Below are 72,089 nucleotides of genomic sequence, written 5' to 3'. Positions count from 1 at the left end.
GATCAAAGTATTATCATCTTTGTTTCCATTTTCCTTAGAGGATTCATTGTCAGGTGTTTTTGTAAAGACAACATAGAACATCTTATCCATATAGACCTTAGCACTATCAAGTTGCCTATCATCATATCCTTTTTTATTTCTGGCAACAATCCAAGAATAGTGTTGATTAACATCATTGGAAACTTGTTGGATTATATCTAAAATAGGGACTTCCTTTTTAAGATTCTCATCAAAGATTTGATTATCCCCAAGCAAATGTCTTAGCACATAATCTCTATTATAAAGAATTTCATCTATCACCGGTTTTTCACGATTCATACCATAGAAATCAAAAATTTCCCTTGCTTCCCGTACTATGTAATCAAATTCATCCATAAAAACAAGGGTGGCCAACTTTTTAGCTTTGGAATTCTTTAAATTTGGTAGCTCAAAAAACAATCTCTACAAGGTAGGATGGGTACGTATAAATTTATTTTCAAGCTTCAAAACTAGTGCTGAAATAGCTTCCGTATAAGATTTAGTCCTTTTAAGAATAGGAGGATCATCAAGACTTAAATTTCACACACAATTGAAAAATTCTTGGATATGTTCTTTTCCTATTACATCCCCCCCCCCCCAAATAAAAGTTTTAGCATCCAGATTGCCAGATCGTCCAATTTTAGGAGTTAGTCCATCAACTATTTCTGCCATACCGAAATCATTCATGATTGCAAGCAAAAAAGATAGATCTGATGAGAAAACGGCGAACGAAAAAGAGGGCGAATAAAATAGCAAATTTTTGTGAAGTGGGGGAGAGGAAAACGAGAGGCAAATGTAAAATAATGTAATTTGCAAGGAGATGAGATTTGTAATTAGGAACCTGATAGATGTTGATGATTTCTCCCCGGCAACGGCGCCGGAAATTCCTTTTGATGTTTGCTTGAACTACGTCGGTATTTCCCCAAAGAGGAAGGGTTGATGCAGCACAAAACTGTACGTATTTCCCTCAGTGATGAGACCAAGGTTATCGAACTAGTAGGAGAACCACGCAACACCACGTAAACAGCTCCTGCACACAAAGAACAAGTACTTGCAACCCGACGTAAGAGAGGAGTTTTCAATCCCTCACGGGTAAAAAGATAGCAAAAATTATAGTAGATGTGATAAATAGATCTCGCGGGAACGCGAGATAAAAAATTGCAGCAAGGTATTTTTGGGTTTTTGGATTAATAGATCAGAAAATAAAAGAAAATAAAAATAGATTGCGAAGGCAAATGTAATACAGAAGAGAACCGGGGGCCATAGGTTTCCCTACTGGCTTCTCTCGAGAAAAATAGCAAACGGTGGGTAAACAAATTACTGTTGGTCAATTGATAGAACTTTAAATAATCATGACGATATCCAGGCAATGATCATTATATAGGCATCACGTCCAAGATTAGTAGACCGACTCCTGCCTGCATCTATTACTATTACTCCACACATCGACCGCTATCCAGCATGCATCTAATGTATTAAGTTCATGGAGAAACGGAGTAATGCAATAAGAACGATGACATGATGTAGACAAGATCTATTTATGTAGAAATAGACCCCATCTTGTTATCCTTAATAGCAATGATACATACGTGTCGATTCCCCTTCTGTCACTGGGATCAAGCACGGTAAGATAGCACCCATCACAAAGCAACTCTTCCCATTGCAAGATAAATATATCAAGTTGGCCAAAAAAACCAAATATCGGAGAAGATATATGAGGCTATAAGTAACAATGCATATAAGAGATCAAAAGACTCAAATAACTTTCATGGATAAAAACATAGATTTGATCATAAACTCAAAGTTCATCAGATCTCAACAAACACACCGCAAAAAGAGTTACATCATATGGATCTCCAAGAGACCATTGTATTAAGAATCAAAGAGAGAGAGAGAGAGAGAGAGAGAGAGAGAGAGAGAGAAAGCCATCTAGCTACTAACTACGGACCCGAAGGTCTGCAAAAGACTACTCACGCATAATCGAAGAGGCACCAATGAGGATGATGAACCCCTCCGTGATGGTGTATAGATTTGATCTAGTGTTTCCGGAACTTGCGGCGGCTGGAATTGATTTTCGTCGACTCCCCTAGGGTTTCTGAAATATTTGAGTATTTATAGAGCAAAGATGCGGTGCGGGAGGCCACCGAGGTGGTCACAACCCACCTGGGCGCGCCCCGGTGGGTTTTGCCCCCCTCGGGGCACTCCCGTGTGCTTCTCCGGCCCACTGGGTGTCTTCTGGTCTATAAAAATGCCACAAAAAGTTTTGCTGCATTTGGACCCGGTTTGGTATTGATTTTCTGCGATGTAAAAAAAGCAAGAAACAGCAACTCGCACTGGGCACTTTGTCAGTAGGTTAGTACCAAAAAATGATATAAAATGATTGTAAAGCATCCAAGAATGATAATATAACAGCATGGAACAATAAAACATTATAGATACGCTGGAGACGTATCACTAGGTATGTCCAATTGTGGAGTTAACAAATCAGCTTGATGTGATAATAATGTATGTTTGCTTTTCTTGTTCAGGAAAGTGGCTTGGTAGCCGCTAAATTCGGATCCTGAGTTTTCAGGTTTATATCGGTTGTTTGATCTTAATGTGAGTGCTATCTTAGTTATGAATGTTTTTTCCTGATGTACATGATTGACACTGCATGAATGCCACTTCTTGGTTTGGCAATGAATAATTTGGTGGTCTCTTTATAAGAGGTGTATGCATATGATTTAAAATAGACCCAAAAAATGTTTGATGGGTGTTATTTTTTGTTGTTATCGGTAAAGTTGTATTTTGTTTTTAACCATTGTCGCTTGTCTACAATGTCAACTCGTTAACAACTAAGGAGGCTTAATTAGTGCACATAGTAACACCTCAAGAGGCGCCACCAGGTGGCGCCCTAGCCACTAGTCAAACCCATTAACATGCGGGGAAGGGGCGAGCAAGGAGGTAATCCATGTGTCCTTTATTACTGTGCCGAGGTGAAAAGGAAAGGAGCAAGGAAAATTAAAGAGGAGAGAACCCTAAATCCTTCTCGCCCCCCAATTCTCCTGCCACCGCCGACCTTGTTAGCTCATCTTCCATCCTTCCATCACACCCCGAGCCCCTCCTCGCCCCTTACCATCCTCTCCTCTGCCCTATGTCGTCGGCCTCCCTCTCAGCCACTTGACCCACCGAACACGAAGCGGAGCAAGATCTGGGCCGATGCGCCACATCATCGCCCTCGTCTTCCATTGTGCGCCTCAACGTCGGTCAGATCCAGCCGCTAGGTCTCATATAGGGGTCAACAACGGTGGTACGTTGTGGTGTCATGATATGGTGGAGCTTTACATCACGAAGGCAGTAGCACGCAGAGGCATGGAGAGCACACTGGCCTCGGCGTCAACCATCAGGTCCACTTCCTATCTTCCTTCCTTTGCTACTTGCTAGAGTATTAATCTTATTCTATTGTTTTAGATGGAAACTTGCCTCCTTAATCACAAGTTTCAGATAAATTTGATAAAATAGCACGCCTTTCAAGTTTCATTAGGATCTGGTGATCCATTTAAGTGCATGTGCAACTGTACTGATGTTTGAACACTTTCAGGTAAAACATGTGCTACTGTTCTGACAAAGGAAATACTTACCGAGGGTTGCAAGATGGTGCTATTATGCGTGGAAGATTCGTTCTGGAATAGGAAAGGTTCGGGAATGAATGCAATTTATCCGAGATGTGGTATCCCATTGGTTGTTGATTCTGTGGCGACAAACAAAAAGGGCATGGCCAGAATGATCAACACGTCCAAGCCTCAACTAATCATTTCATAAGATGTAGAAAATGAAGCTTTGGGCACACAAATTATTAACAAGCTTCATGGAGGCATCAAGGTTGGTATTAATACACATGATGACTAATGTTGCCCCATATTTTTAATCTGTTATGAAATTTCTATGCTAACACATGAAAGTTTTCAAAAGCTTTTCCGTGTCGATAGGGTTACTGAGAATTGTAGCAAATATTACGTTAGCAGTTCATTCTATACCAAACTTGAGCAAACCAAAATTGAGTTAAGTGGTTGTTCTCTATAGGATGCATCCTCGTCTTGCTACACAAACTAAGGTAATCAAAGCAATGACAACGCATAGTACTGCAGGTGTTAACTTCATGATATCTCATGGGCGTATTATACTCCTAGGCGCTTAGGTATAATTACCTTATTTTGCTTTCTTCAATTGTATGTTCCAAATTATAGAACATGTGATCTAAACATCTTGGTGCTATTATTTTTTCATGTAATATATTTTTGCATGCACCTAGTGTACATTCCATCCATCCTAGCTGATACGTTGATGTCGGATGGTTCACCCACACCTTCTATTCTTAGTGCTGATCCATTAGAAGCACCTGGCCCATGAGCTTAATGGGAGTCCAGGTAAATGTTATACTTTTATTCTTACACTTGTATACTTAATTGTGTTACAACTAGCTTCACCTTGGCAATAGCGAGTAATTGATCAGTATTTTCTGTTGTTCTACAAGGAGTTTCTATAGCTTGGTGTTGCCAAGATGTTGCCGATGACTGATGACCCATAAGTATAGTGGATCTATCATAGTACTTTTGATAAGTAAGAGTGTCGAACCCAACGAGGAGCAGAAGGAAATGACAAGCGGTTTTCAGCAAGGTATTCTCTGCAAGCACTGAAATTATCGGTAACAGATAGTTGTGTGATAAGATAATTCATAACGGGTAACAAGTACCAAAAGTAACTAAGGTGCAGCAAGGTGGCCCAATCCTTTTTGTAGCAAAGGACAAGCCTGGATGAACTATTATATAAAGCAAAGCGCTCCCGAGGACACATGGGAATTACTGTCAAGCTAGTTTTTATCATGCTCATATGATTCATGTTCGTTACTTTGATAATTTGATATGTGGGTGGACCAGTGCTTGGGTGTTGTCCTTTCCTGGACAAGCCTCCCACTTATGATTAACCCCTCTAGCAAGAATCTGCAACTACGAAAGAATAATTAAGATAAATCTAACCATAGCATGAAACATATGGATCCAAATCAGCCCCTTACGAAGCAATGCATAAACTAGGGTTTAAGCTTCTATCACTCTAGCAACCCATCATCTACTTATTACTTCCCAATGCCTTCCCCTAGGCCCAAAAAATGGTGAAGTGTCATGTAGTCGACGTTCACATAGCACCACTAGAGGAGAGACAACATACATCTCATCAAAATATCGAGCGAGTAACAAATTCACATGATTACTTATAGCAAGACTTCTCCCATGCCCTCAGGAACAAACGTAACTACTCACAAAGCATATTCATGTACATAGTCAAAGGAGTAATAATTATCATTAAGGATCTGAACATATGATCTCCACCAAATAAACCAACTAGCATCAACTACAAGGAATAATCAACACTATTAGCAACCCACAGGTACCAATCTGAGGTTTTGAGACAAACATTGGATATGAGAGATGAACTAGGGTTTGAGAGGAGATGTTTCTGGTGAAGATGTTGATGGAGATTGACCCCCTCTTGATGAGAGGATCATTGGTGATGACGATGGCTTTGATTTCCCCCTTCGGGAGGGAAATTTCCCTGGCATAACAGCTTCGCCGGAGCCCTAGATTTGTGCTGCCCAAGTTTCGCCTTGAGACGGCGGCGCTTCATCCCGAAAGCTTCCTCCTGACTTTTTTCCAAGTAAAAACCCTTCATATAGCAGACGATGGGCACCGGGAGCCTGCCAGGTGGACGGCAAGGTAGGGGGCACGCCCCCACCCTTGTGGCTTCCTGGTGGGTCCCCTCAGGTGGCGCGCCCCCACCCTTGTGGCTGCCTGGTGTGTCCCCTCAGGTACTTTCTTCCCCCAATATGTTTTATATATGCCAAAATAATTCTCCGTGAAGTTTTAGGATTTTTGGAGTTGTGCTGAATAGGTCTCTCAGATTTGCTCCTTTTCCAGTGCATAATTCCAACTACCGGCATTCTCCCTCTTCATGTAAACCTTGTGAAATAAGAGAGAAAATGTATAAGTATTGTGCTATAATGTGTAATAACAGCCCATAATGCAATAAATATTAATATAAAAGCATGATGCAAAAGGGACATATCAACGCCCCAAAGCATAGATCTCGCTTGTCCTCAAGCGAAAGCCGAAATCGAAAAATATGTCCACATGTTTAGAGATAGAGGTGTCGATAAAATAAAATACTGACATGAGGGCATCATGATCATCTTGAGAACATCAACATATATTGTCATATAATTTCCTATGCTAAAGTAACAATTCATTCACAAGGTAAAGTATGAATCAGAAATTTTATTTAAGACTAACAAACTATGATCTCAGTCATTAAGCAATTGCAATTTATCATAACTTCGGAAAGATTCAATATAAGAGCTTTTCAGCTTGTCGACATGCTCAACTATCATTTATTTTTCAAAATTGCTAACAGTCACGCGATGCTTATGGGTTCAAAGACTCAGTCGGACACAAAGAAAGATAGGGGCTCATAGTTTCGCCTCCCAACCTTTTACCTCAAGGGAAATGTCAAGAATAATACTTTATGAAAACCTAAATCCGAGTGGATATATATATATATATATATATATATATATATATATATATATATATGGATCTTTCTCCAACACATAGTGCTTGCCAAAAAGAAAAAGTGCAAAAAGGGGAAATGTGAAGATCACCATGACTCTTGTATAAGGGTAGAAGATAAAAGTAAAAGATAGGCCCTTCGTAGAGGGAAGCAAAGGCTGTCATGCACTTTTATGGTTGGACGCACAAAATCTTAATGCAAAATAACATCACTTTATATTGCCTTGATAACCCACAACTATAGGGGATCGCAGCAATTTTTGAGGGTACAGTATTCAACCAAAATTTATAGATTCGACACAAGGGGAGCCAAAGTATATTTGCAAGTATTAGCAACTTAGTTGTCAATTCAGTCACACCTAGAGATTAATTATCTGCAGCAAAGCGATCGGTAGCACATCAATATGATAGATTTGATAGTAGTAGCAGTAGCAACAGTAATAGTAATGGTGATAGCAATAGTTTTATAGCAGCGACAATAGCAACAACAACAGTAGTAACTTAGCAAGTTCAATATGTAGGAAAATCGTAGGCATTGGATTGGCAATTTGTTGGATGATATTCATCATATAACACTCATAAACTAGGCCTATACGGCACTAGCTCTAGTTCGTAAATATAATGTAGGCATGTATTCCATAAATAGTCATACATGCTTATGGAAAGAACTTACATGGCATCTTTGTTGGGGAACGCAGTAATTTCAAAAAAATTCCTACGCACACGCAAGATCATGGTGATGCATAGCAACGAGAGGGGAGAGTGTTGTCTACGTACCCACGCAGACCGACTGTGGAAGCGTTGACGCAACGTAGAGGAAGTAGTCGTACGTCTTCCCGATCCGACCGATCCAAGCACCGTTACTCCGGCACCTCCGAGTTCTTAGCACACGTACAGCTCGATGACGATCCCCGGGCTCCGATCCAGCAAAGCGTCGGGGAGGAGTTCCGTCAGCACGACGGCATGGTGACGATCTTGATGTTCTACTGTCACAGGGCTTCGCCTAAGCACCGCTACAATATGATCGAGGTGGAATATGGTGGCAGGGGGCACCGCACACGGCTAAGGAACAATCTCAAGGATCAACTTGTGTGTCTAGAGGTGCCCCCCTACCCCGTATATAAAGGATCCAAGGGGGAGGGGGCGGCCGGCCAGGAGGAGGGCGCAGGAGGAGTCCTACTCCTACCGGGAGTAGGACTCCCCCCCCCAATCCTAGTTGGAATAGGATTCCCCGAGGGGGAAAGAGAGAGAGGGGGGGGCGGCCACCTCTCCTTGTCCTAATAGGACTAGGGGAGGGGGGAGGCGCGCGACCCACCTTGGGCTGCCCCTTTATCCTTTCCACTAAAGCCCACTAAGGCCCATATAGCTCCCGGGGGGTTCCGGTAACCTCTCGGTACTCCGGTAAAATCTCGATTCACCCGGAACACTTCCGCTATCCAAACATGGGCTTCCAATATATCAATCTTTATGTCTCGACCATTTCGAGACTCCTCGTCATGTCCGTGATCACACCCGGGACTCCGAACTAACTTCGGTACATCGAAATGCATAAACTCATAATCACTGTCATCCTAACGTTAAGCGTGCGGACCCTATGGTTCGAGAACAATGCAGACATGACTGAGACACATCTTCGGTCAATAACCAATAGCGGGACCTGGATGCCCATATTGGCTCCTACATATTCTACGAAGATCTTTGTCGGTCAGACCGCATAACAACATACGTTGTTCCCTTTGTCATCGGTATGTTACTTGCCCGAGATTCCATCGTCGGTATCCAATACCAAGTTCAATCTCGTTACCGGCAAGTCTCTTTACTCGTTCCGTAATACATCATCTCACAACTAACATATTAGTTGTAATGCTTGCAAGGCTTATGTGATGTGCATTACCGAGAGGGCCCAGAGATACCTCTCCGACAATCAGAGTGACAAATCCTAATCTCGAAATACGCCAAACCAACATGTACCTTTGGAGACACCTGTAATGCTCCTTTATAATCACCCAGTTACGTTGTGACATTTGGTAGCACCCAAAGTGTTCCTCCGGTAAACAGGGAGTTGCATAATCTCATAGTCATAGGAACATGTATAAGTTATGAAGAAAGCAATAGCAACATACTAAACGATCGGGTGCTAAGCTAATGGAATGGGTCATGTCAAACAGATCATTCAACTAATGATGTGACCTCGTTAATAAAATAACAACTCTTTGTTCATGGTTAGGAAACATAACCATCTTTGATTAACGAGCTAGTCAAGTAGAGGCACACTAGTGACACTAAGTTTGTCTATGTATTCAGACTTGTATTATGTTTCCGGTTAATACAATTCTAGCATGAATAATAAACATTTATCATGATATAAGGAAATAAATAATAACTTTATTATTGCCTCTAGGGCATATTTCCTTCAGTCTCCCAGTTGCACTAGAGTCAATAATCTAGATTACACAGTAATGATTCTAACACCCATGGAGCCTTGGTGCTGATCATGTTTTGCTCGTGGAAGAGGCTTAGTCAACGGGTCTGCAACATTCAGATCTGTATGTATCTTGCAAATCTCTATGTCTCCCACCTGGACTAGATCCCGGATGGAATTGAAGCGTCTCTTGATGTGCTTCGTTCGCTGCTTCCGAAGCAGCCATGTACTCCGCTTCACATGTAGATCCTGCTACGACGCTTTGTTTAGAACTGCACCAACTAACAGCTCCACCGTTTAATGTAAACACATATCTGGTTTGCGATTTAGAATCCTCCGAATCAGTGTCAAAGCTCGCATCAACGTAACCTTTTACGATGAGCTCTTTGTCACCTCCATATACGAGAAACATATCCTTAGTCCTTTTCAGGTATTTCAGGATGTTCTTGACCGCTGTCCAGTGATCCACCCCTAGATTACTTTGGTACCTCCCTGCTAAACTTATAGCAAGGCACACATTAGGTCTGGTACACAACATTGCATACATGATAGAGCCTATGGCTGAAGCATAGGGAACATCTTTCATTTTCTCTCTATCTTCTGCAGTGGTCGGGCATTGAGTCTTACTCAACTTCACACCTTGTAACACAGGCAAGAACCCTTTCTTTGCTTGATCCATTTTGAACTTCTTCAAAACTTTGTCAAGGTATGTGCTTTGTGAAAGTCCAATTAAGCGTCTTGATCTATCTCTATAGATCTTAATGCATAATATGTAAGCAGCTTCACCGAGGTCTTTCATTGAAAAACTTTTATTCAAGTATCCCTTTTATGCTATCCAGAAATTCTATATCATTTCCAATTAGTAATATGTCATCCACATATAATATCAGAAATGCTACAGAGCTCCCACTCACTTTCTTGTAAATACAGGCTTCTCCAAAAGTCTGTATAAAACCAAATGCTTTGATCACACTATCAAAGCGTTTATTCCAACTCCGAGAGGCTTGCACTAGTCCATAAATGGATCGCTGGAGCTTGCACACTTTGTTAGCTCCCTTTGGATTGACAAAACCTTCTGGTTGCATCATATACAACTCTTCTTCCAGAAATCCATTCAGTAATGCAGTTTTGACATCCATCTGCCAAATTTCATAATCATAAAATGCGGCAATTGCTAACATGATTCGGACAAACTTAAGCATCGCTATGGGTGAGAAGGTCTCATCGTAGTCAATCCCTTGAACTTGCCGAAAACCTTTTGCGACAAGTCGAGCTTTGTAGACAGTAATATTACCTTCAGCGTCAGTCTTCTTCTTGAAGATCCATTTATTCTCAATTGCTTGCCGATCAGCGGGCAAGTCAACCAAAGTCCATACTTTGTTCTCATACATGGATCCCATCTCAGATTTCATGGCTTCAAGCCACTTTGCGGAATCTGGGCTCACCATCGCTTCTTCACAGTTCGTAGCTTCATCATGATCTAGTAGCATGACTTCCAGAACTGGATTACCGTACCACTCTGGCGTGGATCTCACTCTGGTTGATCTACGAGGTTCAGTAGTATCTTGTTCTAAAGTTTCATGATCATTATCATTAACTTCCTCACTTATTGGTGTAGGTGTCGCAGAAGCAGTTTTCTGTGATGTACTACTTTCCAACAAGGGAGCGGGTACAGTTACCTCGTCAAGTTCTACTTTCCTCCCACTCACTTCTTTCGAGAGAAACTCCTTCTCCAAAAAGTTTCTGAATTTAGCAACAAAAGTCTTGCCTTCGGATTTGTGATAGAAGATGTATCCAATAGTTTCCTTTGGATATCCTATGAAGACACATTTCTCCGATTTGGGTTCGAGCTTATCAGGTTGAAGCTTTTTCACATCAGCATCGCAGCCCCAAACTTTCAGAAACGATAACTTTGGTTTCTTGCCAAACCACAGTTCATAAGGCGTCGTCTTAACGGATTTTGATGGTGCCCTATTTAACGCGAATGCGGCCGTCTCTAGAGCGTATCCCCAATAGATAGCTTAAATCAGTAAGAGACATCATAGATCGCACCATATCTAGTAAAGTACGATTACGACGTTCGGACACACCATTACGCTGTGGTGTTCCGGGTAGCGTGAGTTGCGAAACAATTACACAATTTTTCAAATGTACACCAAACTCATAACTCAAATATTCTCCTCCACGATCAGATCGTAGAAACTTTATTTTCTTGTTACGATGATTTTCAACTTCACTCTGAAATTCTTTGAACTTTTCAAATGTTTCAGACTTATGTTTCATTAAGTAGATATACCCGTATTTGCTTAAATCATCTATGAAGGTGAGAAAATAACGATATCCGCCACGAGCTTCAATATTCATCGGACCACATACATCTGTATGTATGATTTCCAACAAATCTATTGCTCTCTCCATAGTACCGGAGAACGGTGTTTTAGTCATCTTGCCCATGAGGCACGGTTCGCAAGTACCAAGCGATTCATAATCAAGTGGTTCCAAAAGCCCATCAGTATGGAGTTTCTTCATGCGCTTTACACTGATATGACCTAAATGGCAGTGCCACAAATAAGTTGCACTATCATTATAAACTCTGCATCTTTTGGCTTCAACATTATGAATATGTGTATTACTACTATCGAGATTCAATAAGAATAGACCACTCTTCAAGGGTGCATGACCATAAAAGATATTACTCATATAAATAGAACAACCATTATTCTCTGATTTAAATGAATAACCGTCTCACATTAAACAAGATCCAGATATAACGTTCATGCTCAACGTTGGCACCAAATAACAATTATTTAGGTCTAATACTAATCCCGAAGGTAGATGTAGAGGTAGCGTGCCGACCGCGATCACATCGACTTTGGAACCGTTTCCCATGCGCATCGTCATCTCGTCCTTAGCCAATCTTCGCTTATTCCATAGTCCCTGTTTCGAGTTGCAAATATTAGCAACACAACCAGTATCAAATACCCAGGTGCTACTGCGAGCATTAGTAAGGTACACATCAATAACATGTATATCACATATACCTTTGTTCACCTTGCCATCCTTCTTATCCGCCAAATACTTGGGGTAGTTCCGCTTCCAGTGACCAGTCTGCTTGCAGTAGAAGCACTCAGTTTCAGGCTTAGGTCCAGACTTGGGTTTCTTCTCTTGAGCAGCAACTTGCTTGCTGTTCTTTTTGAAGTTCCCCTTCTTCTTCCCTTTGCCCTTTTTCTTGAAACTAGTGGTCTTGTTGACCATCAACACTTGATGCTCCTTGTTGATTTCTACCTCCGCAGCTTTCAGCATTGCGAAGAGCTCGGGAATAGTCTTGTTCATCCCTTTCATATTATAGTTCATCACGAAGCTCTTGTAGCTTGGTGGCAGTGATTGGAGAATTATGTCAATGACGCAACCATCTGGAAGATTAACTCCCATCTGAATCAAGTGATTATTATACCCAGACATTTTGAGTATATGCTCACTGACAGAACTGTTCTCCTCCATCTTGCAGCTATAGAACTTATTGGAGACTTCATATCTCTCAATTCGGGCATTTGCTTGAAATATTAACTTCAACTCCTGAAACATCTCATATGCTCCATGACGTTCAAAACGTCGTTGAAGTCCCGATTCTAATCCGTAAAGCATGGCACACTGAACTATCGAGTAGTCATCAGCTTTGCTCTGCCAGACGTTCATAACATCTGGTGTTGCTCTAGCAGCAGGCCTGGCACCCAGCGGTGCTTCCAGGACGTAATTCTTCTGTGCAGCAATGAGGATAACCCTCAAGTTAGGGACCCAGTCCGTGTAATTGCTACCATCATCTTTCAACTTTGCTTTCTCAAGGAACGCATTAAAATTCAATGGAACAACAGCAGGAGCCATCTATCTACAATCAACATAAACAAGCAAGATACTATCAGGGACTAAGTTCATGATAAATTTAAGTTCAATTAATCATATTACTTAAGAACTCCCACTTAGATAGACATCCCTCTAATCCTCTAAGTGACCACGTGATCCAAATCAACTAAACCATGTCCGATCATCACGTGAGATGGAGTAGTTTCATTGGTGAACATCACTATGTTGATCATATCTACTATATGATTCACGCTCGACCTTTTGGTCTCCGTGTTCCGAGGCCATATCTGTATATGCTTGGCTCGTCAAGTATAACCTGAGTATTCCGCGTGTGCAACTGTTTTGCACCCGTTGTATTTGAACGTAGAGCCTATCACACCCGATCATCACGTGGTGTCTCAGCACGAAGAACTTTCGCAATGGTGCATACTCAGGGAGAACACTTCTTGATAATTTAGTGAGAGATCATCTTATAATACTACCGTCAATCAAAGCAAGATAAGATGCATAAAAGATAAATATCACATGCAATAAATATAAGTGATATGATATGGCCATCATCATCTTGTGCCTGTGATCTCCATCTCCGAAGCACCGTCATGATCACCATCGTCACTGGTGCGACACCTTGATATCCATCGTAGCATCGTTGTCGTCTCGCCAATCTTATGCTTCCACGACTATCGCTACCGCTTAGTGATAAAGTAAAGCATTACATCGCGATTGCATTGCATACAATAAAGCGACAACCATATGGCTCCTGCCATTTGCCGACAACTCGGTTACAACACATGATCATCTCATACAATAAAATTCAGCATCATGCCTTGACCATATCACATCACAACATGCCCTGCAAAAACAAGTTAGACGTCCTCTACTTTGTTGTTGCAAGTTTTACGTGGCTGCTACGGGCTTAAGAAAGAACCAATCTCACCTACGCATCAAAACCACAACGATAGTATGTCAAATAGACTCCGTTTTAACCTTCGCAAGGACCGGGCGTAGCCACACTTGGTTCAACTAAAGATGGAGAGACTGTCGCCCGCAAGCCACCTATGTGCAAAGCACGTCGGGAGAACCGGTCTCGCGTAAGCGTACGCGTAATGTCGGTCCGGGTCGTCTCGTCCAACAATACCGCCGAACCAAAGTATGACATGCTGGTAGGCAGTATGACTTATATCGCCCACAACTCACTTGTGTTCTACTCGTGCATATAACATCAAACCATAAAACCTAGGCTTGGATGCCACTGTTCGGGAACGCAGTAATTTCAAAAAAATTCCTACGCACACGCAACATCATGATGATGCATAGCAACGAGAGGGGAGAGTGTTGTCTACGTACCCACGCAGACCGACTGCGGAAGCGTTGACGCAACATAGAGGAAGTAGTCGCACGTCTTCCCGATCCGATCGATCCAAGCACCGTTACTCCGGCACCTCTGCGTTCTTAGCACACGTACAGCTCGATGACGATCCCCGGGCTCTGATCCAGTAAAGCGTCGGGGAGGAGTTCCATCAGCACGACGGCGTGGTGACGATCTTGATGTTCTACTGTCGCAGGGCTTCGCCTAAGCACCGCTACAATATGATCGAGGTGGAATATGGTGGCAGGGGGCACCGCACACGGCTAAGGAACGATCTCAAGGATCAACTAGTGTGTATAGAGGTGCCCCCTGCCCCCGTATATAAAGGATCCAAGGGGGAGGGGGCGGCTGGCCAGGAGGAGGGTGCAGGAGGAGTCCTACTCCTACCGGGAGTAGGACTCCCCCCTCCCCAATCCTAGTTGGAATAGGATTCCCCGAGGGGGAAAGAGAGAGAGGGGGGCCGGCCACCTCTCCTTGTCCTAATAGGACTAGGGGAGGGGGGAGGCGTGCGGCCCACCTTGGGCTGCCCCTTTCTCCTTTCCACTAAAGCCCACTAAGGCCCATATAGCTCCCGGGGGGTTCCGGTAACCTCCCGGTACTCCGGTAAAATCTCGATTTCACCCGGAACACTTCCGATATCCAAACATAGGCTTCCAATATATCAATCTTTATGTCTCGACCATTTCGAGACTCCTCGTCATGTCCATGATCACATCCGGGACGTCGAACTAACTTCGGTACATCAAAATGCATAAACTCATAATAACTGTCATCGTAACGTTAAGCGTGCGGACCCTACGGTTCGAGAACAATGCAAACATGACTGAGACACATCTCCGGTCAATAACCAATAGCGGGACCTGGATGCCCATATTGGCTCCTACATATTCTACGAAGATCTTTATCGGTCAGACCGCATAACAACATACGTTGTTCCCTTTGTCATCGGTATGTTACTTGCCCGAGATTCGATCGTCGGTATCCAATACCTAGTTCAATCTCGTTACCGGCAAGTCTCTTTACTCGTTCCGTAATACATCATCTCACAACTAACATATTAGTTGTAATGCTTGCAAGGCTTATATGATGTGCATTACCGAGAGGGCCCAGAGATACCACTCCGACAATCGGAGTGACAAACCCTAATCTCGAAATACGCCAACCCAACATGTACCTTTGGAGACACCTGTAATGCTCCTTTATAATCACCCAGTTACGTTGTGACATTTGGTAGCACCCAAAGTGTTTCTCCGGTAAACGGGAGTTGCATAATCTCATAGTCATAGGAACATGTATAAGTTATGAAGAAAGCAATAGCAACATACTAAACGATCGGGTGCTAAGCTAATGGAATGGGTCATGTCATGTCAATCAGATCATTCAACTAATGATGTGACCTCGTTAATAAAATAACAACTCTTTGTTCATGGTTAGGAAACATAACCATCTTTGATTAACGAGCTAGTCAAGTAGAGGCACACAAGTGACACTAAGTTTGTCTATGTATTCACACATGTATTATGTTTCCGGTTAATACAATTCTAGCATGAATAATAAACATTTATCATGATATAAGGAAATAAATAATAACTTTATTATTGCCTCTAGGGCATATTTCCTTTAATCTTTTGTCCTACCCTCCCGTGGCAGCAGGGTTCTATTGGAAACTAAGGGATATTAAGGCCTCCTTTTAATAGAGAACCGGAACAAAGCATTAACACATGGTGGATACATGAACTCCTCAAACTACGGTCATCACCGGGAAGTGTCCTGACTATTGTCACTCCGGGGTTGCCAGATCATAACACATAGTAGGTAACTATAACTTGCAAGATCGGATCTAGAACATGGATATAATGGTGATAACATAATGTAGGGGAACGCAGTAATTTCAAAATTTTTCCTACGCACACGCAAGATCATGGTGATGCATAGCAACGAGAGGGGAGAGTGTTGTCTACGTACCCACACAGACCGACTGCGGAAGCGTTGACGCAACGTAGAGGAAGTAGTCGTACGTCTTCCCGATCCGACCGATCCAAGCACCGTTACTCCGGCACCTTCGAGTTCTTAGCACACGTACAGCTCGATGATGATCCCCGGGCTCCGATCCAGCAAAGCGTCGGGGAGGAGTTCCGTCAGCACGACGGCGTGGTGAGGATCTTGATGTTCTACTATTGCAGGGCTTCACCTAAGCACCGCTACAATATGATCGAGGTGGAATATGGTGGTAGGGGGCACCGCACACGGCTAAGGAACGATCTCAAGGATCAACTTGTGTCTAGAGGTGCCCCCTGCCCCCGTATATAAAGGATCCAAGGGGGGGGGGGCTGGCCGGCCAGGAGGAGGGCGCAGGAGGAGTCCTACTCCTACCGGGAGTAGGACTCCCCCCCCAATCCTAGTTGGAATAGGATTTCCCGAGGAGGAAAGAGAGAGAGGGGGGCCGGCCACCTCTCCTTGTCCTAATAGGACTAGGGGAGGGGGGAGGCGTGCGGCCCACCTAGGGCTACCCCTTTCTCCTTTCCACTAAACCCCACTAAGGCCCATATAGCTCCCGGGGGGTTCCGGTAACCTTCCAGTACTCCGGTAAAATCTCGATTTCACCCGGAACACTTCCGATATCCAAACATAGGCTTCCAATATATCAATATTTATGTCTCGACCATTTCAAGACTCCTCGTCATGTCCGTGATCGCATCTGGGACTCCGAACTAACTTCGGTACATCAAAATGCATAAACTCATAATAACTGTCATCGTAACGTTAAGCGTGCGGACCTTACGGTTCGAGAACAATGCAGACATGACTGAGACACATCTCCGGTCAATAACCAATAGCGCGACCTGGATGCCCATATTGACTCCTACATATTCTACGAAGATCTTTATCGGTCAGACCGCATAACAATATACATTGTTCCCTTTGTCATCGGTATGTTACTTGCCCGAGATTCGATCGTCGGTATCCAATACCTAGTTCAATCTCGTTACCGGCAAGTCTCTTTACTCATTCCGTAATACATCATCTCACAACTTACATATTAGTTGTAATGCTTGCAAGGCTTATGTGATGTGCATTACCGAGAGGGCCCAAAGATACCTCTCCGACAATCGGAGTGACAAATCCTAATCTCGAAATACGCCAACCCAACATGTACCTTTGGAGACACCTGTAATGCTCCTTTATAATCACCCAGTTACGTTGTGACGTTCGGTAGCACCCAAAGTGTTCCTCCGGTAAACGGGAGTTGCATAATCTCATAGTCATAGGAACATGTATAAGTTATGAAGAAAGCAATAGCAACATACTAAACGATTGGGTGCTAAGCTAATGGAATGGGTCATGTCAATCAGATCATTCAACTAATGATGTGACCTCATTAATAAAATAACAACTCTTTGTTCATGGTTAGGAAACATAACCATCTTTGATTAACGAGCTAGTCAAGTAGAGGCACACTAGTGACACTAAGTTTGTCTATGTATTCACACATGTATTATGTTTCCGGTTAATACAATTCTAGCATGAATAATAAGCATTTATCATGATATAAGGAAATAAATAATAACTTTATTATTGCCTCTAGGGCATATTTCCTTCAGTCTCCCACTTGCACTAGAGTCAATAATCTAGATTACACAGTAATGATTCTAACACCCATGGAGCCTTGGTGCTGATCATGTTTTGCTCGTGGAAGAGGCTTAGTCAACGGGTCTGCAACATTCAGATCCGTATGTATCTTGCAAATCTCTATGTCTCCCACCTGGACTAGATCCCGGATGGAATTGAAGCGTCTCTTGATGTGCTTGGTCCTCTTGTGAAATCTGGATTCCTTTGCCAAGGCAATTGCACCAGTATTGTCACAAAAGATTTTCATTGGACCCGATGCACTAGGTATGACACCTAGATCGGATATGAACTCCTTCATCCAGACTCCTTCGTTCGCTGCTTCTGAAGCAGCTATGTAATCTGCTTCACATGTAGATCCCGCTATGACGCTTTGTTTAGAAATGCACCAACTGACAGCTCCACCGTTTAATGTAAACACGTATCTGGTTTGTGATTTAGAATCGTCCGGATCAGTGTCAAAGCTTGCATCAACGTAATCTTTTACGATGAGCTCTTTGTCACCTCCATATACGAGAAACATATCCTTAGTCCTTTTCAGGTATTTTAGGATGTTCTTGACCGCTGTCCAGTGATCCACTCCTGGATTACTTTGGTACCTCCCTGCTAAACTTATAGCAAGGCACACATCAGGTCTGGTACACAGCTTTGCATACATGATAGAGCCTATGGCTGAAGCATAGGGAACATCTTTCATTTTCTCTCAATCTTCTGCAGTGGTCGAGCATTGAGTTTTACTCAACTTCACACCTTGTAACACAGGCAAGAACCCTTTCTTTGCTTGATCCATTTTGAACTTCTTCAAAACTTTGTCAAGGTATGTGCTTTGTGAAAGTCCAATTAAGCATCTTGATCTATCTCTATAGATCTTAATGCATAATATGTAAGCAGCTTCACCGAGGTCTTTCATTGAAAAACTTTTATTCAAGTATCCCTTTATGCTATCCAGAAATTCTATATCATTTCCAATTAGTAATATGTCATCCACATATAATATCAGAAATGCTACAGAGCTCCCACTCACTTTCTTGTAAATACAGGCTTCTCCAAAAGTCTGTATAAAACCAAATGCTTTGATCACACTATCAAAGCGTTTATTCCAACTCCGAGATGCTTGCACCAGTCCATAAATGGATCGCTGGAGCTTGCACACTTTGTTAGCTCCCTTTGGATCGACAAAACCTTCTGGTTGCATCATATACAACTCTTCTTCCAGAAATCCATTCAGGAATGCAGTTTTGACATCCATCTGCCAAATTTCATAATCATAAAATGCGGCAATTGCTAACATGATTCGGACAGACTTAAGCATCGCTACGGGTGAGAAGGTCTCATCGTAGTCAATCCCTTGAACTTGCCGAAAACCTTTTGCAACAAGTCGAGCTTTGTAGACAGTAATATTACCGTCAGCGTCAGTCTTCTTCTTGAAGATCCATTTATTCTCAATTGCTTGCCGATCAACGGGCAAGTCAACCAAAGTCCATACTTTGTTCTCATACATGGATCCCATCTCAGATTTCATGGCTTCAAGCCACTTTGCGGAATCTGGGCTCACCATCGCTTCTTCATAGTTTGTAGGTTCATCATGATCTAGTAGCATGACTTCCAGAACTGGATTACCATACCACTCTGGCGTGGATCTCACTCTGGTTGATCTACGAGGTTCAGTAGTATCTTGTTCTGAAGTTTCATGATCATTATCATTAACTTCCTCACTTATTGGTGTAGGTGTCACAGAAATAGTTTTCTGTGATGTACTACTTTCCAACAAGGGAGCAGGTACAGTTACCTCGTCAAGTTCTACTTTCCTCCCAGTCACTTCTGTGACGCCCGGGTATTTAAGCTACAGTGAACCTCTGCTAATGATGCCACGTCACCTCGTTTACTGTTGGTAAACTCGTGTTAGTTCAAAACGATTCAAATTCAAATTTAAAATATAGGCAAACAATAAATGTTTTCAAATATTAAAACTAAAATGTTCGGAGTGAGCCAAACAATGCATAGGTAATTATGTAGAAGAAACCACACTTTTATAATGTGCTTAAATGCACAATAATAGATAAATAGTAGCAAAACAATTGGTTGAATGCCTTTTACAATAAATAAAATATTAACTATTTTATTTAGTTGCCCAAACTTATGTGGCAGTAACCTATTTATTAACACTAAATTAGGGACTACTTTTATAATTTATAAAACCAAAATAAAAGAGGAACTAAAATAAAACAACAAAAGAAAAGGAAAATAAAACAAAAATAAATGAAATAAGAAAATACCCCCCCTCTCTCCCATGGGCCAAGTGGCCCAGTTGGCCACAACCGACTAGGCCGACCCAGGCCACCCCCTGCCTATACCCCCCCACCACGGTAACCCTAGCCCACTACCCCACCTCTCGCCCCCCACCCCCATGATCCCCTCTTCCCCGATCCAGATCTGGATCGGGGCACGACCGCGTCGCCGACGCCAACGGCGCCCCGACCGTCGCGTCTGTCGCCGCCCCATCGCGCCTCCATCCTCCTCCGCGACGCCACCTCACTGGCGCCGCACCTCCCGGCCTCCTCCCTCTCCTTCGTGCACCGCGTCGTCTCCCCCGAGCTCCATGCTCGCCCCATTCGTGGCCACCCCGACCCCGTCACCGGAGGCCACCTTGCAGGTCCTCCCCTGCATTGCCGTCCTCCCCTGCGTTGCCGTCGTCGCCACGTCGCCCCGGAGCCGTCCCCGACGCTGTCGCTCGCCGCTTCCTCGCCTCTCCTTCACCGGTCGTCCCCGTCCGCCTCGGCCACCACCACCGCCACCGCGTCGGCCCACCTCTCTAACGCCACTCCGACCGTCCCGAGCTCTCCATCGACCTCCTCCCAGTGAGCCATGTCCGTTCCCCTCTTCCCCGTCGATCTCGTCGTTGATTGGCGCTGCCCCGCTCGCGCCCGAAGCTCGCGACGACCTCGCGTTCACCGAGCCGCCCCTGGCTGCATTCGCGTACGTCGGCGGCGCCCCAGAACTCCAGCCTCGCGCGCTGGCTGTCCCCTGGCCGTGCGCCTCGCGCCCTACCCTCGCACCCACCTACGCCCAGCCGTGCGTGCCCGTCTCGCGCCACCGTGCCCGTAGCCGCCGGCCGGGTTCGCCCGCCTCGTCGCCTCGGGTCCGCCCGATGGACGCCTCGCCTGCAACTGCGCTCGCTGCACAGCGCCCGCTCGGGTGACACCTGCACCCGAGCGCCCGAACCCGTTACGGCCCCTGGCCCAATGACAGCCGGGCCCCACCCCAGTACCAGAATGTTAAAAAAAGAGGAATTAAAGAAAATAATAAATAGTAAATAAAAATGTTAGCTAATTAATTAATTAACTAACTAAATTAATTAACTTAATTAATCCTGTTTAATTAGACTAATTAAACATTAGTTACCTGTTTAACTAAATTAAAATATTTAATAGGTCAATTAGGTTATTGTGCCTATGGCATGCAGGACCCACATGTCAGGTTGACCAGTCAACCCTGTTGACTGCTGACGTCAGCATGACATCATGCTGATGTCATAAATCCCATTTTGCATTAAAATAATTAGATAAATGCTAAAAATGATTTAAATCTTTTAAAATTAATATAAAATAAACTGTAGCTCAGATGAAAATATTTTCAACATGAAAGTTGCTCAGAACAACGAGACGATTCTGTATACGCAGCCCATTCGTCCACCACACACCCCTAACATATCAAACTCGCAACTTTCCCCCTCCGGTTCCTCTGCCCGAAAACACGGAACCCCGGGAATACTTTCCCGGATGTTTTCCCCCCTTCACCGGTATCACCTACTACCGCGTTAGGGCACACCGAACACCGCGTATTGCCTTGTTATATTTTGTGATGCTTTGTTTGCTCTGTATTCATTATTTCTTCCCCCTCTTCTCTCCGGTAGACTACGAGACCGACGCAGCTACTGACCAGTTCGACTACGGAGTTGACGACCCCTCTCTCTCTTGCCAGAGCAACCAGGCAAGCCCCCCCTTGATCACCAGATATCGCCTATTCTCCTCTATACTGCTTGCATTAGAGTAGTGTAGCATGTTACTGCTTTCCATTATACCTATTCTGATGCATAGCCTGACATTGTTGCTACACCTGTTGATACCTTACCTGCAATCCTAAATGCTTAGTATAGGATGCTAGTTTATCATCATTGGCCCTACATTCTTGTCAGTCTGCCTTGCTATACTATTGGTCCGTGATCACTCGGGAGGTGATCACGGGTATATACTATACATACATACATACTATACAGATGGTGACTAAAGTCGGGTCAGCTCGAAGAGTACCCGCGAGTGATTCACGGACTGGGGGCTGAAAGGACCTTTGTCCCGACGGCCCTCTGTGTGGATCTTTGTGGCGGAGCGACAGGGCAGGTTGAGACCGCCTAGGAGAGAGGTGGGCCTGGCCCTGTTCAGCGTTCGCGGATACTTAACATGCTTAACGAGATCTTGGTATTTGATCTGAGTTGGCTACGAGCCTATACGCACTAACCATCTACGCGGGAGTAGTTATGGGTATCCCGACGTCGTGGTATCAGCCGAAGCACTTCAGACGTCAGCGACGGAGCGGCGCGCGCCGGATTGGACTGGAACGCCTGCTAGGCTAGGTCTGCTTCCGGCCGCCCACGCAACATGCAGGTGTGCTCAGGGCGATGGGCCCAGACCCCTGCGCGCTTAGGTTTAGACCGGCGTGCTGGCCTCTCTGTTGTGCCTAGGTGGGGCTGCGACATGTTGATCTTCCGAGGCCGGGCATGACCCAGGAAAGTGTGTCCGGCCAAATAGGATCGAGCGTGTTCGGTTATGTGGTGCACCCCTGCAGGGAAGTTAATCTATTCGAATAGCCGTGATCTTCGGTAACAGGACGACTTGGAGTTGTACCTTGACCTTATGACAACTAGAACCGGATACTTAATAAAACACACCCTTCCAAGTGCCAGATACAACCGGTGGTCGCTCTACCTCAGGGATATGAGGAGGGGATCGCCGGGTAGGATTATGCTATTTGGAGATGCTACTTGGAGATGCTACTTGGAGGACTTCAATCTACTCTCTTCTACTTGATGCAAGACGGTGGCTGCGAGAAGCGTAGTCTTCGACAGGATTAGTTATCCCCCTCTTATTCTGGCATTCTGCAGTTCAGTCCACTGATATGGCCTCCTTACACATATACCCATGCATATGTAGTGTAGTTCCTTGCTTGCGAGTACTTTGGATGAGTACTCACGGTTGCTTTCTCCCCCCCTTTTTTCCCCCTTTCCTTTCTTTCTGGTTGTCGCAACCAGATGCTGGAGTCCAGGAGCCAGACGCCACCGTCGACGATGACCCCTACTACACCGGAGGTGCCTACTACTACGTGCAGCCCGCTGACGACGACCTGAAGTAGTTTAGGAGGATCCCAGGCAGGAGGCCTGCGCCTCTTTCGATCTGTACCCCAGTTTGTGCTAGCCTTCTTAAGGCAAACTTGTTTAACTTATGTCTGTACTCAGATATTGTTGCTTCCGCCGACTCGTCTATGATCGAGCACTTGTATTCGAGCCCTCGAGGCCCCTGGCTTGTATTATGATGCTTGTATGACTTATTTATGTTTTTAGAGTTGTGTTGTGATATCTTCCCGTGAGTCCCTGATCTTGATCGTACACGATTGCGTGCATGATTAGTGTACGATTGAATCGGGGGCGTCACAACTTCTTTCCAGAGAAACTCCTTCTCCAGAAAGTTTCCGAATTTAGCAACAGAAGTCTTGCCTTCGGATTTGTGATAGAAGGTGTATCCAATAGTTTCCTTTGGATATCCTATGAAGACACATTTTTCCGATTTGGGTTCGAGCTTATCAGGTTGAAGCTTTTTCACATAAGCATCGCAGCCCCAAACTTTCAGAAACGACAACTTTGGTTTCTTGCCAAACCACAGTTCATAAGGCGTTGTCTTAACGGATTTTGATGGTGCCCTATTTAACGTGAATGCGGCCGTCTCTAGAGCGTATCCCCAATACGATAGCGGTAAATCAGTAAGAGACATCATAGATAGCACCATATCTAGTAAAGTACGATTACGACGTTCGGACACACCATTACGCTGTGGTGTTTTGGGTGGCGTGAGTTGCAAAACTATTCCACAATTTTTCAAATGTACACCAAACTCGTAACTCAAATATTCTCCTCCATGATCAGATCGTAGAAACTTTACTTTCTTGTTACGATGATTTTGAACTTCACTCTGAAATTCTTTGAACTTTTCAAATGTTTCAGACTTGTGTTTCATTAAGTAGATATACCCGTATCTTCTTAAGTCATCTGTGAAGGTGAGAAAATAACGATATCCGCCACGAGCTTCAATATTCATCGGACCACATACATCTGTATGTATGATTTCCAACAAATCTGTTGCTCTCTCCATAGTACCGGAGAACGGTGTTTTAGTCATCTTGCCCATGAGGCACGGTTCACAAGTACCAAGCGATTCATAATCAAGTGGTTCGAAAAGCCCATCAGTATGGAGTTTCTTCATGCGCTTTACACCGATATGACCTAAACGGCAGTGCCACAAATAAGTTGCACTATCATTATCAACTCTGCATCTTTTGGCTTCAACATTATGAATATGTGTATTACTACTATCGAGATTCAATAAGAATAGACCACTCTTCAAGGGTGCATGACCATAAAAGATATTACTCATATAAATAGAACAACCGTTATTCTCTGACTTAAATGAATAACCGTCTTGCATTAAACAAGATCCAGATATAATGTTCATGCTCAACGCTGGCACCAAATAACAATTATTTAGGTCTAATACTAATCCCGAAGGTAGATGTAGAGGTAGCGTGCTGACCGCGATCAGATCGACTTTGGAACCGTTCCCCACGCGCATCGTCACCTCGTCCTTAGCCAATCTTCGCTTAATCCGTAGTCCCTGTTTCGAGTTGCAAATATTAGCAACAGAACCATTATCAAATACCCAGGTGCTACTGCGAGCATTAGTAAGGTACACATCAATAACATGTATATCACATATACCTTTGTTCACCTTGCCATCCTTCTTATCCGCCAAATACTTGGGGTAGTTCCGCTTCCAGTGACCAGTCTGCTTGCAGTAGAAGCACTCAGTTTCAGGCTTAGGTCCAGACTTGGGTTTCTTCTCTTGAGCAGCAACTTGCTTGCTGTTCTTTTTGAAGTTCCCCTTCTTCTTCCCTTTGCCCTTTTTCTTGAAACTAGTGGTCTTGTTGACCATCAACACTTGATGCTCCTTGTTGATTTCTACCTCCGCAGCTTTCAGCATTGCGAAGAGCTCGGGAATAGTCTTGTTCATCCCTTGCATATTATAGTTCATCACGAAGCTCTTGTAGCTTGGTGGCAGTGATTGGAGAATTCTGTCAATGACGCAATCATCTGGAAGATTAACTCCCATCTGAATCAAGTGATTATTATACCCAGACATTTTGAGTATATGCTCACTGACAGAACTGTTCTCCTCCATCTTGCAGCTATAGAACTTATTGGAGACTTCATATCTCTCAATTCGGGCATTTGCTTGAAATATTAACTTCAACTCCTGAAACATCTCATATGCTCCATGACGTTCAAAACGTCGTTGAAGTCCCGATTCTAAGCCGTAAAGCATGACACACTGAACTATCGAGTAGTCATCAGCTTTGCTCTGCCAGACGTTCATAACATCTGGTGTTGCTCCAGCAGTAGGCCTGGCACCCAGTGGTGCTTCTAGGACGTAATTCTTTTGTGCAGCAATGAGGATAATCCTCAAGTTACGTACCTAGTCCGTGTAATTGCTACCATCATATTTCAACTTTGCTTTCTCAAGGAACGCATTAAAATTCAACGGAACAACAGCACGAGCCATCTATCTACAATCAACATAAACAAGCAAGATACTATCAGGGACTAAGTTCATGATAAATTTAAGTTCAATTAATCATATTACTTAAGAACTCCCACTTAGATAGACATCCCTCTAATCCTCTAAGTGATCACGTGATCCAAATCAACTAAACCATGTCCGATCATCACGTGAGATGGAGTAGTTTCATTGGTGAACATCACTATGTTGATCATATCTACTATATGATTCACGCTCGACCTTTCGGTCTCCGTGTTCCGAGGCCATATCTGTATATGCTTGGCTCGTCAAGTATAACCTGAGTATTCCGCATGTGCAACTGTTTTGCACCCGTTGTATTTGAACGTAGAGCCTATCACACCCGATCATCACGTGGTGTCTCAGCACGAAGAACTTTCGCAATGGTGCATACTCAGGGAGAACACTTCTTGATAATTTAGTGAGAGATCATCTTATAATGCTACCGTCAATCAAAGCAAGATCAGATGCATAAAAGATAAACATCACATGCAATCAATATAAGTGATATGATATGGCCATCATCATCTTGTGCCTGTGATCTCCATCTCCGAAGCACCGTCATGATCACCATCGTCACTGGCGCGACACCTTGATCTCCATCGTAGCATCGTTGTCGTCTTGCCAATCTTATGCTTCCACGACTATCGCTACCGCTTCGTGATAAAGTAAAGCATTACATCGCGATTGCATTGCATACAATAAAGCGACAACCATATGGCTCCTGCCAGTTGCCGATAACTCGGTTACAAAACATGATCATCTCATACAATAAAATTCAGCATCATGCCTTGACCATATCACATCACAACATCCCCTGCAAAACAAGTTAGACGTCCTCTACTTTGTTGTTGCAAGTTTTACGTGGCTGCTACGGGCTTAAGCAAGAACCAATCTCACCTACGCATCATAACCACAATGATAGTTTGTCAAATAGACTCCGTTTTAACCTTCGCAAGGACCGGGCGTAGCCACACTTGGTTCAACTAAAGTTGGAGAGACTGTCTCCCGCAAGCCACCTATGTGCAAAGCACGTCGGGAGAACCAGTCTCGCGTAAGCGTACGCGTAAATGTCGGTCTGGGTCGTCTCGTCCAACAATACCGCCGAACCAAAGTATGACATGCTGGTAGGTAGTATGACTTATATCGCCCACAACTCACTTGTGTTCTACTCGTGCATATAACATCAAACCATAAAACCTAGGCTCGGATGCCACTGTTGCGGAACGCAGTAATTTCAAATTTTTTCCTACGCACACGCAAGATCATGGTGATGCATAGCAACGAGAGGGGAGAGTGTTGTCTACGTACCCATGCAGACTGACTGCGGAAGCGTTGACGCAACATAGAGGAAGTAGTCGTACGTCTTCCCGATTCGACCGATCCAAGCACCGTTACTCCGGCACCTCCGAGTTCTTAGCACACGTACAGCTCGATGACGATCCCCGGGCTCCGATCCAGCAAAGCGTCGGGGAGGAGTTCCGTCAGCACGACGGCGTGGTGATGATCTTGATGTTCTGCTGTCGCAGGGCTTCACCTAAGCACCGCTACAATATGACCGAGGTGGAATATGGTGGTAGGGGGCACCGCACACGGCTAAGGAACGATCTCAAGGATCAACTTGTGTCTAGAGGTGCCCCCCTGCCCCCGTATATAAAGGATCCAAGGGGGAGGGGGCGGCCGGCCAGGAGGAGGGCACAGGAGGAGTCCTACTCCTACCGGGAGTAGGACTCCCCCCCAATCCTAGTTGGAATAGGATTCCCCGAGGGGGAAAGAGAGAGAGGGGGGCCGGCCACCTCTCCTTGTCCTAATAGGACTAGGGGAGGGGGGAGGCACGCGGCCCACCTTGGGCTGCCCCTTTCTCCTTTCCACTAAAGCCCACTAAGGCCCATATAGCTCCCGGGGGGTTCCGGTAACCTCCCGGTACTCCGGTAAAATCTCGATTTCACCCGGAACACTTCCGATATCCAAACATAGGCTTCCAATATATCAATCTTTATGTCTCGACCATTTCGAGACTCCTCGTCATGTCCGTGATCACATCCGGGACTCCGAACTAACTTCGGTACATCAAAATGCATAAACTCATAATAATTGTCATTGTAACGTTAAGCGTGCGGACCCTACGGTTCGAGAACAATGCAGACATGACTGAGACACATCTCCGGTAAATAACCAATAGCGCGACCTGGATGCCCATATTGGCTCCTACATATTCTACGAAGATCTTTATCGGTCAGACCGCATAACAACATACGTTGTTCCCTTTGTCATCGGTATGTTACTTGCCCGAGATTCGATCGTCGGTATCCAATACCTAGTTCAATCTCGTTACCGGCAAGTCTCTTTACTCGTTCCGTAATACATCATCTCACAACTAACATATTAGTTGTAATGCTTGCAAGTCTTATGTGATGTGCATTACCGAGAGGGCCCATAGATACCTCTCCGACAATCGGAGTGACAAATCCTAATCTCGAAATACGCCAACCCAACATGTACCTTTGGAGACACCTGTAATGCTCCTTTATAATCACCCAGTTACGTTGTGACGTTTGGTAGCACCCAAAGTGTTCCTCCGGTAAACGGGAGTTGCATAATCTCATAGTCATAGGAACATGTATAAGTTATGAAGAAAGCAATAGCAACATACTAAACGATCGGGTGCTAAGCTAATGGAATGGGTCATGTCAATCAGATCATTCAACTAATGATGTGACCTTGTTAATAAAATAACAACTCTTTGTTCATGGTTAGGAAAGATAACCATCTTTGATTAACGAGCTAGTCAAGTAGAGGCACACTAGTGACACTAAGTTTGTCTATGTATTCACACATGTATTATGTTTCCGGTTAATACAATTCTAGCATGAATAATAAACATTTATCATGATATAAGGAAATAAGTAATAACTTTATTATTGCCTCTAGGGCATATTTCCTTCACATAAACGGTTAAGAGTGACAAACATTAAGCATAGCAAAGCCATAGCAACATCAATCTCAGAACATAGTGGATACTAGGGATCAAGCCCTAACAAAACTAACTCAATTACATGATGAATCTCATCCAACTCCTCACCGACCAGCGAGCATATGAAGGAATTACTCACTCCTGGTGGAGAGCATCATGGAATTGGCGATGGAGGAGGGTTGGTGATGACGAAGACGGAAGATCCCCCTCTCCGGAGCCCCAAACTGACTCCGGATTTGGCCTCCCGATGAAGAACTAGAGGTGACGGGGGCTCCGTATCGCGATATGAGATAATTCTTCCTCCCTGATTTTTTTCTGGAAAAAGGATTTTATAGCATCGGTTTTAGGGTCTGCGGGGCCACCATATGGGGACAAACCCACCTAGGCGGGCCTGGAGGGGGTGGCGCGCCCTGGTGGGTTGTGCCCACCCATGTGCCCCCCTCCGGTGGTTCTTGGCTCCAGAAATTCTCTTTATTGTATAAAAAATCCTCCCAAAGTTTGGTTCCAATCCGAGAACTTTTATTTTTGCACAAAAGCAACACCATGGTAGTTCTGCTAAAAACAGCGTCAGTCCGGCTTAGTTTCATTCAAATCATGCAAAATAGAGTCCAAAACAAGAGGAAAATCATTAGGAAAAGTAGATACCACGGAAACGCATCAACTCCCCCAAGCTTAAACCTTTGCTTGTCCTCAAGCAATTCAATTGATAAACTAAAAGTGAAAAAGAAAAACTTTTACGAACTCGTTTGCTCTTGTTTGCATAAATAAGCTTAAACAGTACCCAGGTGTTCAGCCAAGATTACAACTAACCATGTCAACAATAAATCTTAAAAATTATATTCACTAATATCAATGACATAGTCAGCTAGCGAGAAATAATAAGATATCTCAAACAATAACATGTTGTCGAAACAACCATGATATAATATGACAATAGTGGTATCTCGCTAGCCCTTTCTGAGACCGCAAAACATAAAAGCAGAGCACCTCCAAAGTTCAAGCAGCTGCAACTAAACATTATAATTCATGGTAGAAAAGATCCAGTCATGATGCTCCCAACATTAGCTACCCACAATGCATGAGCATGACAACATTACTCTCAGGTTCTCGCGCTTATTTGAGAAGCTGATGACACAATGTAAAAGTAAATAAACAGTCCCTTCGCAGAGGGAAGCAGTAATTTGTAGAGGTGCCAGAGCTCAAGTTTTTAAAACAGAGGTAAATGCAATTTTGAGAGGTGCACCCTTCTTGTTTACTTTGCGACCATCAGTTATCAATATCTTCCATGCTAAACACATTAGTGGCGGTTCCCAAGCGATGAAGTAAAGGTTATGACTCCTTAGGAGTTTTGTATGATTATTTGTAAGCTCTTTTCTTTTTGCAATTCGGGACTTGGAATCCCTATTACTGCCCCTTTCTCGTGTAATGACGAGTGAATAAACACTCATATTGAGATTAATCCGCTTAGCATGGAAGATAACGACTGTTGGAAATATGCCCTAGATGCAATAATAAATTAGTTATTAGCATATTTCCCTGTTCATTATAATCGTTTATTATCCATGCTAGAATTGTATTGATTGGAAACTCAAATACATGTGTGGATACATAGACAACAATATGACCCTGGCAAGCCTCTACCAGACTAGCTCGTTGATCAAAGATGGCTATGGTTTCCTAGTCATAGACATGAGTTGTCATTTGATAACGAGATCACATCATTGGAAGAATGATGTGATGGACAAGACCCAAACTATAAACATAGCATATGATCATATCAAGTTTACTGGTATCGTTTTCTGCATGTCAAGTATATGTTCCTATGACCACGAGATCATGCAACTCACTGACACCGGAGGAGTACCTTGTGTGTATCAAACATCACAACGTAACTGGGTGACTATAAAGGTGCTCTATAGGTATCTCCGAGGGTGTTTGTTGAGTTTGCATGGATCAAGACTGGGATTTATCACTCTGTATGACAGAGAGGTATCTCAGGGCCCACTCGGTAATACAACATCACAATAAGCTTGCAAGCAATGTGACCAATGAGTTAGCCGCGGGATCTTGTATTACAGAACGAGTAAAGAGACTTGTCGATAACGAGATTGAACTAGGTATGGAGATACCGATGTTCGAATCTTGGGCAAGTAGCATACCGATAGACAAAGGGAACTACATATGGGATTACCTGAATCCTTGACATAGAGGTTCGACCGATAAAGATCTTCATGGAATATGTAGGAATCAATATGGGCATCCAGGTCCCACTATTGGTTATTGACCGGAGATGAGTCTCGGTCATGTCTACATGATTCTCGAACCCGTAGGGTCGCACGCTTAGCGCTCAGTAGCGCTAGGGTAGTATTGAGATATTAATAGTAGAAAGTATGAAGGTTGTTAGGAGTCCCGGATGGTATCTGGGACATCACGAGGAGCTCCAGAATGGTTCGGAGGTAAAGATTCATATATGGAAAGTTGTTATTGGGGTTCCGAAAAAAGTTCGAGTTTTTTTGGTATTGTACCGGGAAGGTTCTAGAAGGTTCTAGAGTGGGGACCACCTGCATGGGGGACCCACATGAACGTGGGTAGTGGCGAAAGTCTCTATAACCCTTGTCTAGGTGCACCAAGATCCTCCCTTAAAAGGAATAGTATCATATCCCAAGGGGATAAGATCAGGATCCCTAAAAAGGGGGGATAGCGATCGGTGGGGAAGGAAAGGAGGGATTTACTTCCTCCCCCTTTTACCAACGCCCCTAGGGCCTTGGAGGGCAAGCCACCAGCCCATTCCATTCCTATATAAAGGTGGGGAGGCATTGGGGGCAGCGACCCTTCGACCCTAGCCCGTTACTGTCGGGACTCCGATCCTAAGTCACACCGATCTAGCATGTAACACTTCATATCACTTTGCGGCCTGACGCACGGTATTCCCATGGGTGCCACCTTACCTGGCCCGGGACCGTTTGCGCCTTTTGGCTCACGTATGATAGTGTCGCTAGCATCCATATGACAGAGAACCCGGGCCGACATGACTAGTCGTGAACCCAAAGTGGCACTAACTTACAGGGACAGGCATACATGAATCAACCACGAGCATGTCGGTCAACAGCGTATGAATTCGGGCTGTAGCACTGGGCTAACAGGACTCCGGGAACCCGGGCTGTAGCAGGCTAGGCAGGACTCCGGATGTCACGGCGTGACATTTCCCCGAAGGGACAGACACAAGAACAAAGGGAATCACATGCCGGCCAGTCAAGTGTTCCGAAGCAGTAGTGCTGGGCTAGCAGGACTCCGGTGAACCGGGCTGTAGCGGACAACTATGGCACATGGAAGCACAAGACTACATTTCCCCATAAGAGAGGCTACTAGAGGTAAACAACTAGGTTGATGGATCCCACACATAGCAATACACGTTACACGTACGCATAACATGCAAGTATGTGATGTACAACATGGCATCACAACATAACTCAAACTCATAAAGATAAAGGCCCAGAAGAGCCACATAACATTCAATACAAACAGGGGTCTCATGACCCATCATTCAGAGCAGACAAGCAACGGAAGCATTACATGTCTGAGTACAGACAACTACAAAAGGAAAAGACTAAGAAGCCTGACTAAACACGACCCTCCCAAGGGTACAAGATCGTAGCTGGGACACAAGCTACTCGTCGAAGTCACTAGTGTAACCAACTACAAAACATAAATAAGCAAATGTGAGTACAAAGGTACTCAGCAAGTCTTACATCAGAACTATCTACATATGTAACATTATCAACAAAGGGGGTGGTGGAGTTTTGACTCAGTGGCTAACCTATACTACGAGTATTAGAAACTTTTTTGAGGTGAGAGGACGCACACGAGTCCACATATTCACCATATCAATACTCCACTATGGATCTGTTCCAGTCTCCCTATGAGAAGGCCATCCATAGCACTCGCGCTTATCTTGCGGATTTTAGAGTATCCACTTCATGTTGTCTATGTACTACATAAGTCCTCCAAGTTTCCATATCCGAGGAAAACGGCTATTTGAAATGATAACATTGACCCTGTAGGGGTGTACTTCTTCACACACGCTCTCGCCACTTATAGCCCTGTACACATCATGTACCTCGGCAACCTTCAAGCGGAAGCCGGGCGAGGGAGTCGGCCACAACCTGACTAACCACACAAGTCTCTAGTCCAGGTTTATCGCCTATTCGGGTTCCATCCGCAAGGAGATCCGGCCGGGGTGTCACTCACGACCCCAAATGATGTGTGCAAGGTTCCCAAGTCCACCATCCGGGTGCCACTTGGTACACCGTGCCATGGTGCCTAGTCTGTCCCAAGCCCGTCCCGTCGGACACCACCTGGTAGACAAGTAGCACTACCTACAAACGCCAGAAACTAGTTGCAACTCCTGGACAGAGATCAAGTGGATTAATAAGCCGAGAGGGGCCGGATAACCGGAACCCAATGCGTGGTAGTAACTAGACTTGGATAACATACACAGAACTCAGTGCTTAGGGACGGTTACAATGAGACAACCCACCATGTACTCCTACATGGCCTCTCATCGCTACCTTTACCAAAACGTGTTCACACACTTAGCCTTTATCGGTAGGACATGTTCACCACTCCGATTCATTCCGATGAATCAGACCTGACACAACTCTAAGCATAGCTGGCATAAAGAAATCAAGCATGGATGAGTAGGCACATCAAGGCTCAAGCAACTCCTACTCATGCTAGTGGGTTTTCAACTATTTACTGTGGCAATGACAGGTCATGCAGAGGAATGGGTTCAGCTACCGCAGCAGAAAGTAGCAGTTTGAATCGTTGTTGTCCTAATGCAGTATAAGGAGCAGGAGCGAGAGAGTGGGATTTATCGAAATGCTCAAGCGGGGGGGGGGGGTTGCTTGCCTGATAGATCCATGAAGAAGCACTGCTCCTCAGACAGGTACTCGGGACACCTTCCGGAGTAGAACCTATCGAGAAGGGACGGTGCCGGCAATCAATAAACAACCATATGCAACAGTATGATGCATGAATATGACATTTCAAAGATGCTATGATTTGCCCTAATGCATCTAGCATCAATTTGGTTGAAGTCCATATTAACCAAGGGTTCATATGCAAACCCCAAATTATGTATATAATATGCCATTATTACGTTTTCACTTATACAGCAAGTATAAGTTGGTTTTTCATGCATGAAACTGGCATACATGGATTCCTTGCATTTTTCTGATGAATTTTCATATATAAATTATTTCATTCTGAGCTACGGTTTAATTTCTATGATTTTTAGAAGTTTTAACTATTTTCTGGAATTCTCTGAATTATTTAAAATCCAGAAATCAATTACTACGTCAGCGTGACGTCACAGAGGCGTCAGCAGGGCTGACCAGGTCAAACCTGACATGTGGGGGCCACACGTCAGTGACACTGGGGTTAACCCCGGGTCAAACCCGCACTGACCAGGGTTGACTTGGCTCTAGGGCCCACTGTCAGTCTCGGGGGGGGGGGGGGGGGAATTAGGCTGTGGGATTAGCGCTAATTAAGCCGCCACATCAGCCTCGCCGGAGTTCGTCCGGCGACGACCAAAACCGCGGCGGACGCTCGCCGGAAACGCTACAGGCGGTGGAAAAGCGCGCGGGGACTACCAATCGGCAGCCCACGCTCGACCGCATCCACCTGGGCATAGGGGAGGTCGCGGGGACGGCGGAGCTCGCCGGAGCAGGGCTCGCGGCGGCGGCCGGAGCTCGGTTGATGCGGGGTTGCGGCTGCAGCGCGAGGTGAGCGAACGGGGGGTGCTAGGCAGCACCTAATGGGCAACAGGAGCCCGCCGGAGCAACTAGCGGGAGCGGAGGGGCTCAGGGGCATGGAGCTCGCCGGCCATGGCGGACGGCGGCTTCGGGTGCTCGTGGGGCAGCGGCTATGGGACGAAAACGACGACGTGGTTAAGGGAGGAAAGACTGGGAGCTCACGGGGATCACGCAGAGCAGGCCAGCAGGCTCAGGGAAGGCCCGGAGCGAGCGGAGCAACAAGGAGGATCTCCGGCGGCCGGCGATGGAAACAAAGATGGTGGCATCGATGCAGAGCTTCCCGGGTCGCCTGGCTCGTTGAGGACGTAGCAGGCGGCAAGACGGAGCTCTGGGGCACGTCCGTGAGGCTAGGGAAGGCTGGTGGCCGCGGTGGCAGCGATCGGCGGCGACCGTTGTGTTCGGCTGCGGGGGAGAGAGCGAAACAGAGAAGGGGAGAGGAGGTGTGGGGGATCCATACGGCTCCAGGGGGTCGCGTGGCATCTCTAGAGTGTCGAGGCAGCGGCGGGAAGTAGGAGGTGGCCGGGCGTGCACTAGCACGCGTCGGCCACGTGCTCGGCGTCCTCCTGGCGGGAGGAAGAAGACCTCCCTGCCCCTGGTGGGCTGGGCCGGCCAGATGGGCTGCCAGGTGAGCGCCAGGTAAGTCTTTTCTTATTTCTTGTTTTCTTTTTCTATTTCTGACATTTGTTTTGTATCTAAAAGAAATGTTAAAACATTTCCATAAATGCTGAAAATATTTGTGGCATCTAGATATAATATTCTTGAGGCCCTCACCAATTCCCAACATTTTTGGAGCCATTAAAATATTTATATAATTTAAACAGCTCCAAATCAAATATTTATGCATTGATTCAAAAATCCATAATGTGTAGCAAAAATGTGCATCACCTCTGGTTGTTGTTCCCAACATTATCCAAAGAGCATGAACATTTTTGAAGAGCATTTTGGGTTCATTGAAAATCCATTTTAAAGTTGAACCTATTGGAAAAACTTTGGTGCTAGGGTTTGCAACTTTCCCCATTTCAAATTTATTTGAAAGATTAAACATGATGCACAAATTAAGCCTAGGTCATACCAGAACTAGGGATGTGACAACTCGCCCCCACTCGAAGAAATCTCGTCCCGAGATTCAGGAGTTGGCGGAAAGAAAGCGGGGTACTCAAGTCGAAGACGATTTTCTCGCTCCCAAGTAGCTTCTCTCTCGGAATGATGAGACCACTGAACCATGAGAAACTTGATGTTATAACGTCGAGTGACACGCTCTACTTGATCCAGAATGCAAACGTGGTATTCTCGATAAGTGAGGTTATCTTGGAGATCAAGCGTTTCATGGTCCACTCCGCGGAAGGGATCCGAGAAGAAACGCCTGAGTTGAGAGACGTGGAAGACATCATGAACTTGAGAAAGATGTGGGGGTAGTTCCAACTGGTAGGCAACCTCTCCTCGTTTAGCGAGAATGCGAAAAGGGCCGATGTAATGAGGAGCCAACTTGCCCTTGATACCGAAACGATGGGTACCCTTCAAAGGAGTAACCCGAAGGTAAGCCTTGTTGCCAACTTCATAAGCCACTTCCTTATGACGACGGTCATACTGGCTCTTTTGACGAGATTGGGCTGTTTTCAAATTCTCACGAATGATGCGAACTTGCTCTTCTGCCTCCTGGATCATATCCGGTCCAAAGAATTGTCTTTCACTGGTTTCTGACCAGTTCAAAGGTGTTCGACATCTTCGTCCATACAGAATCTCGAAGGGTGCTTTCTTAGGACTGGATTGGTAGCTATTGTTATAAGAAAACTCGGCAAAGGGAAGACATTTCTCCCAATCCATACCGAATGAGATAATGCAAGCTCTAAGCATGTCTTCGAGAATTTGGTTGACCCTTTCCACCTGACCACTTGAAGGAGGGTGGAAAGCGGTACTGAAAGAAAGATGGGTGCCCATGGCAGTTTGGAAACTTTTCCAGAAATGAGAGGTGAAAAGACTGCCACGGTCTGAATTGATCTCTAGTGGAACACCATGGAGTGACACTATTCGGGAGATATATAAGTCAGCGAGCTAACTAGCAGTGATACCCTCTCGAACAGGTAGGAAGTGAGCCACTTTGGAAAGACGGTCAATGACTACGAAGATAGCATTATTTCCTTTCTTGGTCCTGGGAAAGCCGGTGATGAAGTCCATACCAACTTTGTCCCATTTCCACTCGGGAATAGCTAAAGGTTGAAGGGTGCCAGCAGGTCTCTGATGCTCTGCCTTAACGCGACGACAAATGTCACAATTGGCAATATACTGAGAGATTTCTCTTTTCATCCTAGTCCACCAGAACCTCTGGCGTAGATCCTGGTACATCTTTGTACTACCGGGATGAATCGTGAGAGGGGATTCATGGGCCTCCTTAAGGATCAGTTGCTGCATCTTTTGACATTTGGGAACCACCAAACGGTTTCCAAAGTAAACAACACCTCATTCATCCATAGAGAAACAACCACCAACTCCCTTGGAAATATTCTTCTTGATCCAGGAGATTCCCGTATCATGCTTCTGAGCCTCTATGATCTGATCCGTAAGGGTAGGTTTCGCCACCAAGGTAGAAAGGGAACCATGAGGAGCTATGTGAAGGTTAAGCTTACAGAATTCCTCATGGAGGGGTGGTTGACATTGTTGCAACATGAGGTTGTTGCAATAGGATTTACGACTTAAAGCATCAGCCATGACATTGGCTTTGCCTGGGGTGTAGGTGATTCCTAAGTTGTAATCCGAGATCAACTCCAACCAACGTCTCTGTCTGAGATTCAGACCCGGTTGGGTGAAGATATACTTGAGACTCTGATGGTCAGTGTAGATTTCGCAACGGTTACCAAGAAGGTAATGTCGCCAAGTCTTAAGTGCATAGACTACGGCTGCAAGCTCCAGATCATGTGTAGGATAATTTTCCTCATGTGGATGCAACTGTCGAGATGCATAGGCAATCACATGACGATCCTGCATAAGAATGCAACCTAGTCCTTGACGCGAAGCGTCGCAATAGATAACAAAGTCTTTAGTGAAATCCGGTGGCACGAGTATGGGCGCAGAAGTCAGGCGTCTTTTCAGTTCCTGAAAACTGTGCTCACACTATGGGGTCCACTCAAACCTTTTATCTTTCTTGAGAAGCTCCGTGAGGGGTTTGGCCACTTTGGAGAAGTTTTCAACGAAGCGGCGACAATAACTGGCTAGACCAAGAAAACTCCTAACTTGTTTGACCGTTTCGGGTGGAGTCCAATCGAGAACGGCTTTGACTCTCTCGGGATTGACGGCAATGCCCTTACCAGATATCACGTGGCCCAGATAGGTCACTTTTGGCAACCAAAATTCACACTTGGAGAACTTGGCATAAAGGCGATGCTCTCTGAGTTTTTCTAACACGAGTCTAAGATGTTCAGCATGCTCTTCCTCGTTCTTCGAGTAAATAAGAATATCATCGAGATAAACCATGATGAACTTATCTAAGTACTCCATAAAGATCAAGTTCATCAAGCGGGAGAAAGTAGCTGAAGCATTGGTTAGGCCGAAAGACATCACGGTGTACTCGTATTGACCATAACGAGTGACAAAGGCCGTTTTGGGAATGTCCCCGTTTCTGATCTTGATTTGGTGGTAGCCTAACCTCAAATCCATCTTGGAAAAGACTGAGGATCCAGCGAGTTGATCATACAGGTCGTTGATCCTGGGGAGCGGATACTTGTTCTTTATCGTGACCAAATTAACGGGACGATAATCTACAACCATCCGATCCGTACCATCCTTCTTCTTGAAAAAGAGGACAGGAAAAGCCCAAGGAGAAGAACTGGGACGGATGAAACCCTTTTGCAAGGACTCATCAAGTTGTTTCTTAAGCTCGGCTAACTCCAAAGGTGCCATCTTGTATGGTCTCCTAGAGATTGGAACAGTTCCTGGGATAAGTTCTATGACAAACTCTACATCTCTGTCAGGTGGGACACATGGCAGTTCCTCTGGAAAAACATCCGGGAAGTCACGGACTACCGGAATATCTTCAAGGTCTGGAAGAGGGCTGGCATTAAGAGAATAGAGTTGACGCCTTGCAACTCTAGTAGAGACAGTGACTATTTTGCCACATGGATGTGTGAGTTGAATAGATCTAGTGTAACAATCGATCTTGGCGTGATGAGCTGTCATCCAGTCCATACCCAAGACGATGTTAATATCTGAGGACTTGAGAGATATCAAAGAAGCAAGGAATACTAGTCTGTCAACAAGGATTTCATTACCATGGCTTACCTTGGAGGTTTGCCATTTGGAACCAGGAGTCTGGATTATTAGTGGAGTTGGCATATCACAAAATGACATGTCGTGCAACCAAGCATAACCTTTGGATATGAAGGAGTGGGATGCTCCAGTATCGAACAGAACTGAAGCTGGGTGACAATTGACAAGAAGCGTACCTAGTACGACGTCGGGATCATCTTGAGCTTCTGTGGCTGAGATATGGTGCACACATGCTCGTACAATGGAGGCTGGCTTGGTACTGATCATCTTGACTGATTGCTTTTCACGGCCAATAGACCTCTCAGACTGGGGTGGAGCATAACTAGACTGAGGGCAGTCATGTGCATAGTGTCCTGGTTCTCCGCAAGTGAAACAAGTTCCTGAGGTAGGACGTGGACCTACACTAGCAAGTGGTCCACTAATAGGCCTGGGTGGAGCACGTTGCTGAGTTGGGTGAGGCGCCACATCGGATGGCCTCGGTGCATATCCAGGTGGAAGAGCTGAGTTTGGAATCCAAATCCGTCGCTTCTGAGAGCCAGAGCAGGAGGAAGAACCCAGATCACAGTTGTGCTTACGAGACTCCTCGTAAGTGAGTTGAGCCGTCTCTACATTAATGGCCTTGTTCACAAGAGCCTGGAAAGTATCACAATGATGCAGGTGGAGATCACGACGCAACTTAGGGTTGAGACCCTTCCGGAACCTAGCCTGCTTCTTAGCGTCCGTGGACACTTCTTCTGTAGCATAGCGGGCGAGGCTTCCAAACTCTCTACTATAAGCATCTACAGGCAGCTTACCCTGGGTAAAACTATAGAACTCTTCCCTCTTGCGGTCAATGAGAGCCTGAGGAATGTGGTGCTTACGAAAAGCCTCGGTTAAATCCTTCCACGTAGGAATCTGGCCAGCTGGAAGCATAGCCTCATAGCTCTGTCACCAAATACTAGCAGAACCTTCCAGGTGATAGGTAGCATAGGTGACCTTGTCACCTTCAGCTACATTCGCAGAATGCAACTTGTGAGTGATGCTTCGGAGCCAGTCATCTGCATCGAGTGGCTCAATGGAATGATGGAAGGTGGGTGGTTTCAGACCAATGAAGTCAGTGATGGAAACCAACTTCTTACACTGATGTGCGGTGTTCTGCTCAATCTGTGCTAGCAAGCGGTTAGTCTCATGCTTGTTCCTCTCGGATGCTAACAAAAACTCTGCCATCAAAGGCTGGTCAGGAGGATCCTCATCCCTACCATCTCCGGGGTTCTTGCTATGAGCAACTGAACCTTGGTTAGCAGACGACATCCTGGCACAGAAACCAAGGAAACAAGGATGGAATTAGCATTGACATAAGGATGCGGAATGTAATGCAAAAGCATTGGAAACTCTTGGAGTCCTGGGACAATTTCAGCAGCATAATGGCTGTAAATGCTCAAAAGGATTTTTGAGACATTCATCAAAGGAATAGCATAATCAATCAGCATCATAATATCAAGGTTCTGGGTCAAATTGAGGACACCGGAAGTAGTAGAACTGTACGGAGACACAACCCAACAATCCTAAGACTTTACGGTTTAGTAACACGTCATCCTGAGAGATAGAGGAGAAGCCTAGGCCTTAACCCTCGTAGAAAAGAAGAGGCTGGCTCAGAAAGAATAACATGAGGTAAATGAGTAAAAAGAGCCTTACGTTCCCTTCCACAATCAATTCCCTTATATAACTAAAGCATATCTAGACTCAACTTCGACCAGTTTGGCTTGGTAATCCTACAGTCAGTCAAGCTCTGATACCAACGCTGTCGGGACCCCGATCCTAAGTCACACCGATCTAGCATGTAACACTTCATATTGCTTTGCAGCCTCACGCACGGTATTCCCACGGGTGCCACCTTACCTGGCCCAGGACCGTTTGCGCCTTTTCGCTCATGTATATGATAGTGTCGCTAGCATCCATATGATAGAGAACCCGGGCTGACATGACTAGTCGTGAACCCAAAGTGGCACTAACATACAGGGACATGCATACATGAATCAACCACGAGCATGTCGGTCAACAGCGTATGAATTCGGGCTGTAGCACTGGGCTAACAGGACTCCGGGAACCCGGGCTGTAGCAGGCTAGGCAGGACTCCGGATGTCACTGCGTGACATTTCCCCGAAGGGACAGACACAAGAACGAAGGGAATCACATGCCGGCCAGTCAAGTGTTCCGGAGCAGTAGTGCTGGGCTAGCAGGACTCCGGTGAACCGGGCTGTAGCGGACTACTATGGCACATGGAAGCACAAGACTACATTTCCCCATAAGAGAGGCTACCAGATGTAAACAACTAGGTTGACGGATCCCACACATAGCAATACACGTTACACGTACGCATAACATGCAAGTATGTGTTGTACAACATGGCATGACAACATAACTCAAACTCATATAGATAAAGGCCCAGAAGAGCCACATAGCATTCAATACAAACAGGGGTCTCATGACCCATCATTCAGAGCATACAAGCAACGGAAGCATTACATGTCTGAGTACAGACAACTACAAAAGGAAAAGACTAAGAAGCCTGACTAAACACGACCCTCCCAAGGGTACAAGATCGTAGCTGGGACACAAGCTACTCGTCGAAGTCACTAGTGTAACCAACTGCAAAACATAAATAAGCAAACGTGAGTACAAAGGTACTCAGCAAGTCTTACATCAGAACTATCTACATATGCAACATTATCAACAAAGGGGGTGGTGGAGTTTTAACAGCAGCAAGCCAGCTTTGACTCAGTGGCTAACCTATACTACGAGTATCAGAAACTTTTTTGAGGTGAGAGGACGCACACGAGTCCACATATTCACCATATCAATACTCCACTATGGATCCGTTCCCGTCTCCCTATGAGAAGGCCATCCATAGCACTCATGCTTATCTTGCGGATTTTAGAGTATCCACTTCAAGTTGTCTATGTACTACATAAGTCCTCCAAGTTTCCATATCCGAGGAAAACGGCTATTCGAATAGATAATATTGACCCTGCAGGGGTGTACTTCTTCACACACGCTCTCGCCACTTATAGCCCTGTACACGTCATGTACCTCGTCAACCTTCAAGCGGAACCCGGGCGAGGGAGTCGGCCACGACCTGACTAACCACACAAGTCTCTAGTCCAGGTTTATCGCCTATTCGGGTTCCATCCGCAAGGAGATCCGGCCAGGGTGTCACTCACGGCCCCAAACGATGTGTGCAAGGTTCCCAAGCCCACCATCCGGGTGCCACTTGGTACACCGTGCCATGGTGCCTAGTCTGTCCCAAGCTCGTCCTGTCGGACACCACCTGGTAGACAAGTAGCACTACCTACAAACACCAGAAACTAGTTGAACCTCCTGGACAGAGATCAAGTGGATTAATAAGCCGAGAGGGGCCGGATAACCGGAACCCAATGCGTGGTAGTAACTGGACTTGGATAACATACACAGAACTCAATGCTTAGGGACGGTTCCAATGAGACAACCCACCATGTAATCCTACATGGCCTCTCATCGCTACCTTTACCAAAACATGTTCACACACTTAGCCTTTATCGGTAGGACATGTTCACCACTCCGATTCATTCCGATGAATCAGACCTGACACAACTCTAATCATAGCTGGCATAAAGAAATCAAGCATGGATGAGTAGGCACATCAAGGCTCAAGCAACTCCTACTCATGCTAGTGGGTTTTCAACTATTTACTGTGGCAATGACAGGTCATGCAGAGGAATGGGTTCAGCTACCGCAGTAGAAAGTAGCAGTTTGAATCGTTGTTGTCCTAATGCAGTATAAGGAGCAGGAGCGAGAGAGTGGGATTTATCAAAAAGCTCAAGGGGGGGGGTGTCGGTGTCAAAACCGGCGGATCTCGGGTAGGGGGTCCCGAACTGTGCGTCTAGGCCGGATGGTAACAGGAGGCAGGGAACACTTTGTTTTACCCGGGTTCGGGCCCTCTCGATGGAGGTAATACCCTACTCCTGCTTGATTAATATTGATGATATGGGTAGTACAAGAGTAGATCTACCACGAGATCAAGGAGGCTAAACCCTAGAAGCTAGCCTATGGTATGATTGTTGTGTATGGAGTTGATCATTCTATCGACTAGCCTGGCCCTGGTTTATATAATGCACCAGAGACCTAGGTTAACAAGAGTCCTAGCCGAATACGCCGGTGGGGAGAAGTCCTTGTCTTGATCGCCAAGCCTTTGTGGAATCTTCCTTGTATGCGGCAGCTATCCGAACTGGCCCATGAGTATACGGCCACGGGGGTCCTCGGCCCAATCTAATAGATCGGGAGACGACATGGTGAGTACCCCCTAGTCCAGGACACCGTCAGTAGCCCCCTGAACCGGTCTTCAAGTTTGGGACGCTCCTCGATTCTTCCGAACTGTTCTTCATCTTCGGTTGCCGGTCTTGAAAACTGGTTCAACAAATCTTCTTTATCTTCGATCTTGAGGATCGCCAAAATGCATTCGACGAGTTTAAGCGTCGGGTATCCGAGGAGCCCCTTTAAGTTTCCGGCCTTTATCAATGCCTTGTTTATTTTTATGCCACACCTCGGGTTTGAAGTTGTTCCCGGGAGGCAGGGTCCTCTTGCGTCCGAGCTCCAACGCCGGACTGCATTCGAGGTATCTTTTGCAGCCGAGCACCAACGCCGGACCGCTTCCCAGCTCTAGTGCCGGAACGTATCCGAGCTCCAATGCCGGACTGTGTCCAGGCTCCAATGCCGGACTATATCCGAGGTGTCATATCACCTTGGTTCAAAAAACTTGAAGGAGTTTAGCCGAGTTTAATGCCGGAAATGCCCTCTATGGAGCCAGCCACTAGCGCCCAAGCTTTATGCTGGACTGCTTCCAAGGTGGTGCACCACCCCGACTATGGCCCGATTTTTTGTCAATATTTTTTATTGGTGCAATTTATTCTCTGCCGAGATATATAGCCAGTAGCCCTCAAGGTGTGTATCAGTCTAAAACCCGAGATGCACATGAAGGATGACATAAGACCGCTGATCCCAGTAGCCGCTGAGACTCAGGTTGATTTGCAAAATCGGCCTGAGGATCAAGTCCTAGCTCGGCAAAATACTTCGGAACACAAAAGCGGCATGCTTAGTCCTCAAGACTCAGGTTGGGTGCGGCCGACCAACCTGAGGATCAAAATCTCCTCGGAAACTATATTGCACATAAAATTTTCTGCATTGGACAAGCAATGCAGTAGCCCCCGAGACATTGGTCGGGTGGCAACACCAGATCAGGGGATCGATGTGCCCCTTTAATATTTGTAAATAATAAGCCCGAAGCCCAGTAGCCCCCGAGCCTTAATGCGGGCAAGGGTGGCCGAATTAAGGATCAATATCCATAGTAAAATCACAAATTATGTGTAATGACTCTATGTATCCAAGTACTTTACGTCATTAATGCTCGGATCCGCATTGTACAAAACTTTGTTGACCGACCATCGGCTTCCACCTCCTTGGCCAGTAGCCGAGGAGTGTTTGTCCTACTTTATAAAGCCTTTATGAGGGCAAAGATTTACGACAAACAAGGCAATCTGGCCACACGATTTTATAAACAAAGGTACGCAGAGAGATATGTTATATTATTGTTTAACAGAAGAAATGTATTCCAAAGAAAATAGTCCCGCTATCAGTTCCTTTCTTTGGGTTGTCATGCTAAGAATGATCATGAAACTTCAGCTCGAATGTAAGAGCAAAATATCGAGGATTTAGTTTGGGAGGCCAGTTAATAGCCCCCGGTAGTGTTTGGCGACAGTCGAGGTCAAGCCGTAAACACTTCGGCCAATGTTATGAATGGCCCGTCATAGTCATCGGATCGCTGACCAGTTTACGCTTATTGTGATAGTCAGTTTTCGGCTTTCTCCACTAAGGTGCTTAACCATGTGAGATGGAAGCACAATCGCAGTGGTTCTCCCTTTGCACGCCTAGCCGAACAAAACGGAACGTAGGAAGCAAGTGCAGGAGCCGGGCAACCCAACTATTGACCGAAGACACAATTTGAAACTAATGCATATATAGCAATATCTGAGAATGTTTTTGCCGAATCCCTAAAGGTGTCCGGCGTTGCACTATGAGACTAATGCTGGAAAAGCACAAATAGTTTAAAAGTGCCAAAAAGCTTGGAAAACCAAGAAATGTCAGTAAAAAACATGACATCTGAACAATATCAAGTGTTCGATGCCAATCCGAAAGTTGGTCTTAGAAAAAATAAGTGCTTCTGTCGTGCTTTAACATGATACATCCTATCTCAAGACTTCGAGCGGGTCAGCCTACGGCTTCAACCTCCCATCCCGAGGGCGGAGTACTTCTCATCAGGCCAGTTTAGCAAACTAAACTGTAGCGGCTTTGAGAGAGAAATTAGGCTCCCCGGCTAGTGACCGCACACTCGTGTCGAAAAAAGGAGTGACAAATAATAATAATAAAACTTTGCAATGACTAAGAAGAAGAACACTTATTATAAAACGGCTCAAATAAACTTAAGAGCCCCCAAGTGACTTGGGTAGAAGAATGATTGCATGTATCGAAGTACTTATATCATATTTATGTTCAACCGAACTTTAAACGCGTCTTAACCGACCGTCAGCTTCTCCCTCGTCGGTCAAGGACCGAAAAGTGTTACGTACTCCATCGGTCGAGAATATCAACAGTGTTTCCAATAACCAGGCAATCAGGCCATAAGGCTGTAACAGACAAAGCGCGCTTAGGGAACTTATGCTATATTACCGTGAAGTGTAAGAAGCATCTTCAAAGAAAATAGTACCCCCCACCGATACCTTTCTTCGGTGCTCATTATTATTATGAGACTTGTGCAATAGATTTTTTGTACTCATGAGTTCCGTTGTGTGCCGACCATCATTGAATAACTATAAGAGAGCTAGCTTTCGGCTTCACCCAGTCTGAGGTCTGGCTCGGGTGACCCCATCATGACAATCGCAGAGGTGCTCCCTTTACACCCTAGCCGAACAATCGGGAACGTAGGGGTATACACAGGAGCGAGGCAACCCATCTTGCAAATCGCTTAAGTCAATGTGGTGCATATTGTGGCGTAATACACGAACAAGGAACGAAGCCGTACAAGTATAATCATATGCAACAGGAAAAGCTTCATAAAGGAAGCCCCCGAGTAAACGGGGTATTTGAATTTATGCGTCACAAACAAAGTTTGGACAAGGAAATTTTTTAGAAGCAACTTTTTTCCAAAAAAGTATAATGCTTGGTCGAGTCGAACACAAGTTAAAAATTTAAAACTTTGAGCATGAAGGCAACTTAGCTGGTTAATGTGTTCGGTATTAATGACGCGGTCCGAGCTTGATGCGGGACAAGGTGCCATCCCCCAAGCCGGTCCCGAGGTGGCGGAGCGAAGAGATCGGCACTCTGAAGTGGTGAAATAGCACGGTCAATGTAGGCCGGCAGAGTGATGCCGAAGTCCTCGGCATGGGGTAATGAAGTGTTGACGAAGCCCCCCGTCCAGCCGAGGTGACGCCAAAGGATATAGTCCGGCTGGATCATCTTCCTGTGCCACATAAAATAGTGCAAACTAGAGATAATAGTAATAATAATAAAAAAATCATTGCATAATAAATAATTTATGCAAAGTGAGTAATAAAAGAAATATGGCCTGGCGCCGAAGTCAATGTCGATGCAGGGCGTCGGCGTGATGCGGTAAGGGCGTGGCAAAGCCTAAATTCACAGGTCGGTCCGAGCTCCGGATGCGGCGTTCGCCGGACTATGTACGGAGACTGACCGAACCACCATGCGACCGTCGTTAATGTAGTCACCATTTGATAGACCTGTGTACATATGATGGACAAACCAGAGTAATAATTCCTTGGAAAAAATTTAACCCAAGCAAGCAAAAAATACTAGGATTAATAGCACCTGGTTTATTTGTTGTAGCAATCCGGAGGAAGGTGATTTCAAAATTGGGACTCGATTCGCACACCCGTTACCGGAGTAGATTGATGAAGAGACGATGAAGCCCTCGGTCCAGCCGAGATGTCGAAGTAGGTCAGCATGATGGACACTGGCTCGGAGGAGCAATAGTGCGGCCCTGCCGATGCAGGTCGTGACGTGGTCAATGCCGGCTTGATGAAGTGACCGTGCGGCGATGCCGTGTAATCCGTGAGGCGGCGATGTTGGTGATGATTTATCCTTCATGATGCCGGGCTCTTGTTCGGCTTGCCGAGATGATAATCCGAAGAAGTTGAGCTCGGCTCAACAAAGTGATGCCATGTCTAGCGCAGGTCGGCAGCCGTGGAGTAATATTGCCGGACTGGTTTGACACTAGCATGATATTGAAGATCATGTTCAAAAGATCTTACAGTTAGTGGGATACGTTCGGGAATAAAACACAATACCCCATACAAAACTTCCTTCAAAAGGGATGTCTGAAATCCTGTTCATAAAAAAGATGAACTCGGGTCGGATTAGTTTTCGCGCAGAAAACAGATCCGAAAAGTGATGCACTAATCGGAAGGTTCCCGGAGTTTGGACGGTCGGATCGAGCCGAAATTTTGAGAGGTGGTAGATATAGGAATTCCGCAGCCGATCAACGGTTGGATCTTCCAAAGGACGTCCGGGCTAGAAGCTGGACACCACGCCCTAAACTCATCCAAATTCCCGTCCAGATATGACAGGGCTCCGGTATATCATAGATTGCCAGAGATTCCTCCATCGGAACTCGACGAAATTTTCCAGGGTTGTTTTAGACTCGATTACGCACAATTCCACCGAAGCGATCGTTAAAGCGATGCTTGAGCAGGAGGTGGCGGCGGATACGCGTTCGCTGTTTGGGAAAAACAGCACGGTCGCTTGAGGGCAATGTTCAAGTTGAGCCCCCGTGCTCCATAGATGATTCCACCGTGATCTTGATAGAGATCGGAGTTGATGTTTGATGAAGGCCCTCGCCCGAACATGGTGATCCGAACACGGGGCGCAATTCTTGGTCGAACCAAGGTGACCAGTCGAGCTGGTGACGAAGATGTCGAAGTCGCAGTTGATCTGCAGGCAAGCCATCGATCCTTTTGTCGATCACACAGCAGAACTCTCAATGAAAGCACCAATGTCGGTGTCAAAACCGGTGGATCTTGGGTAGGGGGTCCCGAACTATGCGTCTAGACCGGATGATAACAGGAGGCAGGGAACACTTTGTTTTACCCAGGTTCGGGCCCTCTCGATGGAGGTAATACCCTACTCCTGCTTGATTAATATTGATGATATGGGTAGTACAAGAGTAGATCTACCACGAGATCAAGGAGGCTAATCCGTAGAAGCTAGCCTATGGTATGTTTGTTGTGTATGGAGTTGATCATTCTATCGACTAGCCTGACCCTGGTTTATATAATGCACCAGAGGCCTAGGTTAACAAGAGTCCTGCCCGAATACGCCGGTGGGGAAAAGTCCTTGTCTTGATCGCCAAGCCTTTGTGGAATCTACCTTGTATGTGGCAGCTGTCCGAACTGGCCCATGAGTATACGGCCACAGGGGTTCTCGGCCCAATCTAATAGATCGGGAGACGACGTGGTGAGTACCCCCTAGTCCAGGACACCGTCAGGGGGGTTGCTTGCCTGATAGATCCACGAAGAAGCACTGCTCGTCAGACAGGTACTCGGGATACCTTCCGGAGTAGAACCTATCGAGAAGGGACGGTGCCGGCAATCAATAAACAACCATATGCAACAATATGATGCATGAAGATGACATTTCAAAGATGCTATGATTTACCCTAATGCATCTAGCATCAATTTGGTTGAAGTCCATATGACCCAAGGCTTCATATGCAAACCCCAAATTAAGTATATAACATGCCATTATTACGTTTTCACTTATACAGCAAGTATAAGTTGGTTTTTCATGCATGAAACTGGCATAAATGGATTCCTTGCATTTTTCTGATGATTTTTCATATATAAATTATTTCATTCTGAGCTACGGTTTAATTTCTATGATTTTTAGAAGTTTTAACTATTTTCTGGAATTCTCTGAATTAGTATTTAAAATCCAGAAATCAATTACTGCGTCAGCGTGACGTCACAGAGGCGACAGCAGGGCTGACCAGGTCAAACCTGACGTGTGGGGGCCACACGTCAGTGACACTGGGGTTAACCCCGGGTCAAACCCGCACTGACCAGGGTTTGACTTGGCTCTGGAGCCCACTGTCAGTCTCAGGGGGGAGGGAATTAGGCTGTGGGATTAGCGCTAATTAAGCCGCCACGTCAGCCTCGCTGGAGTTCGGCCGGCGACGACCAAAACCGCGGCGGACGCTCGCCGGGAATGCTACAGGCGGCGGAAAAGTGCGCGCGGACTACCAATCGGCAGGCTGCGCTCGACCGCATCCACCTGGGCATAGGGGAGGTCGCGGGGACGGTGGAGCTCGCCGGAGCAGGGCTCGCGGCGGCGGCCGGAGCTCGGTTGATGTGGGGTTGTGGCTGCAGCGCGAGGCGAGTGAACAGGGAGTGCTAGGCAGCACCTAATGGGCAACAGGAGCCCGCCGGAGCAACTAGCAGGAGCGGAGGGGCTCAGGGGCACGGAGCTCGCCGGCCATGGCGGACGGCGGCTTCGAGTGCTCGCGGGGCAGCGGCTACAGGACGAAAACGACGATGTGGTTAAGGGGGGAAAGACTGGGAGCTCACGAGGATCACGCAGAGTAGGCCAGCGGGCTCGGGGAAGGCCCGGAGCGAGCGGAGCAACGAGGAGGATCTCCGGCGGGCGGCGATGGAAACGAAGACGATGGCATCGATGCAGAGCTTCCCGGGTCGCCTGGCTCGTTGAGGACGTAGCAGGCGGCGAGGCGGAGCTCTGGGGCACGTCCGTGAGGCTAGGGCAGGCCGGTGGCGCGGTGGCAGCGATCGGCGGCGATCGTTGTGTCCGGCTGCAGGGGAGAGAGGGAAACAGAGAAGGGGAGAGGAGGTGTGGGGGATCCATACGGCTCCAGGGGGTCGCGTGGCATCTCCAGAGTGTCGAGGCAGCGGCGGGAAGCAGGAGGTGGCCGGGCGTGCGCCGGCGTGTGTCGGCCACGCGCTCGGCGTCCTCCTGGCGGGAGGCAGAAGACCTCCCTGCCCCTGGTGGGCTGGGCCGGCCAGATGGGCTGCCAGGTGAGCGCCAGGTAAGTCTTTTCTTATTTCTTGTTTTCTTTTTCTATTTCTGACATTTGTTTTGTATCTAAAAGAAATGTTAAAACATTTCCATAAATGCTAAAAATATTTGTGGCATCTAGATATAATATTCCAGAGGCCCTCACCAATTCCCAAAATTTTTGGAGCCATTAAAATATTTATATAATTTGAACAGCTCCAAATCAAATATTTATGCATTGATTCAAAAATCCTAAATGTGCATCACCTCTGGTTGTTGTTCCCAACATTATCCAAAGAGCATGAACATTTTTGAAGAGCATTTTGGGTTCATTGAAAATCCATTTGAAAGTTGAACCTATTGGAAAAACTTTGGTGCTAGGGTTTGCAACTTTCCCCATTTCAAATTTATTTGAAAGATTAAACATGATGCACAAACCAAGCCTAGGTCATACCAGAACTAGGGATGTGACAGTTACCTCTCCCAACTCCTCCCACGTTTCACCGGTACGTGCATGGCGAAGCCCTGCCGGAGTTCCGCTGCCACCACCACCACCACTCCGTCGTGTTGGTTCAGATCTCATGTAGCTCCTCTCTCTCGCTTGCTGGATCAATAAGGAGAGGATGCCGCCGAGCCGCACGTGTGCTAAACACGGAGGTGCCGTTCGTTTGGCACTTGATTGGGAGTTCGTGGACGGATCGTGATTGGATCACGAAGACGTTTGACTACATCAACCGCGTTTATTAACGCTTCCGCTTAGCGATATACAAGGGTATGTAGATCCAATCTCTCCTATCATAGATGTCCATCTCCTAGATTGATCTTGGTGAGCCTAGGATTTTTTTGTTTCCCATGCAACGTTCCCCAATAGACGCATCAGAGCTAGGTCTATGCATAGATGACATCACGAGTACAACACAAAGGAGTTTGTGGGCGTTGATATTCATATTGCTTCCTTCCTTGGTCTTTTCTTGATTCGGCGGTATTGTGGGATGAAGCAGCCCGGATCAACTTTACATGTCCATGTACATGAGACCGGTTCCATCGACAGACATGAGACTTTGTTGCATAAAGATGGCTGGCAGGTATCTGTTTCTCTCACCTTAGTTGAATCGGATTCGACAAAGGCGGTCCTTGTAGAAGGTTAAATAGCAACTTGCATATCACCATTGTGGCTTGCGTAGGTAAGAATCGTTGTTGCTAGATACCCATAGCAGCCATGTAAAACATGCAACAACAATTAGGGGACGTCTAACTTGTTTTTGTAGGGTATGTTGTGATATGATATGGTCAAAGACTTGACGAGATATATTTGAATTATGAGATGATCATGTTGGTAATAGTTTATATCGACTTGCATGTCGATGCATGCGGCAACCGACAGGAGCCATAGGGTTGTCTTTAATTATTGTATGACCTGCTATTAAGCACTTGTAATGCTTTACTTTATCACTAAGCGGTGGCTAGCAATAGTAGTAGAAGCTTGGTTGGTGTCGGGGATATACCCCGCGGTATGACCCGACCAGAGTTATAACCCGGCTGGGACTTGGTAAGCTTGCAGAGAGTTAAGACAGATGATAACCCAGCAGGTGTTAAGTCTGATAACCCACAGGTGTTAAGTCAGATGATAACGCGGCAGGTGTTAAGTTAGATGATAAGCCGACAGATGTTAAGTCAGATGATAACCCGGCAGGTGTTAAGTCAAATGATAACCCGACAGATGTTAAGTCAGAGATAACCCGGCAGGTGGTAAGTCAGATGATAACCCGGCAGGTGTTAAGTCGGATCATAACCCGGAAGACAGTCATAACCCGTCAGACAATCATAACCGAACATATAGTGATAACCCGGTAGACAGTCATAACCCAGCAGACAGAGTCGCCTGGGGTTAACAAGCCCGAGACGTTAAGAAGCCCAAGATGTTAAGAAGCCCATGAAGAGAAGTCAAAATAGTTTAAGTCTTAATCCTAGTTGGACTCTACATGTAACCCGCCCCTTCAACATATATAAGGAGGGGCAGGGCACCCCAAAGAGGGAAAAATCTGAAGGGTTAAACATAACTATGAGAGCCAGTTTACGGCGACTCCCTGGTGATGATAATGAGACCTAGCCACAAACAACATGTAGGGTTGTTATCGGATGATGTTTCCTGGGGCCTGAAGCTGTCTAAACCCTTGTCTTGTGTTGCGTTTCTCGATTCCGTTCAACCCCTCTCAAGGTACCACATAGATGCGTTGGCCTCATGACTAAGTCCTCACACTAGGACATCTGCCATGACAATTCCACAACAGTTGGCGCCCACTGTTGGGCTAGCGCACGATGGTGTTGAGTTCTTGGCGGGATCTTTTCTAGGGATTGAGAAGTTTGAAATTTTCCGGAGGAGAAAAAAAAGCCAATGCAGTAGATCACATCATCCACGAGAAGTCAAAACAAGGTCAAGAGAAAGTTAGGGTTGCATGGTAACCCGCCGAGTCCGAGACTGATTGGGTAGATCAGAACAATTACTGTTGGTAATAGTACTTGTCCGGTTTACAGAAAGAAGGAGAGCCGCCAGCATACAGAGATCTCGATTCAACATGGAATTAAAAAAAAGGGGCCACAACCTGGAGGAAAACGTGGGAAGGAGGGCCCAGGGGCAGATTGAATTTGGCTTCCTCTGCAGCCTCGTCTCCAAAGGCACGGCCGCCGTTGTGGCCCAAAGTCTCGCATTAACCCGGCAGGAGACAACCCAGGGCGGTATGAGGTTTGAGTTTAAGAGAAATTAGGGTTGCGTCTATGTGCACCTCCCTACACCACCAGGCTTGAAGTTGCCAAGATTATCAATTCTTCCGCTACCTTTTTTCTGATTAGACGCAGTCCCGAGGGCATCAACCAGTACTGCTGCTCCCCAATGCGAGAAGCCACGATGGCTGAGGCCACGCATCAAGTCACAAGTACAGACAATAATGTATTGTTTCCATCACATCAAGCGTCAACCCAATGGTTCCAAATACTAGTACAACCCAATGGAGGAAGTTACCAAGAGGTTAATTCAAGAATTAAGGGAAGGAAAGAGGACCATGACCCGGAAGTAGATATATCTACGGAGTACTACTACCAATTTTACACGACCATATGCGGCTGCACCTTGACATGCCCAGTTCGCCCGCGCCGTCGACCCACCGGCTCGCCTCCATGGCTCTCCCGGCTGCTGTTATCCTAATCTGATTTTGGCCATCATGATCCAACCATCTCTGCCTCCGTTGCCCCTACAGCCGCATGTTGAGCCGGCATTGCTGGTGTGGTCAACGGCCGCTTTCCACGCCGGCTGTCACCTCCTGCTGCTCCCGCATCGCAGAGCCATCCGCAACCCGGACTCGTCCGTAGACTGCGCCTGCGCCCTCGAGCCACCCGCCTGTTCCGAGCAGCTACGACCTTCCATCGCCACCGGGCCGGTCATTGCCGTGGACTCACCGCCGAGCAGTACCGCATTTGCCGCAGTCCGGCACCTCCATCTCCGCCTTCACCTCTGCTCGGCCTCACTCAGAACCGCCATCCGTGAACCGCCGCCTTCGTCACCCGTCGGCACCACCGCCGAGCAAACATCCGTCGCCTTCAGCATGTCGCTGGTTCAATGCCGCTTCCAGGCCCGCGCCTCTGAGGCCTCGCCGAATCACCATGGACCCCATGACTGTCACCCTGCCAAAAGCCGTCGTTCACCTCATCTGTTGCGGCCTCAAACCGGCATCTTTGCCACTTTCTTGCTTCCACAGGCCCGCCCAATGGTGTTGAAAGCCGACCAGCCCTCCGCCATCAAGTCATCCCGGGCACGCTTCTGCAGCTACTGCCGGATTACCCCCGGATCAGCCTCCGCCGCCGTGTGTCGGGCCGGCCCTCACGGCTGCACGGCGAATCATCTGCCGAGTCTTCCTCTGCATTGTGACGGCCACAACCCGGATTCCACAATGCACGCCTGACCCGCCGAGCCTCTCCGCTCTGCGCCGGTTCAGCTCATGCATCCCTTCTGCAGCGACGTGTATGGTATCGGGTTCGGCCGTCCTCGCCACCAGAGATGAGCCGCTTTGAGCCGGCCAAACTGCCCAGCCACTATCCGTCTGCCTAACTCGCTGCAATGAGTCGCGAGTCACCTATCATCCGAGTCACCGTTGAGCCTTGACTCCCCGGAGTAGCCGCGGCTGCCTCCGTGCCCTCGCCGAGAGCCGTCGCTGGCCGGAGCCACCGCCGCTCGTCCCCGCAGAATCACCGCCTCTGCCCAGTGCTGAATTGCCAGTCGCCGATGCAAGCTGCTCCCGCCGAAGGGGGCTTGCTTCAACCCGCCTCTGCTGTGGTCAGCGGGTGAGTTGCCCCTACACGAGGGCTTCCGTCGGGCGGGCCTTGCCTCTATTAAAATCACCTACCTCTCCGGCTGTATGGTGAGCCGCCTGGATCTGCGCCCTTCATTTCAAGACGGTCGCCATGTCTCCGTGAGCCGTCCCCGCGCGACCCTGTGGATTCAAGTCACCTCTATTCTCGCAGCGTCGACCACTGGCAAACGCGGCCGAGTCGCCTCACACTGCTTCTAAACCGCCGAGGCCTCGCCTCGAGCTAGTCTCCGCCGTGTTGTTACTCGCTCCACGACCCAGAAACGGAACCGGTCATGACCCAGACTCTTCACTGTTTGTGCCCGCGGTCTTGTGTCGAGGCGCCCGCCTCCACCAGCGGCGGCTGGGTGAAGCCGCCAGCTTTGCCTCCATCTCGAGCGCGGCCCCTGCCACCCTCGCGTTTGACCCGCCCCGCCACTTCGTACGCCCGAACCGGATGGCTACTCCGGTCGGCACAGGCGCGCCCCTGCTGGCTTGCCGTCTCTCTGTTCCTATCACGAGTCGCCATCGCCGGGTTATAACCAGCCTCTGTAGGCTCGCCAAAATAAAAACAATCAGGTCAATTGACTCATGGCCAAGATATGATCCGGTCCTTGTGCGCCGGTGTGGGAGGTGACGTATACATCTGCACCAGGAGTTTTTATGACCCAGAGAGTGACCCGGAGAGTTTTCTGCCTGGACCGCCAGGACCATATTGAGTCGCCGGCCTGCCCAAGCCGCCTCTATCATGATGAACGGATCGTCCGTTGTCCGAACAACGCACATTGGGTGATATCCATCCAGTCAGTTTTAATAACACATATAATTGTTTTGTGTGAATGGTTACTTTGGATTGCGATATTTTTTTGATGCAGGGTAATTGTTCATTACAAATGAGGCATTATACTACGGTTTTACATCAACGTGCTGGCAGACTCGCTCGTCCGCGTCGTCTTACAACGCCACGGACGACTCGCCCGCGAGACCGGTTCACGCATCCACACCGGCTTATAACGCGGAGGGCAACTTGCTCGTCCACACCGGCTTACAACACCGTGACCGACTCATCTGTCTGATCCTGTGGCCGACTCGGTTGTGATTGATTTCAGGTTCACTTTGATAATTACTGGCCTGACATACCAGGTGAAATCCATCCAGTATATTTTTTATATTTTATACTGTTTTCTTCAAAAAGAGCAATTACTCTGCCTTGCAAGTGTTTCAGTGCAGGACAAGGTGTCTAATGGAAAAGGGATTTTTATATTAGAGAGCTGTTGAAAGACTCATACCAGTTTATATCACGGTCAAATATGGAGAATCTCAAGCCAACTTCTCGAGTCGTCTTAAAACTCGGGAGCTACAATGACATGACTCGGCAGAATTGGCCAGTATCAGCACTACAAAAAGACACACATCCGTGACATTTTGGGCCGAACAAATTTTTTCCCCTGTCATACATATGACACTTCTATGATGATAATTGTGACAAAACCCGGTATCATCATAGATGTGGTGGGCTCCTGCTTCTATGACAAAAAATCATGACAGAAAATGGGATTTTCGTCCTGGGCGGGCCGGAGACGCAGCTGCATGACATTTTTTGGGCCGTCCATGACGGAAAAAACCGTGGTAGAAGCGAGGGAGAGGAAAATTTTGGGGAGTTCCCGGTTACGGTGGGAGGTCGGGGGCCGAGCGATGCGTGTTTCTCTCGTACACGTACGCGCGTGTGTGCGAGGCATTGGCTCTAACTGAACCCGAGCGAGGCGTTGGGCTCTAACTGAACCCGAGCGATTGCACTGCAGGCTACGCATTACTGAACCCGAGCGATCGATCGATGGCTGTTAACTGAACCTGATCGAGCGATTCCTTCGCTACTGCTGCTAACTGAAGCCGATTGATGGGATGAACAGTGAGTGTTGCGGGGGGGGGGGGGTGGATGAACAATGAGCGGTGGCGTTGCCTCTGGATGAACAGGACCCCGTGGTGTGGTGGAGGGCTGGATAAATAGTAGACGGTGGAGGGGTACCCGTGGAGGGGTGGATGAACAGGACCTCGTGGTGTGGAGGGCTGAATGAACAGTAGATGGTGGAGGGGTGGTTGAACAGGACCCCTTGGTGTGGAGGGTTGGATGAACAGTAGACGGTGGAGGGGTGCCCGTGGAGGGGTGCTTGAACAGTAGACGGTGGAGGGGTGGTTGAACGGTAGCCGGTGGAGTAGCGCGTGGTGGAGGCTGGATGAACAGGAGCCCGTGGAGGCTGGATGAACAGGAGGCCGTGGAGGCCGGAGGAGGTCGACGGTGGAGATGAAAAGTATCCCGTGGAGTCCTGTTTTGCGGTACGCCACACCCCTCCCGATGAACAGGACCCCCGTTTCGACCATAGTGCTCCAACAGAAGTCCGTTTCATCCGTTTTGCGGTATGCCACACCCCTCGTGATCAACAGGACCCCCGTTTCGACCGTAGGAGGTCCGTTGCCTCCGTTTTGCGGTACGCCAGACCCCTCCCGATGAACAGGATCCCGTGTCAAATGTGACCGGTCGAACACAAGGCTGTTTCCTCCGTTCTGTGGTACGCCAGGCCTCGTTTCCATCGCATGTTCCGTCCAAGCCCTCCTGATGAACACGACACATTCCGTTGTCTCCCCATAAACACGACACATTCCGTTGCCTCCCCATGAACACGATGCATTCCGTTGCCTCCTCATGAACACGACGACGACGATGTTTCTCCGTTCCGACCCAGCCATGTACACGAGCCCTGGCCATACGTATGCGCGAGTAGGCGTTCGAGACCCCGCCCGTATGACCACATACGTGGCTATATTTTCTTTCTTGCACCCTGGCCGATGTACGTACGTGTACATGCTATGTGCGCGCCTCTACTACGACACATGCGCGCCTCTACTAACATGTGCGCGCCTCTACTATGACACATGCGCGCCTCTAAAAATTATCCAGCGTAATATTTATGAAAATTAATAAAAATGTATTATTTAAGAAAAATAGCGAAAAATGCCTATGTAGTACAGTACAACCTAACATGGTTACTCAGCCCACATTCAGCGACGCCGGAAAGGCCCAAACAAGGCTTCTGTACAACTTTTTGAAGTCACTGAGCTCAATTAATAACTTAAAAAAAGTTAGATTACAGTGGAACCTAATTAAAAGCTGTCACGAGCAAATAAATAATTCAACGGGTCCCACTTGCGCGAGCGCGCGCGCGCGTGTGTGTGTGTGTGAGAGAGAGGGAGAGATAGAGAGATAGAGAGAGAAAGACCCATCAGCCGATGCTCGTAAATACATCTTTCAGCCATATGCATTGCTGATGCTCAGTAAAAACTTATATAGTTGACACAATCATATAGAACATCATAGCACACTGAACTTGCATACAAAAATTTCACGCAGGCGGCACAATCAGGATGCAAGCAGTGAATCGCTATGGGAAGGGCTATGTTGAAACCAACAAAGTCGTACATAACGGTTCATCGTCTTTATCAATGATGGGGAAATATCTTGTATGTTGTGCAAAGAAAACAGACAGACAACACAATAAGTTCTCCTACCACATTAAGTTGACGTACAACCCTTTCTAAAAAAAGTTCAGGTACAAAATTAGAATAGGTCACAATCAAATGTACTGGCATATCAGTGCTTCACACCCATAGCTCGGATTTAACTAGTATCTGACAAGATTCAGTTGTTACCTCAAATTAGAGCACATCCAGGCAGCCAGCCCTGCCTCTTCTCCCAAAGAAGCAGTGGCCTCCGCCGTGTGATGGAGTAGGCCCTGTTCCATCCATCGTGCCGAGCAACACGGGGAAAGTCTGACATTGACTCCTGTAATGGACATCGTCGACGGACCCTGGCACTAGTGGCGGCGGCAGGACTTCGATTGATGGATTGACCACTTCTTCGACATGCACGAACACTCGATACAGGTACATCCCTATCGTGGTCCGCAGCGGCCTTGGTGGCGACGAATAGTACAACCCCGGCTCCTGCACCGGTATCTCAACACCAATCACCTTCGGTACGGTGGACCGCTTCTTCATCCATGCCATAACCGTCAGAGCCCAGCTGTCTGGAGGAACAAACATACTTACGAGCTCACCTCCAAGGTCGTTGATAAGCTCGTTCATGGACTCGCTGTTACAAGCACGTCGAGGCATGCCGTGGAAGGTAAGCTTTGTTAAAAACTCAAGCTCAGAGGGCACCGAGCCCCATCCTGGGTGCCACCGATCAAAGCTCACCAGCGGGCCATCGTAGAACAAACGCTGGGAAGATTCGAACACATGACTACAGTCGAAAGTTGTCTAGAACCTGACGAAGAAATCAACCGGTGGCGGACAGACTTCGACGAGCAAGTCACTTATTTGGATGCCGTGCGCAATGCGAAGAGCTTTGACAAGGTCATCCGGCGAGACGGGAGGCCGGTCGCCGTTGATGGTTACCATCAGTACTTTGCCGGCAAACTGGTCGTCAAGCGCCGCCATGCCACTATTGAGCGACAGCACACAGCGACCGAAGCCAGGACGGACCTCAGGATCTCCGTCTCGGAGATCCGCGTTGAACGGCGACATGATAGTGTGCTTGAATACAGGGAGTACAGGAGGGGGATTTGGGGGAACTGGAGTAGGAATCGAGATTCCAGAGGTGGGGGAGGGGCGGGAGACTGCGGATGAAAAGGTAGCATGAATTTCGAGCACGCGCCAATATGCTCTCGGCGCGCAAGCGCACGAAGACACCGGTGGCGCCCACATGTCGGCCTAAGAGTCCTTATTCATTCTTTTTTGGAGAGCCCAGCCTTTTTTCAGTATCTTTTGAGAGCCCGGCCTGAGAGTCATAATTGACCTGTTTGGCATTGCGTTACTACTCGGCCCATGTTCAACGACACCTCACTGGCCCAAACAATTGTACATCATCGAAAAGACACTGAGCTCAAATTATATAACTTGAAAAAAGGAGATATACTCTGAACATTGGAGAATGGTGATGCCCTCATTTAGCCCACCAGCAATTCAAGACAATAAACAGTTCGAAACAACGATATATACAACATTCAAACACTGACTAGTGACTATTACTGACATAAACAACAAGACATGATAGTTCATAAGAAGTCTTGCTGCACCACCAAAACGCACCCATCTGTAGCGCTCAAACTCTCGTGATCCAGACGAGAATGACATTCTAAACAGAAGAAACTATTACATAGTAAGAGTGACATAGACGAGGATGACCAAATGACAAGGAATATGCATAACAAAAGAAAGAACTACCCATCCAGAACCAGCAGCAAAGACAACAAATTCATTCGAAGAGATGATCCAACACCATCATAATTTGCAGCCCCGCTTCAGCGACCAGTGATCCGGAGACACCAGTACTCCACCCTTTCGATGCAACAGCCCAATTACCTATCAACCTGAAGCCTCGAACCACATCACTGCCTATCGTAATTGAGACATCCAAGGATCAAAGTTAATCCAGATGCTTTTGTCATTCTCACCTTCTTTTGGCTGCAGGCTGTATCGTTGACAATCAGGGGAGTTTTCTCCCGAACTCCTAGGGCTCACCGTGTAGACACACTTTTCCATAGAAAATAGAGCCTCTCTGCCATCAAGGTCCTTGCCAATGGTGATCTCCTGGTTAATCGGATAATCGAGTCCGAGAAACAGAGAGTGTGAACCAAAGGCTGTTTACCCGCCTCCAACTAAAAAATCCTAAAGGCCCCAACAAGCTGGTATCCTGCTCAGACGTAACAGCCACTGTCCGGATACTCACGTATTACACGGTGCTTGTATACAGTGGGGTTTTTGCAATATAACTTTTCCAACTCATGTGTCCGAATGATCATCGGTCTTTTGCCGTCGTCTGATCGAGCGAGGAACCAGTTGTGCTTCCCTGTTTTTGGCAAAGGTGGCGTGATTACAAATGGCAGTAACTGTAGGGACACTGCATCATATCAAAAAGGATAGGCATTGTTAATGTAAGATCAGCTTTGTTCAGAGTATGAGTAGGATAATGCAAGAAACATCATTGATATGTCCCTGTTGGAACTGGGAGGAAAATACAGGGAAATGTATACTGGGTTCGAAAATATAGAAGTGCCATGCATGGTTATACTCATGTTATCTCGCAATCGATTCTTCACAGGAAACTACCATGTCATGCATGTTATGTAATCATGTTCTGTCCTCACAAACAAATTCTTCATGGTAACTAACAGACCATGCATTGTTATATACTCGTGTTCTGTGGGCAAAAATTTTGTGAGGATATTATTCTAGCCATTGATTGCTGAAGGGCGAATATAGGTATGTACACATGGTAAGCATTGCAGGATTTCAGTACTTCCAAATATAGAGTTCTCCATATGCACATTTACTTCCCTAATGTATTGTTATATGAAACCAACAGTGTGGTGCATGTTTCTACATCATGAAAATGAGGAAACTAACATGGCCATTGATACACACTCATATTTAGTAGTAGTATACAGATTACTGTAAAATAAGGATAATATCCATATATTCCTAACCACTTGATTATTCAAGGTACAAATTGGCTGTAATAACATGGTCACAATCACATGAATTAACTCATTGCAAATATAACTGATTTACGACGTCTCTAATACATTGCCATAGTTCTACTCAAATTCTCCTCAAACAGAGATATGCCAATCATCACAAAAAGTTCAAACAGTGTCATGGCGTCATCATTAACATGAGAGGAAACAACTTACATGCGCCGTCCCAGCAATACGTGGTGCCATCTGCTTTATCGATCGCGTAGATGATGCCATTGTGTTCAATAGCATCACAGAAGTGTGTATCAGCTTTGACGATGATCCACTGCGAGCCGAGTTGTCTCCAGCTAAAGAAGGCACCGGCATAAAGATAGGTGAGTCCGCGGTCGAACAAGGCAATTAGCTTGAAGTCTGCGTAATTCGCATGTCGTGTGGGCACTTGGCAGATTACAATCTTCTGCAAAACAAGGTCCGTCCAACTAACATAGTAATCTAGATGACTTGGACCGCGATGGTAATACTCTATATAATCCAATGAAGGAAGGATAATCTCATGGGAGGTCTGGAAGTTCACGAGCACCAACTTTTTACCATCTTCTCTGAAGGCAGCCATCCAGTGGGAGTTCATGCCGACCCAGTACATACCTGCCAAGAAGTTTCAGGTGATGGTGATCGGATCGATGTCGAGGGAAATGATGTACGGTGACCCACTACATACCTGCAAAGAAGTTTCGGCTATGGAGATCGGATTGAAGTCGAGGGGCATCATGCACGCCTCCGTATCATGGTGAGCCAATCTCGCAAGACCAGATAGAAGCAAGCAGGGTGTCTTGAAAAGCTTAGGCCTCGCTTCGACGATGGCCGTGTGCATGTCCCTCGACCATGTAGCTAGCCGCAGGGTGCTCAACATATCCATACACGAACAACAGATGTCGAGGATGTCACTGGGGCGATTGCTCCAATCGCGGCTCATATGGATGCTGCGCGGTTCGCGTTAGGCCATGATGGAGTTTGGAAGGGGGCTTGATTTATGGGGGAGAAGGATGTCGGTGCTGGAGCGGCTAGCGAGGAATAGTGGAACTGGGGGAGGCGAGTGAGGCGACGGTACACGGGGGCATGGTGAGATGGAGAAGGAGAAGGAGAAGGAGATGGAGATGGAGTGGTGCTAATGGAGCGGAGAGGGAGACGAGGCGAGGCGCCAATGTGCTATACAGCGGCAGTGATAGACGGCACTATCCACAGGGTGAGGCTGACTTTGGTAACCTGAACACGCCGCCTGGACTAGTGTCAGGCGCAGGGTGTCACTTCACTGTGAGGACCGGATGAATAGTATTTTGACCATCAAGTGTACCACAGTTGTACTACTACTACTAGTAGTAGGTACATGAGTACTCCAGTATTGTATAGCGTAAATAGGTCTCCCGTGCTAGCATGCACGAGAACCAAATTCTCATGCATGCCCAATCAACGCTCTGTCGAGATGCATGCAGTGGTCGTTCTGGTGCATCAAGGACGGCATGCAGATCGTTCCACACTTGAGAAGAGGAAAAATGGAAAGGTAGAACGCGGCAGCAGAGGAAGAGAACGCTGGCTAACAAGGCTGGGAGGGGATCGAGCAGGAAGTTAATGCTCCACGCCTAAAGGTTTTGGGAAAACCTGATTTTCATAAGGTGACTTATACTCACCTAAACGGAGGGAGTATTCCTTAACCAGAGAATGTTGTGTCTCCCACTCACGCGCTCAAAAAAAACTACGACACATTTTTTTATCTGTTTGCATAGGTCCCACCTATCAGGAAGGATGGGCACGTACACGAACAGGTACGACTCATCAGTCTACCCGCATAGCCTTTTCGTTTAGTCTACCTAGCCGTCTAATCAACTGCCTGCATGCCACTTCTCCCATTTACTTCTCCATCGGGAACCGATTCTCCTCGGCTTCTTCACCTCCCCTTCGTCTTCATCTGCATCCAAACCCCACTGCATTCACATTGTTTTAACCTCTTTAAATAATCATCCACTACTTCAGTTAGACTAGCCATCTAATCCTAATTCTCCAAACCATAGCCCTCCGTTCCAGCGGTTCCAAATGGCGATAGAGATCGAGATGCAGGTTTTTAGCGTACAACATGTCCTCGTCGAAGGATCGATGCGCATAGTTTCCACCGTCACCGTCCACCCAAGGGTTGTTCGGCAGTGGATCAACAATGTATCGAACTCCCTCGAAAAGGTAGAGACGAAGGTCATTGGTCTTGACGCAGAGTACACAGAGCGTGCCCCTGGGAAGATCCAGCGCGCCGCCGTCCTTGAGCTGTGCCTCGAAGATGATGTTTTGGTGTACCACATCATACACTCACCCTCCATACCAGGTGAGCTTCACGATTTCTTGTCTCGGGAGGACGTATACTTCTGTGGGGCAGCCATCGAAGGGGAAAAACAGAAGCTAGAGCCATACAACCTTGATTTGAATAGCATCACTGACCTACAAACCAGAATCAAAATTCCTGCAGAAGTTTGTGATAAACAGACACCATCCCTATTCGACGTAGCAAATTTTGTGCTCGGTACAAATCTACAGAAGGGTGACGAGATGGTGGCATTAAGGTCGTGTGGATGGGAGAATTATCCCTTGACGTACGAGCGGATTAAATATGCTGCCCTCGATGCCCGTGTGAGTTTTGAGATAGCTGCAAGGTCCAAAGAGCTTGTTGCGAAGCCGTCTCCCACAGAGAATGAGAACAAGAACAAGAAGAAGAAGAAGAAGAAGAAGAAGAAGAAAAGGCTGCACCAGCAGGAGGGCATTATGGATGGATGAACTATTTCCTCTCTTGTAAAAAAATTATTCCCTCTCGGTGTATATTGATATAGATGGACTATTTTGATGGTGTGCATGTCTTTGGAACAGAGTAGTAGCGTGGGTCCGCTTGACTATAAGGAACTATTTATCTGCATATATAGCTTTCTCTTCTACTCCTTCCAGTGATCGGTATGCAGTGCATGTGTCCGTAGACATGACAGCTTGTCCTTGGAAGTTCAACTATGGCGACCATCACGTTTCATCTCGCGATTCCCACGACGCCTCTCCAACGCACGACACCACGCCCCCCGACGTGCGCCTCACCCCTCTGCCTTTGTGTGCATGACATGTGGGCCACCTAAAATGCAACGAGCATCAAGTTTCTACCACAGCCACCCGTGATTCCCACGATGCCGCTTGAACCCATGAAACCACACGTCCCCCGACCTGCGGCTCACCCCTTTTGGCCCCAGTGCCCCTCTGCCTACGGGAGCATTACATGTGGACCAGTCACCTATCGGGTCCACATGTTATTGACTCAAAGCTAGGTGTAGTAAGGCGCTGAAGCTCAGTCCCGACAGCCCTGAGAGGGAAATGTAACTCCTACGCTAGGGCTTGTGGTGCTCCCGCAGCACGAACTCGTGCCAAACTCGAGATTTGTTTCTTTACTATACATGCACGCAACGATTTAATGGACATTGTAATCTCAACATGTGATGGGGAGCTCTAAATTTGAATTTGAAACTTATAAAATGAAAAGATTCAAAACAAATAAACTGGGAGAGAGGGAGTATATCGTAGGATGTGTCCCATACAAAATAAGTCCCCTGGTTTGTCACTGCGAAGATGCGGTTAGAAAGGAGCACATCGTCTTCCTACTCGTACGACAACAAATCGGCCGCAGATGTCATGGTCCGCCTTTGACTGCCATATGCAAGGTTCGTGCTATCTTATTCAATCTCACCGTGGTTCCATCGTACCAGTTCATGCGGTGGCCCATTTCATGGCTGATCCCAATGTTGGAGAAAGGTTCTACGGGAACGGTTTCACCATTGTAAATGTTGTGCAAATTGATGTTGGTACCCTCCCGTATGAGTAGTTTATCTTGTTAGAGAAAAGGATGAACGAGGGAAGGCCTCTAGAGATAGAGATGGACACTACTACTACCAATGTGCTGCCCCATGCGTTGCAATGGATCCAAAGTAGTAGAATAATACTTGTTCACGTGCTTGAAATATAAACACTCTAGTTTTGATATACATGTGTCAGCAGACATGACAGCTTGTCCATGGAAGTTGAACCACGGCGACCATCACGTTTCTTGTTTCTACCACTGCCACACCCACACGCGATTCCCACGACGCCACTCCAACCCACGCACGACGTCCCCCGACGTGGACATGGATCCTCTGACGTGGCTATCACTGCCTTGCCCTGCCTTTCCTTCGCTGACAGGTGGGACCCACGCTTATGGGTCCCACATGTCAGTGACAGAATGGTAGGATTGTTCGCGTTAGGGGATCCTCATCCCCCCGACATTCCCCTCATCCCTCTCGGCCCCACCGCTCCTCTGCCTTTGTGTGCATGACATGCAGGCCAGCTGAACTGCGGCGACCATCAACTTTCTACCACAGACACACCCGATTGGACGCGGTTTGCCTGCTCCGCTGCTGTGCTCCGATTTGTACTCCCGCACCATCGAATTTTCATCTAGCGGTTGTGACACATTTCATCCCGGGCATCAATCCTCAGCTGGAGTACTTATGTACTATAGGTAGTACCCGCCGGTGTGGCCATCTACGCCTCGTAACGCCCCGACGCCCAGCTGTGGCACCCTCGCCACGGCCACGCCACCACCGGCTGGTTCATCTCGAATGAGTCACGAACCACGCCACCACCATGAGAATGACATGTGGGCCAGTTGCATTTAAGGTTCGCATGTCATTGACTCATAGGCCGGGCACTAAGCCACTAAAGTTCGGTCCTGTGGGCCCCGAGAGGGAAATGTAACTCCTGCGGCAGGCCTTGTGGTGCTCCCGTAGTACGAGCTTGTGCTTAGTACTAGTAAGGTACATGTGCATTGCACGCATGAGATTCTGGTGGTTTGTGCATTATGCTTCTACATGTGGAGCTTTCTGGATTCTAACATGTGGCAAAATCTCGTGGAATGTATGGTTAGGCAAGTTTGATTAACTTAGGTGAGTGTTTGGTTCAAGCCACACCTTAGGCAAGCTACACTAAGGCCCCACATGACATGCACACCATCTAAGATGACTTATTCACCTAGACGGAGGGAGTAGTGTTTCTAGCAAGATTCCCGCGCATTGCACGAAGTTGATGGAATAGGTAAGCACAGCTTATAAATTGACGGATGGAGTACTAGTTACAGTGATGCATATAATTAAGCAAAGGGATCGCACATGTCGGTATTGACTGGAACGAGAATGCAACAGCACAATAAGAATTAAGGCCGCGATGATGCGATCGCAGTGGTGGTTACAGAAGGCAAGAAGAAAGATGGATCCACGAACGTACGACCTCCTCCTCCTCAACTTAGTGCACTGGGCCACCGACCGGCAGCTAAGGAGCGGCGGCTTCTGTGGCGAGGTCGAGGTACTTCTCAGCAAAGGCATCCAAGGCTTCCAGCCGGTTGAGGAAGGCCAACGTTGTAGCGTCCTCACTGGCCTTGTAGATACCTATGTACACAATTTGCTCGTACACGTGGATGTGTAGGTCGACGAATTCTTGTAGGGCGAGGCACCTTGCGGTGAGCGTGACCTCCAGGTGGACATTCTTCATGGTGTCGACGGGCAGTCGTAGGGCCACCAGTGCTTGAAAGAGGTTCCGACCATGGAGGCCGATTAGGGTGGCACGCAATGAGGAGCCCGGGCATGCGGGCTGGAGGAGTACGGCGATGTCGTCCGCGAGCTTCTTGATGACGGTGAACTTGTTGCTGGTGTCAACGATCATCTGGTCCAAATGAGAGTCGTAGTTGGCGTCGACGGCAGCCATCCACCAGCCGGTCTCCAACACCGTCTGGAGACGATCCTCAATGCCATGCCGCAGGCCGCCGTCGTGGACCATTTGGTGCAGCCTCTGGCCGCTCACGCGCATCGCCGCCATGGGTCTGGAGTGAGCTCTTTTGCGCCTAGTGTAGGTGCTTAGGCAAATGCTTAGGTGCGTACGATGTGGTAGATGCATTGGAATGGAGGGGCGCCTTTATATAAGGGCAATGAGGGCAAACTGTGTTGCATTCACATCATGCAGCCTCTTTTCCCGGACCTCCTCCCATTACTTCCCTCATGCATTAATTGAAGGAGGATGCATTGGTCGTTCAACATATCGGGAACCGCTACTCCCTCCCTCGTCTGCATTAAAGCCGTATCGAGAACTACGCCGCCCGCTGTTAAATCGAATACTCCCTCCATCTAGGTGAGTATTAAGTCATCTTACGAAAACCACTCGTTTCTTCACATTATATACGTACAATATATATGGCCAACATCATATAGCCAGCAGTTTAGTTGTCAAAGAATTTCAGGGTGCTTAGTTTTTTCAAAGAATTCCAGGGTGCTTAGTTTTATTTGAGGGGTGGATTGTGCACTTATGCTGGACACCATTATTGTGACAAGCCTTTTTAATAGTACTACTGCACAAAACTGGAGTATATACATTTTTTAAAAGGCTAGAGGGCGGGGCAGTCTAGCTCGGTCGGTTTCACGAGAGGCGAGGGCCTTTGTGATTTGTCGGCTCATTACTGCTGTCAAATCGAATAGTACTGCGCCGCCCGCTGCACGCCCGACGCCTCCATTAAACCACTTCATTAAACCCGCATACAATCCGAGAATCCTACACCGGCCACACGTTCGTTCATGAGCGGGCCAGAATTAAACGCAACACCGGCCGAGCTCCTCCCGTCCGCCCTCAGTTTAAACGAGGCCAGACGCCGGCCAAGCTCCTACCGTCCGCCCTCTATTTACACGAGGCCAGACAGACAGCAGGCAAGAATCACACCCCTACGCCGATTCCCCATCTCCTCCTTCACCATTTTCTCCACTCTTCCGATTGCTTCCGATGAGCCATTCACCGGCATATTACCTGGCTGGGTGGCCCGCCGAGCCCTCCGGATACGGGCGAGGCCGCTCGGTGCTTCACCAACCTCGCTTGGCCCGACGGAGCCAGTTGCCGCCGCAAGCAGGTGCGTGGTTCAGCAACTCGCCGCTCCAGTTCAGCTCGATGAGGAGTGGCGAGTTGCTCCACGCCGGCATGGCGGCGAGCACCCCGGTACGGGCGCCGTCACTGCCGCGTCGTACTGCGCCACCAGTGTCTGCGGTGGCCACACCTCCCGTGTCTGTGGGCGCGCCTCCCGTGCCTGCGGTAGTGCCATGCAGGCAGAGACAGAAGCCGGGTGCATGGAGAGCGACGATAAGGTGGCCTCTGCCGCCATCATCGAGGAGAAGTAGAACACGGGAGGCCGCCGCCACTTGGGACCCATGAAGGCCACCGCCGAGGCGACGACCGCAGATTCAGGTGGTTTCTTTGCTGCTTCGTCTCTTCCGAGGACCTTCGCCGACCCCGCAAGTGTCTGACGGACATGAGGAAGACAAAGGGATCCGCGGGCGGCCATTTAGAACTAAAATAAGTCTAGATACATCCATTTCTAGGACAAGTATTTCCAGACGGAGGGAGTATTAACTATACAAGAGAGCCGGATTGTCACCTCTTAGTTCATGTAAATGTAATGAAATCCATCATGTTTATATGAAGATCTGGCTTTTTTATACGAAATCCTTCATGCTTATATGAAATCAGTCCGTGTTTGCACGAATTTCATCTGGTTGATTAGAGTTGTAAAAATGTATGCCGCTGGCGTTTGATGTCGTCTCCGCTTAAGGAAGCAGGAGGAAATTTGCCGGCTGCCGTTGGAAATGCTCTTTATGTTGGTGACATCCAATCCATTTGAGTTAATTGCCTTTATGATTGTCCCTCTATAAAAAGTTAATTGCATGTACAGTGTACACTTGACTTGCAGGGTGGCTACAGCTTCGTACAGAAAGTTAAAAAGAAACAAGTCCATCCTTAATCTTGTATTCTAAGTACTATGTGGGTTCCACTGTTAGTACAGTAGTGAAAGAAGTATACATTAAATAAGTAGAGTAATATATAATATAAAAATATAAAGTTAAAAGACAGAATTCGAACTCATGTCATCGCGTTGCGAGCATCCGACGTTAACCAGCCCAACACATTTTTGTTGTAGACCATGCTGGAGATATATCTCCATGTCTACTCTTATATATACTCCATTCGTTCCTAAATATTTGTCTTTTTCAAATTTCAAATGGACTACCACATACATATGTGTATGTAGACATATTTTAGAGTGTAGATTCACTCATTTTGCTCCGTATGTCTTTTCAGGAAGGGGTCAGATTTGTCCTTGATTTATTTATGAGGTATCCAGATGGCACTACACCGCCAAGAAAAGAGGGTAACATCAAAATTATGGACTACTTTTTTGAGTATGTTGGTAAGGTCTGGTCATAGTCACTTGTTGAAATCTCTAAAAATACAAATACTCCCTCTGTCCGGAAATACTTGTCATCAAAATCGATAAAAGGAAATGTATCTAGACGTATTTTAGTTTTAGATACATCTCTTTTTATCCATTTTGATGACTAGTATTTTTGGACGGAGGGAGTAGAAAAAGAGTTGGTGATGATGGTGTGCGTGCCATCCTGCAATATAGGTCATCGGAATTATATCTAACGGATAGGAAAGAAACTATGGCAATTTTGCAAAAATATACCCACACGTCTCCCCACGTTCGCAAATAAGGCCTTCCCTTGTTCAACTTTTTCTCTCACAATATAAACTACTCATACAAATGCATCTTGATGTTCCGTGCAACGCACGGGCAGCTAGCTAATTTCTCTTTAAAATAGTTGCTGCGATAATTGGGTTGAAGTGATATATTTTATGTCTTCCCTGAATGATTTCAGATTTACTAGTAGTAACAAAGAAAAGGTTGCCTTGTTAATTAACATAAAATAGGGTGAAAACTATCACATGAGGCCGGTAAAAACAAGGCACACTGGATTTAGTGTCATCGTCACTACAGCTGTGCGCGCGCGAGAAGTCTAGATATCGAGGGGGCTACCGAGCGAGGCACCGAGACACAATGTTTGAGAGAGAAACCAATTGACAGATTATGATCAGATCGAGTTGTCACCCTTCTGCTGTCATTGTTGGGGGGGGGGGAGGGAGAGAAAGACGTATTGAGAGTGTGCGCGGTAGGCACAGAGGCACAACTAGCGCGCGCGCGTGTGTGTGTGTTTGAAAGAGGAGTAGATAGATTATTATCAAGATCGATGTGCCACCCTACTCCTTCGGTGCCGGGTAGTGTGTGTGTGTATGTTTGAGAGAGAAGCCAGTCGATAGATTAGTATCAAAATCGAGGTGTCACTCTACTCCTTCGGTGTTGGGAAGTGTGGGTGTTTGTGTTTGGGGGGGGGGCAGTGACACTCACATATCTCTACTCTTATAAAAAACAGAGTTGGTGATGATCGTGTTCCTGCCATCCTGCAATATAGGCCATCCGATTTATATTCAACGGACAGGAAGGAAACTATGGCAATTTTGCAAAAAGATACCCACACCCCTCTCCGCATTTGCAAATAAGGCGTTCCCTCGTTCACCCTTTTCTCCCACAAGATAAACTTCTCATACAAATGCATCTTGATGTTCCGTGCAATGCATGGGCATCTTGCTAGTAGGGAGAAGGAGTTTGTGTGACACATATCTAGCTATATTAAGGTATAGGTAGATAGCATATGCGTGAGAGACATTAGTGGCTGTGGGTGGGCGGAATTAAAGGGGTGGGCATGTTAGACATAGAGAGCGTGTGTGTTTGTGTGTGAGAGACTTGTAGGACGGGGTAGAAAGACGAATTTAACCCTGACGGAGGGAGAGAAATACACGAAGTGCGCGTGTGTGATTCCGATGCCCACGGGGAAATGAGATATGTATGCGTTTGAGAGAGATTGCACAATTCATTCACGTATCACTATCTAGCGATCGTGGACGTGCATCGCTTGAACATAAGTCAATATCTACTTCGTATCGTGGCCAAAGGTACAATATTGATTCAACGCTATAAAGATTGGACACTCACATATCACATTTTTTTTGTATTTAAATAAGCCTTTTTAGTTGTGCATGCCAAAGTTACAATGATGTTTCTTCAAACAACCAATGTAGCTATCATGAACATGCACCATTGTTACTATTGCATTCAAATTCATTAGTCTTGGATGATTTAAGTTTCTATTTTGAAGTAATATATGTAATATTCATATATGAATTCAACGGGTACGCAATTTGTGAAATGGAGGTTATGTAATCATATGAGGTAACACTTTTAAGTAGCTGACTACAATATCCATTTCTTTTTCTGCGCCTCTACACTAACACGTCAATGCATTATGTTTAAAGTAAATAACCAATGGCACTAAATTATCGATTTAGCGAGAAATACATAGGCTGAGTGTTTGATCCCTTTTTTGTGAATGCGCCACCACACCCGTACGATTGGCCGCGCCCGTGTGAACGTCCAAGTTATCGGCGCATCATCCCGAGTTATTGTCTTTTTTTCTGGGGTGGACTTCACACCAGTTATTAACTCCTGACGCGTGCCCCGTGTACACAGTCTAGCATGACCTTCCCTCTAGCACGGTCCAAAATTAGTTGAAACTAGATAGGAACGATCCCGCGGGCGGCAAAATCTCCCGCCTCCTTCTAAAATTTCCGCCACCTTAGTCTTTAGCATGCGAAATCCCCCTTTTGTCCTTGGTGCACGGAGACCAACAGTTACAATACCGCCCTCATCTACATGATAGGTCGGGGCTGCTTTGGTAACTTCTGGTTCCCCCACTACACAGCACCCCCATTTCCTCTCCCCCTCCCGCAAAAATGACTAACTCCATAGCACTAGAGCATCTTACATCACGCCGTCCGTACTTCATCGCCCTTTCTCCCCTTCCCTCTCGAAACCCTAGACTACTCATCCACCGGCGTACCATAGCCCATTCACTGACAGCGGCGTCCACCTCGCCGGATCTGCTTCTGCGGCCGCATCTACCCCTCCCACCTCCCCTAGAAACAAGTAGATTGCTCATCCACCACTATACCACAGCCCATTCAGTGTCGGCCTTGTCCACAGCGCCGGATCTGCTTCACCGGTACTCTCGTCAACCGCCGCGCATCTGCAGCGGCTCATTCATACTCCCCACCGGAGACGCTTCGTCCACACCCCGGAGCCGCCCCACCGACGCCCCCGTCGACGACCTCTGATCTCTTCGCCGACACCTTCCTCAACCCTACTGGAGCCGCTTCGCCGACACCTTCCTCAAACCTACCGGAGTAGCTTCTCCTATACCATTCTCAACCCTATCGGGGCCTCTTTGCCAACTCACAAGTCCACGGCCTCAGA

Source organism: Triticum aestivum, chromosome 2A (assembly GCF_018294505.1).
Source record: "Triticum aestivum cultivar Chinese Spring chromosome 2A, IWGSC CS RefSeq v2.1, whole genome shotgun sequence".
Classification (NCBI taxonomy): domain Eukaryota; kingdom Viridiplantae; phylum Streptophyta; class Magnoliopsida; order Poales; family Poaceae; genus Triticum; species Triticum aestivum.
Note: the sequence above shows the minus strand (reverse complement) of the source record.